The 72,089-nt window shown below is 42.4% G+C and overlaps 1 protein-coding gene and 1 pseudogene across 2 annotated transcripts; one reads left to right on the top strand and one right to left on the bottom strand.

The window, feature by feature from the left end:
- Positions 1-16,468: 16,468 nt before the first annotated feature.
- On the top strand, positions 16,469-17,513 carry LOC126952861 (protein MEMO1-like; annotated as a pseudogene).
- A 19,045-nt stretch (positions 17,514-36,558) lies between these two features.
- ALDH8A1 (aldehyde dehydrogenase 8 family member A1) lies at positions 36,559-68,267 on the bottom strand. 2 transcript variants are annotated; one of them, XM_050787963.1, is made up of 8 exons: positions 68,037-68,267; positions 62,024-62,171; positions 60,617-60,772; positions 57,724-57,873; positions 57,524-57,574; positions 51,858-52,114; positions 48,176-48,337; positions 36,559-38,039 (listed from the first exon to the last, which is right to left on the bottom strand). In XM_050787963.1, the coding sequence occupies exons 1-8, from the start codon at positions 68,172-68,174 to the stop codon at positions 37,587-37,589; spliced, it is 1,515 nt and encodes a 504-aa protein (XP_050643920.1). In that variant the 5' UTR covers positions 68,175-68,267; the 3' UTR covers positions 36,559-37,586. The 2 variants fall into 2 exon arrangements, with proteins under 2 accessions (XP_050643920.1, XP_050643921.1); XM_050787964.1 differs by lacking the exon at positions 57,524-57,574 and having other exon boundaries at positions 68,037-68,265.
- Between the last annotated feature and the right edge of the window lie 3,822 nt (positions 68,268-72,089).

The following is a 72,089-nucleotide window of genomic DNA, read 5'->3' as shown; positions in this document are numbered from 1 at the left end:
CGCCCATCAATGAATGCATGGAAAAAGAAAATGTGGTACATGTACATAATGGAATATTATTCAGCCATAAAGAAGAATGAAATCCTGTCATTTACAGCATCACAGATGGAACTGCAGGTCATTATGTTAAGTGAAATAAGCCAGGCACAGAAAAACAAATATCACACGTTTTCACTCATATATGGGAGCTTACAAAGTTGATTTCATGGAGGTAGAGAACAGAATGATGGTTATCAGAGGCTGGAAAGAGTGTAGAGAAGGGGAGATGGAGAGAGGGGGGTTAATGGATACAAACATACAATTAGATAGAAGAAATAAGTTCTAGTGTTCAATAGCACAGTAGGACGACTATAGTTACAATAATTTATTGTATATTTCAAAATAGAGGAGAAGATTTTGGATGTTCTCAACACAAAGAAATGATAAATGTTTGAGGTGACTGATATTTCAATTATCCTGATTTGATCATCACACATTGTATGCACGTATCAAAAATATTACATATACCCCCAAAATATGTACAACTGTGATATGTCAATAAAAATACAAAAAAATAATAATTCTGTATATTAACCAAGGGAATGGTCACATAGAAGGAAAGAAAACGAAAAGGAAGAAGAAAAAAAAGCTAAAGAGAAGGATCCCGACCTAAAGCCTAAGAGAAGCATTGACAGTGTTTTAAAGACCCCAGAGACATCTGGAAGAATAAGAATTGAGAAAAGAACCGTTTCACATTGTAAATAAAGCATAAATAATGAATTCATTAATTGATTGACTAATTTTCTTTCATTATAAAGGTTTGGGCAGGAAGGAGACTTAGAAATCATCTTCCTCTCAGGACAGTAACAATTTGTGCAACAACCTTTTAAATAGCCTTCCAACTTCAGTGCTGGGTCCAATAACGTGAGGTCACTCCCGTGCTAAGTGGACTATCCAAAGACTTGCAAAACCCCCAGAGGTAGGTATCAGATATGATTACACATATCACATATGATTACACATATCTCAACACCCATTTTTCCTCCAAAGGTTAGATCACCACAGCCATTCCAGATTGTCCATTTTGTCAGTGTCCTTCTACATATGGGGGCCAGCACTACTGAGCACATTGCTTTAAAAGCGTCCTAAAAATCAGAGTATTGAAGAGGATGATAACATCTCCCTGCTTTGGTTCACAGAGCAGAGCCTGTAAGTGTGCTCAGTCTGTGTCTGTGAAGGACTAGGGGGAGGATCTTTTTATTAGATACTCAAGTAAACAAGGTTACTTCAGACTACACTTGTGCACTTCACTGTGCTGAACCTAAATGTGGCATGTTTTTGTTACTCTCTTTGGTGTTTTTTTTTTTTTTTGACACCATTTCTGGAAAGTGTTTAATATTTGGTGAATAAACAAATCAAAGAATATACTTCTTAAATTTCAATTCTGTCAGCACATATATGTATGCTTTGTTTCAGCTTCCAAACATTCGAAAATCTGACAAGTGTATTATATCAGTTAGGGATGCTTTTGGCAGCAAGTAACAGAAAAATGTGTGCACAAAACTTAAACACACAAGTTTAATTTTTCTCACATAACAATAAATCTGAGAATAGACAGCCCTGGGCTCATATTGCCAGTGACACCATCAGGGACCACATTTCCTTTCATCTTTTCAGATTCATTATCCTTAGCAAGCTTACTTTCATCCTCACGCTTTTTGTCCCTCGGTCTCAAGATGCCTATCGCACCTACAGACACCACATGCACATTCCAGGCAAGAACCAAGGGAAAGGGCAAAGGGGCAAATTCCATGCCAGCTGGGTCTGTTCCCTTTGTATCAGAAAAGAAAGAACTTTCCCAGAAGTGTCACTAACAATACTTTCTTTTGCATCTTACCAGCCAGAACTGGATCACATAGTCATCCTTAGACGAACGACTGGCCAAGAGGAATAACTGGCTTAGAATTGTTATTAATTCCCAGGGATTAAGAGTGGGCCCTTCCTCCCTGAAACCAAAGGGCTTCTGCTACTACCCAAACAAATTTGAGTTCTGTTAGCAGGAAAGGAGGGATAGGAATATTGGGTCAATAAAGACAAGTACCTAGCACACATGCCTTTCAATGTGTATTTAGATAAGCAAGTCTTTGTGTGATTTCATTCAAGGTCATCAAAATCATGTTACTAGTACAGAATTTAATAGAAGACCCTAAAAATGACTTGTTTACCTCCCCATTGAGGTTATTAATTATCCACCATGAACCTAGAATAGGAACTTTTAAAAACCTTAAAATGTGCACAAGTGTTCCAATTTAGAATTTTAGGCCTGGCTACCGTATTAGTCCGTTCTCATGCTGTTAATAAAGACCTACCTGAGACTGGGTAATTTATAAAGGAAAGAGGTTTAATGGACTGATAGTTCCACATGGCTGGGAAGGCTTCACAATCATGGCAGAAGAAGAAGAAGAGCAAAGGGACGTCTTACATGGCGGGAGGCAAACAGCACGTGTGCAGGGGAACTGCCCTTTATAAAACCATCACATCTCCTGAGATTTATTTACTATCATGAGAACAGTATGAGAAAGACCCATCCCCATGATTCAGTTCCCTCCCACCAGGTCCCTCCCATGGCACGTGGGGATTATTACAATTCAAGGTGGGATATGGGTGGGGACACAGCCAAACCATATCAGCTACTTTGATATTCTGCCAACACCCAACACTTCATTTCTTCACCTGTGCTCTGTGTCTGTCTACCATAAGCATCTGAGTTTGTTGGCTGGGCGCAGTGGCTCATGCCTGTAATCCCAACACTCTGGCAGGCCGAGGCAGCCGGATCATGAGGTTGGGATATTGAGACCATCCTGGCTAACACGGTGAAACCTCGTCTCTACTAAAAATACAAAAAATTAGTGGGGCGTGGTGGCATGCGCCTGTAGTCCCAGCTACTCAGGAGGCTGAGGCAGGAGAATCACTTGAACCCAGGAGGCAGAGGTTGCAGTGAGCTGAGATCACACCACTGCACTCCAGCCTGGGCAACAGAGCAAGACTCTGTCTCAAAAAAAAAAAAAAGAATCTGAGTTTGTTTAGGGTAATGATTATGTTTTCTCCAAGTCCAGACATCACCAACACCTAGCACAACAGTTAGCATGAACTCAATGAATATTTATTTTTAAAATAAAGTCCAAGTTATTGATGGATTAGATAGTATTATAATATGAATGTTCTATTCTCATTAGAAAGATTGTCTTGGAAATACATTTTTTGGTGCTACTAACATTTCAGCAAGTTAGTTTTCTTCTTGTGTGCATCTACTATGGAAGCTATACATGCAATGCATACTTAAGAGTCAATATACTTGTATATCTATACAATGAAATATGGCTTGGCAAGATAAAGGAACAAGCTACAGATATGCACCGTGATGTGGATGAATCCCAAAAGCATTATACTCAGTGAAAGATGCCAGGCAGAAGAGCCTACATGTGCTGGGATTCTATTTATATGAAATATCCACAAAAGGCAAGCTATAAAGATAGAAAGTAGATTCGTGGTTGCTAGGGACAGGGGATAATGGAAATTAGCAGTAAATGTGCATGAAGGATGGAATTGGCATGATGAAAATGTGCTAAAACAGATTTATGGTGATGGTTGCACAACTTGGTGAATTTACTAAAAAAATCACTTGAAAAGAGTGATGTGCAAAATATGCTTTGATAACAGTTTTAAAATCAGTTTAGGTCTCTGGAAGTTTTCTGGCATTCTTACGAAAGACCAGCACCTATCTGCATAAAGTTCTGAGTAGTCATGAGCATCCCTCACAGGAGGGCAGTTTTCAAATGTGAGAGCACAGAGGCATTCGAGGAGCATATTACCACCCCAGATAAATTTTTGTTTGAGATAGGGTCTCACTATATTGCCCAGGCTGCCCTCAGATTCCTGGACTCAAGTGATCATCTCACTTGTGCCTTAGTCTCCCAGGTAGCTGGGACTACAGGTGTGGACCACCATGCCCATTTCCCCCCAAATAAATCTTTAATGGACCCTCCAATACACCGAGATTAAAGTTTCCAACACCAGTACTGGCAAAACTATTAAGGCATCTTCTCCACATGACCCATAGGAGATGCTCCCTGAATTTATGTGCCTTTCCCCACTGCAGACCTTCAAATCAGCGCTGCAACTGGATTCATGTGTCAGATGTGCTAGTTAATGCTGTGGGTCCCAAGGGAATGAGATGTGTAATTCTGACTAATTTTGATTGAAAGTAAGTGCAGTGTCTACACAAACAAAAACAACAATAAAAAGAGATCTTTTAGTGTGTCAAACATGACTGCTCTTTAGCATAACTCTTACGTGTTGTTTGTAAGTAGGCTTTAAAGTCTCTCTCCTTTTTCCATTTCCTACGTCGAGTTCCACTAGGACTCCCTTCTGTTACTCTTTGTACATGCACTGCCTCACAGAGGAGGTAAAAAGACTTCAGGAAGGGAAAACTGAGGGGAAAAAAGCAAAACCATCATACCACCAAAAAACTAAACAGAGTATTCCTATCTCTTGCTGCCTTTTTCTTTTTTCAAATTATACCATCAACACCTTCTCTTATATTAAAATTCGTGTTTTGTTCTGGTAGTAGCTCTCCCATGTAGTATTCGCAGCATTTTGCAGTTCTGGCTGGAGTGGGTGTGAGAAGCTTGGACTCTCCCACACTCAGCCTTCCCAAGATCATCATGGGAGACCCCCGGGCTCTGTGGAACACAGTTTGAATGGAATGATTGGCAGCATCCACTTTAATGGTTGAGCAGCATTTTATTTATGGATGAACCATAATTTTCTAAACATATTCCCTTTGTTGGCTATACAGTTTATGTCCAGGTTTTTAAACATAAGATCGTAGTAAGCAGCATGTTGCTAACTCATTTTGCATATTCAAGATATTTTCTGAAACTTCTAAAAGTGTTACTGGCGTTCAAATTTCTGCACATCTGCATATAGGTTGAAAAAGCACACTCTAAAAATTTTGTTCCAATTAACCCCTGGCAGCAGTGCGTGAGTGTTTGATTCCTTAGTAACTGAGTGTGTCCTCTTTTTCAAATCTCTGCCGGGCTGATAGGTAAAAAATTGTGTTCGTTACATAAATTTACAATTCTTTGGCTAGGAATGAGGTTCAACAATTTTTCTATTTTGATTTGCTTTTTATGTTGTTATGTTATTCTGCTCTCATGAGCATTTTTTTTTTTTAAGATAGAGTTTCGCTGTTGTTGCCCAGACTGGAATGCAGTGGCACGATCTTGGCTCACCACAACCTCCGCCTCCCAGGTTCAAGCGATTCTCTTGCCTCAGCCTCCCGACTAGCTGGGATTATAGGCATGTGCCACCACGCCTGGCTAATTTTGTATTTTTAGTAGAGACAGCATTTCTCCATGTCAGTCAGGCTGGTCTCGAACTCCCGACCTCAGGTGATCTGCCTACCTAGGCCTCCCAAAGTGCTGGTATTACAGGCGTGAGTCGCCGCACCTGGCCTAGCACTTTGCTTTTTAATTGGCAATTCAGTTACATTTCCTGGGAGGAAAACATTGGCTCATCTTCAGCTATCCTTGAGCCCAGACTCAAGTTTATGTTTCAAGTACTAGCCAGCAAGACAGACTCCAAAGTTGCATTTCAGGTCGGAATCCGTGCAGTTCTGGATCACCCTCCACCACTTTCAAGTGCATGACCATCTCTTGAAGCATAAGTTTCTTGGGCACCTAATTTAATTTAAAAACCTCAAAGAGTTCTCTGTGTCGTCTTTGAGGAGAAAGAGAAGCTCAGAGTTCTTGGAGGCAGCAATCAGATAAGCACCTTACCAGAGAATCTTTGCTGAAAAATAAATTTAAATAGCAATTAATGCTTTTGTGTAAAGTTAAAGAGGAGTCTTGAGAATGTGACAGTCCAGCTGAGCACAGTGACTCACGCTTGTAATTCCAGCACTTTGGGAGGCAGAGGCAGGCAGATCACTTGAGGTCAGGAGTTTGGTACCAGCCTGGCTAACAATGGTGAAAGCCCGTCTCTACTAAAAATTAGCTGGGTGTGGTGGCAGGTGCCTGTAATCACAGCTACTTGGGAGGCGGAGGCAGGAGAATCGCTTGAACCCAGAGGCAGAGGTTGCAGTGAGCTGAGATCACACCACTGTACTCCTGCCTGGGCAACAGAGCAAGACTCCATCTCAAGGAAAAAAAAAAAAAAGAGAGAGAGAGAGAGAAAGAGAGAATGTGACAACCCAGCTCACCTTTGAGAAGTCCTTGGGATTCGCATTGTCATTGCTTAGTGAATCTCACCTGCCTGCTTGCTTTCCTTCCTTCCTTCTTTCTGGCCTTCCTTTCTTTTCTTTCTGCTTTTAGCGCCTCCTATTTGACAATACCTCTACAAGACATTGTGGGATCTCAACAACAACAAAAAAGAAGTGTAATAAACTCTGTCCCAAAGGTGTGCATAGGACAAACATTCAGAAAATAATTTTAAAATTACCCCTTTCCTTTTGAAAAATAATGTGTTGATACTTTTGCTTTCTACAACCTAGTAAAAGGGAGATTCCCAAAGGTGAATTTTTGATATTTAAAATTTTTTATATACAAAACTAGTAAAAGTTCATTTAAAAAATTTAAGTAATATAAAACTATAAAGCCCAGAGTAAAAGTACCCCAATGCATGCACTCTAACATAGAAAAGAAGTCACAGATGTTATCATCCCCAGAACAAAGGCATGAGTAGTACTTTGCAGACACTTTCCCATGTTCATACACATATGGAGCATATATGTAACAAAATGCTGCTTGAGTTCTCTCCTTTTGTTTTGAAATCTTGGCTAAATCTTCAAAGCTGAAGCCAGTCATCTCAACAAAGCCATACATTCTAAACACAGTGCCAAAGAGTTGCCCAAATCACCCTTCAGCCTTATAAAGAGTTGGCAAAGTTGGCCCTTCTACCTTGCCCCTCCACCCCATCTAGCTTCTAGAAGCAGAAGGTCAGTCTCATGAAGGAGAAAGAGAGTCATCCAGGTAGTGAGGTGCATGCCCAGGGAAAAAGTGCTTTGGCAGAACCAGGAATGTCCCCCTCCAATCCCTCAGCCCAATCCAACCAAAAAGAGCACCAAGAGTGCCAATCATAGAGAAGGAGGGTGCCAGCACCAAAGGGAGACTGGCATCTGTGTGCAGCTGCATGCTTACTCAGCTGTGGGACTTTGCGAATGAGCCTGCAATGTGTCCTTTCACATGTGAACACATAGAAAGTGGCACTTGCTTTTCACCTGGAGATTCTGAAGGCACTAATGTCCCCATCACCCCTGAGGGCACTAAGGCTGACTGGAGCTGCACAGAAGAGAGAACAGTGGCAGGATAAGGCGCCACACTCACCATTCAGCATGGCAGTGGTGTGTGGTCTTAGTCCCTGGTTATTAGGAAAACACAAATACAAATATTGAAACATCATTATCTGACAAGTTGGCAAAAATGTAAAAGATTTATAAAATCTTGTGTTGGAAAAAGTGTGTGGAAAAAGGCACTCATACATTATATATAAGACTATGTCTTTGTCTTTATTCTGTTGCTATAACTGAATACCACAGACCAATGTACAAAGAATAGAGGTTTATTTAACTCACAGTTCTAGAGGTTGAGAAGTTCAAGAGCATGGTGCCAGCATCTGATGAGGGCTTTGTGCTGCCTCATAACATGGTGGAAAATACCATAGGGCAAGAGAGGGAGCAAGAGGAAAGCAAGAAAGCCAAAGTCACTTTTTTTTTTTTTATTATACTTTAAGTTCTAGGGTACATGTGCACAATGTGCAGGTTTGTTACATATGTACACACGTGCCATGTTGGTGTGCTGCACCCATTAACTCGTCATTTACATTAGGTATATCTCCTAATGCTATCTCTCCCCCTTACTCCCTCCCGACAATAGGACCCAGTGTGTGATGTACCCCTTCCTGTGTCAAAGTCATCTCATTGTTCAATTCCCACCTATGAGTGAGAACATGCGGTATTAGGTTTTCTGTTCTTGTGATAGTTTGCTGAGAATGATGGTTTCCAGCTGTATCCATGTCCCTACAATGGACACGAGCTCATCCTTTTTTATGGCTGCATAGTATTCCATGATGTATATGTGCCACATTTTCTTAATCCAGTCTGTCACTGATGGACATTTGGGTTAATTCCAAGTCTTTGCTATTGTGAATAGTGCTGCAATAAACATACATGTGCATGAGTCTTTATAGCAGCATGACTTATAATCCTTTGGGTCTATCCCCAGTAATGGGATGGCTGGGTCAAATGGTATTTCTAGTTCTAGATCCTTGAGGAATCGCCACATTGTTTTCCACAATGGTTGAACTAGTTTACAGTCCCACCAACAGTGTAAAAGTGTTTCTATTTCTCCACATCCTTTCCAGCACCTGTTGTTTCCTGATTTTTTAATGATTGCCATTCTCATTGGTGTGAGATGGTATCTCATTGTGGTATTGATTTGCATTTCTCTGATGGTGAGTGTTGATGAGCATTTTTTCATGTGTCTGTTGGCTGTGTGAATGTCTTCTTTTGAGAAGTATCTGTTCATATCCTTTGCCCACTTTTTGATGGGGTTGTTTCCTTTTTCTTGTAAATTTGATTGAATTCTTTATAGGTTCTGGATATTAGCCCTTTGTCAGATGAGTAGATTGCAAAAATTTTCTCCCATTCTGTAGGTTGCCTGTTCACTCTGATGGTAGTTTCTTTTGCTGTGCAGAAGCTCTTTAGTTTAATTAGATCCCATTTGTCAATTTTGGCTTTTGTTGCCATTGCTTTTGGTGTTTTAGAAATGAAGTCCTTGCCCATGCCTATGTCCTGAATGGTATTACCTAGGTTTTCTTCTAGGGTTTTTATGGTTTTAGGTCTAACATTTACATCTCTAATCCATCTTGAATAAATTTTAGTATAAGGAGTAAGGAAAGGATCCAGTTTCAGCTTTCTACTTATGGCTAGCCAGTTTTCCCAGCACCATTTATTAAACAGGGAATCCTTTCCCCATTTCTTGTTTTTGTCAGGTTTGTCAAAGATCAGATGGCTGTAGATGTGTGGTATTATTTCTGAGAGCTCTGTTCTGTTCCACTGGTCTATATCTCTGTTTTGGTACCAGTACCATGCTGTTTTGGTTACTGTAGCCTTGTAGTATAGTTTGAAGTCAGGTGGCCTGATGCCTCCAGCTTTGTTCTTTTGGCTTAAGATTGTCTTGGCAATGTGAGGTCTTTTTTGGTTCCGTATGAATTTTAAAGCAGTTTTTTCCAATTCTGTGAAGTATTACCAGTATTTTATTGAGGATTTTTGCATGGATGTTCATCAGGGATATTGGTCTAAAATTCTCTTTTTTTGTTGTATCTCTGTCAGACTTTGGTATCAGACTGATGTTGGCCTCATAAAATGAGTTAGGGAGGATTCCCTCTTTTTCTATTGATTGGAATAGTTTCAGAAGGAATGGTACCAACTCCTCCTTGTACCTCTGGTAGAATTTGGCTGTGAATCTGTCTGGTCCTGGACTTTTTTTGGTTGGTAGGCTATTAATGATTGCCTCAATTTCAGAGCCTGCTATTGGTCTATTCAAGGATTCAACTTCTTCCTGGTTTAGTCTTGGGAGAGTGTAAGTGTACAAGAAATTATCCATTTCTTCTAGGTTTTCTAGTTTATTTGCGTAGAGGTGTTTAGAGTATTCTCTGATGGTAGTTTGTATTTCTGTGGGGTCAGTGGTGATATCCCCTTTATCATTTTTTATTGCATCTATTCATTTGATTCTTCTCTCTTTTCTTCTTTATTAGTCTTGCTAGCAGTCTATCAATTTTGTTGATCTTTTCAAAAACCAGCACCTGGATTCATTGATTTTTTGGAGGTTTTTTGTGTCTCTATCTCCTTCAGTTCTGCTCTGATCTTAGTTATTTCTTGCCTTCTGCTAGCTTTTGAATGTGTTTGCTCTTGCTTCTCTAGTTCTTTTAATTGTGATATTAGGGTGTCACTTTTAGATTTTTCCTGCTTTCTCTTGTGGGCATTTAGTGCTATAAATTTCCCTCTACACACTGCTTTAAAAGTGTCTTAGAGATTCTGGTATATTGTATCTTTGTTCCCATTGGTTTCTAAGAACATCTTTATTTCTGCCTTCATTTCTTATGTACCCAGTAGTCATTCAGGAGCAGGTTGTTCAGTTTCCATGTAGTTGAGCAGATTTGATTGAGTTTCTTAGTCCTGAGTTCTAGTTTGATTGCACTGTGGTCTGAGAGATAGTTTGTTTTAATTTCTGTCCTTTTACATTTGCTGAGGAGTGCTTTACTTCCAACTATGTGGTCAATTTTGGAATAAGTGCGATGTCGTGCTGAGAAGAATGTATATTCTGTTGATTTGGGGTGCAGAATTCTGTAGATGTCTATTAGGTCCGCTTGGTGCAGAGTTGAGTTCAATTCCTGGTTATCCTTGTTAACTTTCTGTCATGTTGATCTGTCTAATGTTGACAGTGGGTTGTTGAAGTCTCCCATTATTATTGTATGGGAGTCTAAGTCTCTTTGTAAGTCTCTAAGGACTTGCTTTATGAATCTGGGTGCTCCTGTATTGGGTGCATATATATTTAGGATAGTTAGCTCTTCCTGATGAATTGATCCCTTTACCATTATATAATGGCCTTCTTTGTTTCTTTTGATCTTTGAAGGTTTAAAATCTGTTTTATCAGAGACTAGGATTGCAACCCCTGCTTTTTTTGTTTTTCATTTGTTTGGTAGATCTTCCTCCATCCCTTTGTTTTGAGCCTATGTGTGTCTCTGCATGTGAGATGGGTCTCCTGAATACAGCAAACTGATGGGTCTCAACTCTTTATCCAATTTGCCAGTCTGTGCCTTTTAATTGGACCATTTAGTCCATTTACATTTAAGGTTAATATTGTTATGTGTGAACATGATGCTGTCATTGTGATATTAGCTGGTTATTTTGCTTGCTAGTTGATGCAGTTTCTTCCTAGCATCAATGGACTTTACATTTTGACATGCTGACATGTCATCATTTTTTTGTTTTTTTTGAGATGGAGTCTTGCTCTTATCCTCCAGGCTGGAGTGCAATGTCATGATCTCACCTCACTGCAACCTCTGCCTCCCGGGTTCAAGCAGTTCTCCTGTCTCAGCCTCCCGAGTAGCTGGGATTACAGGTGCCTGCCACCATGCCCGGCTAATTTTTGTATTTTTAGTAGAGATGGGATTTCACCATGTTGGCCAGGATGCTCTCAAACTCCTGACCTCAAGTGATCTGCCCACCTCAGTCTCCCAAAGTGTTGGGATTACAGGTGTGAGCCACCACGCCTGGCCCTAAAGTCACCTTTCATAACAACCCAATGTGACAGTAACTAATCCAGTCCCAAGACAGCAAGAACTCACTCACTTCTCTAGCCAGCATTAATCCCTTCATGAGGGTGAATTCCTCATCATCCAAGGGCCTCTTAAAGGTGCCACCACCTGTCAACACCTTTACATTACGGACTAGCCTCAACATGAGTTTTGATGGGGATATACCATATACAAGACATAACTAACTACAAATTTAAATACCTTCTTTGGATGACAATTGTCAGTGTATATTAAAATGTTAAAGACATATGCCTTTTCAGCCAACAATTCCACTTCCAGCACTCTATTTAAAAAAATAATAATAATCTCCCAAAGTTCTTGCAAGATGATTTCTATCCCACCAGTGTGGAGGTAGGAAGAGCAGAACTGGTGGGAGACTTTGAACAAATCCAGATAAGGAACAAAGAGAATGACTGTGAAGATGAAGAAGAGGAGAGTGACTAGAAATTGTCAACAGTTTGAATTAACAGGACTTAAAGGCTCTCATGGATTGAATTGTGTCCCATAAAAGGTATACTGAATTCTTAATCCCCAGTACCCATGAATGTGACCTTATTTGGAAATGGGGTATTTGCTGATGTAATCAAGTTAAGATGAGGTCATATTCACACGTTAGGGGGGCCCTAATCCAATACGACTGATGCCTTTATAAAAAGAGAAGAGATACAGACATACAAGGAGAATGTCACATGATGATGGAGGTAGAGACAGGAGCGATGCCTCTACAAGCCAAGGAATGTCAAAGATTGTCAGGATTACCAGAAAGGCATAGAACGAATTCTCCCCTGCAAGCTTCAGGAAGAGCATGACCTTGCTGACAACATGGTCTTGGACTTCTAGACTCCAGAATTGTGAGAGCACACATTTCTGTCATTTCGGTTGTTTTCAGCCACCCAGTTTGTGGCACAGTGCTCCCCTTTATCCACTGCTTCACGTTCCACAGTTTTAGTTATGTGTGGTCAACTACAGTTTGAAAATATTAAATGGAAAACTCCAGAGGTAAACAATTCATCGTTTTTAATTGTGCACCATTCTGAGTAGTGTGGTATGATCTCACACTGTCCACTCCATCCTTCCAGGACATGAATCATCCCTTTGTCCAGCGGATCCATGCTGTAGACATTGCCCACCTGCAAATCACTGAGGAGCTGGCTCGGTTATCAGATTAAAAAAAAAAAGGCCACAGTATATATAGGGTTTGGTACTATCAGTGACTTCAGGCATCCAATGGAGTCTCAGAACATATCTCCCACAGATAAGGGGGGACTACTGTATTCTGTTACAGCAGCCCTGGGAAACGAATACAGAGGCCAACTGGTGAAAGTGGCCAGGAAGAGAGAAAATCAAAGATGACTTCAGATGAGCCTGGCTTGGGCCACTGCGTCCATGCTAGTACCGTGAACTGTGCTGACAGATGTAGAAAACATAGAAGGGGAGCAGCTCGGTTGGGGCAGGACATGAGTAAGGAATTTACTGTCTGATACGGTAAGTCATGGCCCAGGGTCTATCTGTATGAACATGTCCAGTCAGCTAAGCTGAGCAGAGAGGTCATAATAGCCTGGACTATGGGTGAATGGGTCTAAAGAGATATCAAATTCAGTTTGAAACGTGTTAGCATTCAGATTGGAAAACCTTCACCTTCATTCTCTCTAAGGTGAGAGAGACCCTACTCCATGGCAGAGAAACACACCTCTCAGCAGAAACGCACCCAGAACAAGCATGGTGAGTTCTGGGATCTAGGTCCCTTTCCTGCAGAACAAGGACCCCATTCTTGCTGACTCTTTGGAGCTGGTGTGGGTCCTCTCTGGCCTCTGGGCTTCTCCATGAGCTGGACAGCGCTGCTCCCCAGAGCGTTGTGGAGACATCCTGCGAGAAGAGCCGCGAGGCAGGGTCTGGGGGGACCTGCCTCTAACTTGGGGTGTGGTCTGGCCTGGGCACTTAACGACTCAGAGCCTCTCCCTGGGAACTACTCACTGGGAAGTAACAGTGGAGCAATGCATAAAGGAAGGTGAGAACCAAAGTAACTCCATAGTTAGTTCAAGCATTTTATTTTACAGAGGAGCAAAATCAGACATGCAGAAGTTAAGTGGTGTATTCAAGGTCACAGACAAATGGATTTTGAAGTTGGAATTGAAAAGTGCTCTTTTCATTAAAGCATTCCTAAGGTCTCTTTCAGTCTTTAAATCCTCTGGTTATAAAAGCAATTTATAAATAGAATGGGGTGCTAGAAGTTTCTAAATACCACCAGACACCAAAAACTGCTGTTTAAAGAGAGGAACTAATTGGAATTCATGGCAATTCAGAGGCCACACATTAATTCTGTGCAGTGGAGCAAGACCTGTATGGCAGATCATTTGAATGCAGGAGGTCAGTCAGATAGATTGCTTCTTTAGATCTTCAAGAACATTCAAGAACACTGTCAAAACCTTTCTGTTACAAACATTTGCAGGTTGGTTTTTCAATAATGATTCCTGCTATACAGAAATGGGGCGGCTTGAAAACTTGCCCCTGCATGCCCCCACTCCAGCTCAAAAAGGAACACAAATGTGGTTGCAGCAGCTTTGCCCTAAAGTCGATATCCAGACAGAAATTGTGAAAAATAGCAACCAGTCGCTTCCCCAGATGACCGGTTCATTGAAAATGAACTCCCCTCAGGCCACATGGAGGCAGACTCCAGGGTCTGAGCTAGACTTTGAATGTGTCTGACAAATGAAGAGACAGGACTAGAGAGGTGTTCCCCTGCCACCAGCCACATCCAGATGTAACCACAGACCAAGGCTGGCTGCTGCTGGAAGCTGAGCCTTCCCAGGCAGAGAAGCAAGTAGCATCTCCTACCCTCCACCCACCCACCCATCCTAACTCCTCTTCCTCTTTTCTCTGTCTTGGACCATCCAGATTTCCCCTGAGCTTCCTTTCTCTTTTCTTTGTCTTCATTCTTACTCTCCCCTCTCTGCTCCTCTTTCTAAATCTTTCATATCTTTCTCTTGACCATGTCTCTTCTCCCTAATACCCAACCCCAACTCTGGTCTGTCTATTCCTGGACAGACAGAAATGAAGTCACTTTCAACCAAGAAAAATGAATAATTCCAATGCCATGAAAAGGCTAGTCATATGGTAATGAGTAGGGCCAATCCTTTCCTCCTAATAGGCTACAGTGACTCCAAATGGTCATGGACTGGCCACCATGGAATCATCAGCCCCAGAAGGATACAACAAGCTCCCTAAGGCAGCGCCATCTTGGCTCTCAGGTTCTCTGAATGGCCAAACATCAAAACCACCAGAATGGAAAATTGAGCATGTATAGGAAGTTCTCCTTCCACTCCCAACATAAAGAATGGGTAGAAATATATGTGTGTGCGTGTGTGTGTGAATATACTAAATGCCACTAAACTGTACAATGGTTAAAATGGTAAATGTCATGTATATTTTACCACAATAAAAATAACAAGGACAGCCAGAGTCAAACATTGCAAAGACAGGGAGAATGGGAGGTCACAGTCATTGGAAGGAGAAGCCACCTAAGGGTGTGTGTGTGGACAGAGATAGAGATAGATAAAAGTTATGTAACAGTCAAATTCAAAAGGAAGAAATGAAAATTTAAGAATAGGACCTTTAAGGACACAAGAGTGAGAAAGTGTTAAAGCCAGGTAGCCCTCAGCGAGTTAAGAGGAAACATGTAATTCAGAACTAGGGTTGAAGCCCCAAGCACCCGCTCAGCAGGTGTTGGAATTGTGTTCTATGCATAAACACTGAAAAAGCCAAATCCTATCACTGAAGGATGACCAGAAAACTCTACCCAAAGGTTGTAAACGTACTAGCATTTCTTTCAATAACCCTAGAGGCTGATCAAACCATAACTCTAACAATGGTCCCTCTCTGAAGACTTTAGGCAGAAATCAGGACCAGAAGAATCTTTGCAATGAGCCAGGCGTGGTGGTTCCCACCTGTAATCCCAGCACTTTGGGAGGCCAAGTTGGGCAGATCACGAGGTCAGGAGTTCAAGACCAGCCTGATCAATATGGTGAAACTCTGTCTCTATGAAAAATACAAAAATTAGCCTTGGGAGGTGGCATGCGCCTGTAATCACAGCTACTCAGGAGGCTGAGGCAGGAGAATCGCTTGAACCCAGAAGGTGGAGTTTGCAATGAGCCAAGATTGTGCCACTGCACTCCAGCCTGGGCAACAGAGTGAGACTCCATCTCAAAAAGGAAAAAAAAGAATTTTTGCGATGAAATCTGTTCCAACCCTGTACCTTGGGTCTCATGTTAGCAAATAAGCAGTTAGCATAGAAATAGACCTTTGGTTTCCAAAGCTGAAACTTTGGAATTGTGCCTGGAACCAATCATTATTTTATTTGCCCAAATCCTGTACCAGACATAGGTCATATGCATCCAACAGGCACCCTTTATTGGCTTTTTATGGATGTTCATTAACAGCTCCATTGTTGGCCAGGCCATTTAGAGACACTGAGCTGGAAACACCAGCTGCTTCACGAAAGTTATGGATACGGCTGAGCCTTCCACCGAGGGTTGTAAAGCCCTAATGGAGTGGCAGCACAGTAGGGCAATTCAGGCCAATTTAGATTTTGTAGCATGTACATAAATGACTGTTTCCTGCCCTGCTCTGATTTTTTTGTTCAAACCCTTTAAATCCACCTGGAATACTAACCTAAGGATGGTGGTCTCCACTTATCACCCAGGCCACTGACATACGGATTTACAAAGAGTTTTTCCATTCCCTCAGACGCTAATGCCTTCCATTTGTACAGAATGTTTAACATTTACCAAATACTTTCACAGTACCATCCAGTTCCTATGAAGTAGGTAATAGGGCCGGTGTTATTATCCTTGAGAAAAAGAGGTTCAGGGAGGTTTTGGGACTTGCCCAAAGATACACAGAAACGCTGGAGCTTGCAGGAGTCCAGGTGGCCTTTTCTTCCAATGACCATGACCTTCCAGTCTCCATGTCTTGACACTGATTAACTCTGGCTCTTTATTTTTATTGTGGTAAAATATACGTAGCATAAAATTTACAATTTTTAAGTGTACAGTTCAGTGGCATTAAATATACCCACATTGTTGATTTATCCTCGTGCACCATACGTGGCACAGGCATCAAGATGTCCAATCAAGTGGTCTGCCGGGAAGTCAGTCATGCTGGGAGCTGGTACTCAGCCTCAGGACCACAGCTGAATGCACAGCTAGAAGGTTGGCTTTCACAAGTACAGTCTACAAAAAGACCTGCTAGAGCCATTATTGCACTCCATGCAGGATATACGTACTGTGGGTCTTGTGCTACCCATGCTTATAAACAAGTGGATCCGTCTATTACCCAGAGAATTTTCATCCTTGGGCCTTCTCATCATGTGTCCCTCTCTCAATGTGCACTTTCCAGTGTGGATATATACAGGACATCTCTGTATCATCTTCATATTGACCAAAAGATTTACAGAGAACTGTGGAAAACAGGAATGTTTGAACGCATGTTTCTGAGACAAAATATGAACATAGCACTGAAATGCATTTGCCTTACACACATAAAGCCATGGAAATCCATAAGAATGAGTTTACCATTATCCCTATTCTGGTTGGAGCTCTGAGTGAGTCAAAAGAACAGGAATTCAGAAAACTCTTCAGTAAATATCTAGCGGATCCTAGTAATTTCTTGGTAGTTTCTTCTGATTTTTGCCATTGGTGTCAAAGGTTTCATTACAGTTACTATGATGAATCCCAGGGGGAGACTTATAGATCCATTGAGTATCTAGATAAAATGGGTGTATTATAGAATTAGACCCTATATCTTTTAGCAATTACTTGAGGAAATACCATAATATTATATGTGGAAGACATCCCTTTGGGGTATTATTAAATGCTATCACAGAGCTCCAGAAAAATGGAAGAATATGAGCTTTTCGTTTTTGAATTACGCCCAGTCAAACCAGTGTAGAAATTGGCAAGACAGTTCAGCACTTATGCAGCTGGAGCACTCACGGTCCACTGAAGCTCTGAATCCTCAGGGAGGCCACCTGCACATTCTCATACTCAGTCTAGGGTCCTAGCCTAACTTTTACCAAGATATTGGTCCTGGTTTGGGGGGATTATGAAACCTCAAACTAATAGAACTTTCTTCTCTTTTTTTCTAGTAGGCATAGTCCTTCCTTGATTTCAACTCATTAAAAAATGCTTTATAGTTTAGGGCAATGGTAGTGTGTCCAGAAATGGTGGGTTCTTGCTCTTGCGACTTCAAGAATGAAGCTGTGGACCCTCGTAGTTACAGTTCTTAAAGATGGCGTGTCCAGAGTTTGTTCCTTCAGATGTTCAGATGTGTCTGCAGTTCCTTCTGGTGGGTTCGTGGTCTCGCTGACTTCAGAGGTGAAGCTGCAGACCCTAGCGGTGAGTGTTACAGCTGTTAAAAGCAGCGCGTCTGGAGTTGTTCATTCTTCCCAGTGAGCTCCTGGTCTTGCTGGCTTCAGCAGTGAAGCTGCAGGCCTTCAGGGTGAGTGTTACAGCTCATAAAGTCGGTGTGCACCCAAAGAGTGAACAGCGGCAAGATTTACCATAAAGAGTGAAAGAACAAAGCTGCCACACTCTGCAAGGGGAACAAGGTTGCCGCTGCTGGCTCAGGCAGCCTGTTTTTATTCCCTTATCTGACTCCACCCACATCCTGCTGACTGGTCCATTTTACAGAGAGCTGATTGGTCTGTTCTGACAGAGTGCTGATTGGTGCGTTTACAATCCTTTAGCTAGACACAGAGTGCTAGACAGAAGAGTTCTCCAAGTCCCCACTAGGTTAGCTAGATACAGAGTACCTGTTGGTGTATTTACAAACCTTGAACTAGACACAGGGTGCTTGGTATATTTACGATCCCTTAGCTAGACATAAAAGTTCTCCGAGTCCCCACTAGACTCAGGAGCCCAGCTGGCTTCACCTAGTGGATCCCTCACTGGGGCTGCAGGCGGAGCTGCCCACCAGTCCTGAGCCACACAGCACTCCTCAGCCCTTGGGCGGTCAATGGGACCAGGCACGAGGGAACAGGGGAGGGCGCCCGTCAGGGAAGCTTGGGCCACATGGGAGCCCACCACGGAGGGTGGGGCCTCGGACGTGGCAGGCTGCAGGTCCTGAGGCAGCTGAGGCCTAGCGAGAATTCCAGCCCGGTGCACGTGGGCCGGCTGTGCTGGGGGACCCAGCACAATCTCCACAGCTGCTGGCCGGAGTGCTAAGCCCCTCACCACCCTGGGCCGGCATCACCGGCTGGCTGCTTGGAGTGCCGGGCCGCTGAGCCCACGTCCGTGCCCACCGGAACTCACGCTGGACTGTGAGTACCACGGGCAGCCCTGGTTCCTGCCAGCACCTCTCTCTCCACACCTCCCGGCAAGTAGACCGAGCTGGCTCCAGCCTGGGCCAGCCCAGAGAGGGGCTCCCACAGTGCAGTGGTGGGCTGAAGGGCTCTTCAAGCACTGCCAGAGTGGATGCCCAGGCCGAGGAGGTGCTGAGAGTGAGGCCTGCTAGCACATTGTCACCTCTCAGAAGGAAGGCTGGCATCAAAATATTTTGATTAAAAAAAGATAACAATGTAAAGGCTCGGTTGTGGCAGACAGCTTTTTGAAAGTAACTTGTAAAGCATTTACCATATCCTAAATTTGCACTCTTCACAGACTTGTGCACATATATTCCACTTTCAGAACAGTTTTGCAAATTGTACACAAACAAAAATGGTGGAAGCTTTTCAATAAAGAAATTGCATTTATAAATGGTCTGTATTATATATAATAAATCTCCAGTTATAGTCAATTACTACCCATGTTGTACAACAGAGACCTTCTATTTCAGTTGCTAACAAAGGGCTACACAATTCAAAATAAATAAATAAATTCACATTGTTATGCAACCATTATCATCAATCATCTCCAGAACTTTCTCCTCATCCCAAACTGAAACTCTGTTCCTATTAAACAGTAACTTCCCATTCTCCTCTTCCCCTAGGTCTGGGAACCACAATTCTACTTTTTGTTCCTATGAATTTGACTACTCTGGGAACCTCATATAAGTGGAATCATAGAGTATTGATTCTGTTTCTGACTTTTTTCACTTGACATAATGTTTGCAAGGATCATCCATATTGTAGCGTGTGTCAGAATTTCAATTCTTTTTAAGGCTGAATAATATCCTATTTCATCTCTATGTACAACCTTTTGTTCATCCATTCATTTGTTGATGGTGCCCTGCACTCCTACTTCCTTTTTTAGGAAATAGCACGTCACTTTTTTTTTTTTTTTTTTTTGAGATGGAATCTCGCTCTGTTGCCCAGGCTGGAGTGCAGTGGCACGATCTTGGCTCACTGCAAGTTCCACCTCCCGGGTTCAAGCCATTCTCCTGCCTCAGCCTCCCGAGTGGCCAGGACTACAGGCGCCCGCCACCACACCCAGCTAACTTTTTTGTATTTTTAGTAGAGACAGAGTTTAACCATATTAGCCAGGATGGTCTCGATCTGCTGACCTTATGATCCGCCCGCCTCGGCCTCCCAAAGTGCTGAGATTACAGGCATGAGCCACTGCGCCCGGCCCACTTTTTTTTTTTTAAGAAATTATCTTCCCCATTGAGTAAAGTCTGGTGGAAGTATTAAGATTCTCTGGGCAGAAAACAACCCAAACAACTGCTTTCTCATAGAACTTGAAACCCAAGCAACCTGATAAATAGAATAAAAATGAAATAGGCTTTTAGAAAATATATACACAGCTCTACCCAGGCAAGTCTGAATCGTGGTTTTGGCTACATAGAGATGTTTCCATTCTAATTCATTTCCAAGCCTGGTTTTCCACACTTCCCTTGGATTATGCAATTTACGCCATGGCCAATGTTAGATTCTGCTGCTGGAAACCAAAGAATTCTCACATTTATCAAAACTAAATAAGGGATACCCTACTCTACAGCCTCCATTCTAGCTATGGGTATAACTTATTTCCTCCTTAAAGAAGGCATCTAGGCCAGGTGCATTGTCTCACACCTGTAATCTCAGCACTTTGGGAGGCCGAGGTGGGAGGATCACCTGAGGTCAGGAGTTTGAGACCAGCCTAGCCAACATGGTGAAACCTGTCTCTACTAAAAATACAAAAATTAGCTGGGCGTGATGGTGGGCACCTGTAATCCCAGCTACTCGGGAGTCTGAGGCAGGAAAATCACTTGAACCCAGGAGGTAGAGGTTGCAGTGAACTGAGATGGCACCACTGCACTCCAGTCCGGGCAAGAGTGAGACTCCTTCTCCAAAATAATAATAATAATAATAATAATAATAAAATTTAAAAAGAATGCATCCAGTGTTTATTTTTGTAACAACTTAATACATTTGTGGGGACAGGATGCAGAATGTAGCGGGTAGGGAGAGGGGAAAACAGGATAGGACTGTGGTACCCTCTATTTATCCTGTAAATGAACTTGAATTTCCTTTAAAAACCTATTTAGATTCACTTTTGGTTATTTTTATGTCAAATCTGGGCCAAAGATATAAGGCCATAGCTGTCAGTATTTCCAGGCTTTACAATTCCTTCCGGTCTTGTCTCCTCAGATATCTTGGGGGTCTTTGAAATATGTTTCTAGGGGGTTCTATTTTCCTAAGTGTTCTACAATACCAAATACCGTCAGTAATGCTCCTGCTTTCTCCTACAAAAAAAAGAATTCTATTTCCCTCAAAATATTCATTCAGTCAGTCAACAAATATTAACTGAACACTTAAAATATACCAGGCACTCGGCTAAGTCTATGGATCCAGCAACAAAAGGACAGACATGCCCTCTATCCTCAGGAAACATGCCTTTCAGTGGGAGAGGCCAGTAGTAATTAAATGATAGGGCAAAAATATGTAAAATTCCAACTCAGCTACCTGAGAACTTTGAAGCAGGATGCCACCTGGTCAGGGATGCAGAAAAGATTTCCCCAGAAAAGGGTGACTGAAATTAGGTTTTTAGTGCTGTTTTGTTTTGAGACGGAGTTTGGCTCTTGTTGCGCAGGCTGGAGTACAACGGCGCAATCTCGGCTCACCGCAACCTCCGCCCCCCGACCCCTGGTTCAAGCAAGTCTCCTGCCTCAGCCTCCCCAGTAGCTGGGGTTACAGGCATGCACCACCACACCCAGCTAATTTTGTATTTTTCGCAGAGACGGGGTTTCTCCTTGTTGGTCAAGCTGGTCTCAAACTCCCAACCTCAGGTGATCCACCCGCCTCAGCCTCCCAAAGTCCTGGGATTACAGGCATGAGCCACTGCACTCGGCCCGAAATGAGTTTTTAAAGCTTAGTATGGCTGGGTGCAGTGGGTCACACCTGTAATCCCAGCACTTTAGGAGGCCAAGGCCAGTGAATTGCTTGATCCCAGAAGTTCAAGACCAGCCTGGGCAACATGGCAAGACTCCATCTCTAAATAATAATAATAGTAAAAGACCAGTAGACTAAGTAGGGGTTATAGAGGCCTAGCGGAGGAAGAAAGGGCTTTTGCAGAAAAACAGACAGCTGAGACAAAAGTTCTATGCTTGAAGATGCCCTTGCATCTCTGTCTTATAAAATTTCTATGGAGAAACCTCCATTCTTATTTGACCTGAGTTTTCACATGAATTTTCTTTCTGAAATTGCTTTAATATACGATACCTAATGTTGAACTCACAACAGCCCTGTTAGACCAAGAAGTATCAGGCTTAGGCAAGGTCCCAGCATCTGTAGCTCATTTTTGCCCCACCTCTTTCCCTTCCTCTGCACACACATCATCCACTTGACCTTCACCTCTAGGTTCAACCCAGCTGAGCCTTACTGGGCTGAGAAAGGAATGATTCAAGGACTCCAGGTTCAAGTCAATGTGGTGGCTAGCTTATTCCTGACACGGTGCCTCAGTTCTGATAATAGGTCACTAAGATAAGACTCTTTAAGTTCCCTGAAAACGTAGTAAAAACTCCCTGTCTGGATAACCCTGCCGGTTCTCCCATCACTGTCTAGCACTGGGGTTCTGCCTGGCTTTTTTCCTATCTCCCTGCTGGGAATCAGAGCCCCACCCCTGAATTTCAGCAGAGCCCTGCTGTCTATAACCAGGTTTCCTGATGCCATACTCTGCCTGCCAGAATTTGGGAACCTCTCCTGCTTCCCACTGTAATGCCCTGGCCCCGTTAAGACAGGAGGTGCCCTTCTGCTTCCCCCTGCTTGCAGCAACCACCCCCTCATGATCATTGCCATAGTCATGCTCTCAATTCCTATCAGAGCTCTGCTGGGTGTCCTACCCTTCAGCACTCGCCTCAGTCCTTTGGGAACATCAAATGCAGGGTCCTGCCCCTTACTGGTCTCCTACAACAACCAGGCCATAGCCCAGTCGCACCACCAGGCCCCAGCCTGAAACACAGCAGAGCCACCTCTCCTAAACCCCTGGTCTGGGACTCTTTCACACTGCATCCAAGTAAATAAAACTAGCTCTGCAAACTGGGACTTGTGAGCTCAGATTCAGATGTCAAAAATAATTCATGATTAGAGAAGGATTTTATTTTCTTTTTTTTTTTTTTTTTTTTTTTTTTTTTTTTTTTTTTTTTTTTTGAGACGGAGTCTCGCTTTGTGGTCCAGGCTGGAGTGCAGTGGCCGTATCTCAGCTCACTGCAAGCTCCGCCTCCCCGGTTTACGCCATTCTCCTGCCTCAGCCTCCCGAGTAGCTGGGACTACAGGCACCCGCCACCTCGCCCGGCTAGTTTTTTGTATTTTTTAGTAGAGACGGGGTTTCACCGTGTTAGCCAGGATGGTCTCGATCTCCTGACCTCGTGATCCGCCCGTCTCGGCCTCCCAAAGTGCTGGGATTACAGGCTTGAGCCACCGCGCCCGGCCAGGATTTTATTTTCATTGTACTGAAAATAAAGGAGCGTCATTGTACTCAGTATATTTCCTTGGCTTCGTTGCAGAATGCTATTTTGATCAGCCATCTTCAGCCTGATGAAACTCATACTGTCTACAGCGGGACAGAGACCATGAGACATAGACCAGGGGGCCAAGGGCTATGATGATTAGGTCAGGATATACAAAGAGATCTGACCAGATCTCACGCACTTCCCCTTGCTGAAGTCGGCCAGGATTTCTGCGGGGACAGGCTGCAGAGAGCCACCAAGTTTCTCTGCTCAACTCTCAGCAGCATCACGCTCCCAGCCCAGCGCTGACCCACACCAGGGCCCTCAAGGCAGTAGAAAAGTAAAAAACATCGATTATTTTCAGTATTGAGCAGCTCCATGTAAGGAAACACTTAGCTAAAAAGGAGCCTATATTTGCCCAGACATCTTAGCAATCACTGTACCTAGGAGGAATTTCAGCATGAGTTAGCTCTCATGCCATGTCAATGGTAACAACCAGCCAGGCTGGACTTTTTTTTCCTGTTTCTGATCTTCAGCACAATTTGAAAAGAAGATAAGATGGGTGTCTCCTAACATGTCCCCATTCCCTGCCACTCAGCCAGAACAAAACCACTCAGCCATTTCCTTGAAAACTGCACAGGTTGCAGAAAGGCCAAGCTAGGAAAATGTGCCAGGGAACATTAGTCGTCACACCACCTCACATGATGTCTCAGGATCTGTAACCTAATACAGATCCCCGTAATCTTAACACTTCATCTTATTTAGCACTACTCAGTGACACAAATGCATGTACAGATTGCTGAGGAGCCCATGATCCAAGCTCTGGGTACAGGCTGTTCCGACGGTATCGAAGAAATACTTAAGGGTAGGAGAGAGGGAGGAGGGTGAAAAATGTTCGATGGCGCAGATATTTTTAAAAACCCAGAGATCTGTAGACAAATAAAGTTACAATGTAAAACATACCAAAAAATAAAAATAAGGAGAAGGAGGAGAAGAAAATGGAAGAGGAGGAGAGAAAGTCATGTAAAATGAGGGAAGGTAAGGAGGCTTCCCAAATCCCCACACCCAGAGTAGGTGTCCACACGAGCACACACCACGACAGATACTTATTCCTGTAGGCCCTCTACCTGGTTCCACAGAGAGCGTTTAATGTTCCTAAAATGACCAGCCCCTACCTCCTTAACTTTGGTAAGCAAACTTGCCATCCCTAGATGCCCACACTCCTCGTCTTATCACTTCTCCATGATTTATTACCTTTTTTTAAGATTGTATAAAGCCCCCCAAATTTAACCATTTCTTTGGATCTTCTTTTCTACGAAGACCTTTGTGCATGTAAATATTAAATAAAATTGTATGTCTTTTTTTTTTTTTTTTTTTTTTTTGAGACAGAGTCTTGCTCTGTGGCCCAGGCTGGAGTGCAATGGCACGATCTTAGCTCACTGCAACATCCACCTCCCAGGCTCAAGCCATTCTCATGCCTCAGCCTCCCGAGTAGCTGGGATTACAGCCATGCGCCACCATGCCTGGCTAACTTTTGTATTTTTAGTAGATATGGGGTTTTACTATGTTGGCCAGGCTGGTCTCAAACTCCTGGCCTCAAGTGATCCACCCACCTTGGCCTCCCAAAGTGCTGGGATTACAGGCATAAGCCGTGGCGTCCGGCCTATATGTCCTTTGTTTTCTGTTAATCTGTCTTTTGTCAGTCTAATCTGCAGGTCCCAGACACAAAACCTACCAGGATAGAGGAAAGTTTTTTCCCCTCCCTTCCAAGGTATGTGTCTATTCTATCCATTTAAGGAAACAGAAAGGAAAAGCTATTCAGAAGTTATGATAAGAAGAGCAAACTGAAATGTGATATGACTTGGATAAATAGAAGGGTAAAAGTAAAAGGAATCCATTTTTTCACCTTTTTGGGTGGATATTTTTGGCAACATAAAATAGTCTTTCCATCTTTATGGACCTTACATACTATTTGATTCTGCAATTAATATTTATCTTATCTTTTGTTTGAGACAGGGTCTTACTTTGTCACCCAGGCTGGAGTGCAGTGGCACCATCATGGCTCACTGCAGCCTCAGCCTCCTGGGCTCTAGCAATTCTCCCACCTCAGCCTCCCGAGGAGCTGGGACTACAGGTGCACGTCACCACACCCGGCTAATTTTGTTTAGTTTTTGTAGAGATGAGGTCTCATCGTGTTGCCCAGAATGGTCTTGAACTGGCCTCAAGCAATATTCCCACCTCGGTCTCCCAAAGTGCTGAGAGTATAAGCATGAGTCACTGTGCCCAGCCTGTATATTATCTTAATATTATGAATTTCTCTTATTGGTTTTTATCCTTCTTTATTTAAAGTCAAGCTGTAGACAAAGTACAAAAAGCTAACTTAAAATTACAGAACAGAGTGCAGAAGTTACTAGCCTAGATAATGAAATTAATCAGCAGGCGAGTTGAGAAGGGAAAGGATGGAGGCCTGGGATGGTGGTTACCATCTACTTTCCTCATCTTACAGAATAAGAAGGTAGATAATGTCAAAACTCGATAAATCAACAGATTAAAATTTATACATATTAAAGTTATCCATGGAACAATTAAATATCTTAATATATATTTATGTATTTTATATATATTTTATATATATTCATATATAAATATAAAATATATATTTATTAAATATAAAAATATATAATATATATTTTATATTAATATATTTTATACTAATATATTTTATAAATATATATTTTTATATTTATAGAAAATATATTTATATACAAATAAATATATATATATATTTTTTTTTTTTTTGAGATGGAGTCTCACTCTGTCACTGAGGCTGGAATGCTGTGGTGCTCACTGCAACCTCTGCCTCCAGTTCAAGCGATTCTCCTGTCCCAACCTCCCAAGTAACTGGGACTATGCTCAGCTAATTTTTGTATTTTTAGCAGAGGCAGGGTTTCACCGTGTTGGCCAGGTTGGTCTCAAACTCCTGACCTCAGGTGATCCACCTGTCTCAGCCTCCCAAAGTGCTGGGATTACAGGTATGAGCCACCACACCTGGCCAAATGTCTTAAAATATTAATGTAACTAATAAAAATTGGAAGGGGAGTTGCAGATGGAATGAGGTAGGGTACGTGTACTGAATTTCACACCTTTTCATTGTAGGAAACTGAAAAACTGTGTATTATTTGAAGTTGATATGGCCAGCAATGTGCGGCCACATATGGGTTAGTTCTGTTGTGTAGAAGACATAGAAGACCTAAATCCAGAACTATTTCTAAATGGTTAAATTCTGGGAAGAACAATTAAGGATGGAGAGGGGAGTGTTTAGCTCAACACGGAGAGAAATACTTTTACTGTCATTTGCATCATTAGGCACTCTTAAGGTTATTTTTATTTTTTTTTACATGTCACAATCAGTCTTTTATAAATAATAATGTATGTATTTACAAACTCCTGTTGCTGCTTTGGGAGTGGGAACTGGGAAGGTTGAGCTCCATGTTCTCCAAGGGTATCCCAGGTCTCTAGCCCTCTTATCCCCAGCTGCTTTAAGGAATGTGAGATTATCTGGTGTCATGATACACCCAGGGACATTGGAGAGAACACCTTCCCCAGAGACAACCTGGAAAGCCTGTTCCAGGTGAGGTCAAAGGAGAACAATGTCCTCTCGTGCGCCAAGTGCTGCCGGCTGCTCAGCAGGAAGACCTGGAGAGGCAGATCTCCTGGAAACCAACTTCCCATTGCACTACTCTTTCCCTTCTGCCTGGCACAGGGAGTGCCAGGGGCTGGTCTAGGATACTCCACCTGCCTTCAGGCCATCCATGTTAGATATTCCCATAAGCCACTGAGCTCAGACTTTTGAAAGACAATTTTGGCCAGGCGCGGTGCTCACACCTGCAATCCCAGCACTTTGGGAGACCGAGGCGGGCGGATCACCTGAGGTCAGGAGTTCGAGACCAGCCTGGCCAAAGTGGTGAAACCTCATTTCTACCAAAAATACAAAAATTATCCAGGCGTGATGGTGCATGCCTGTAATCCCAACTACTTGAGAGGCTGAGGCAGGAGAATTGCTTGAACCTGGGAGGTGGTGGTTGCAGTGAGCCGAGATCACACCATTGCACTCGAGCCTGGGAGACAAGAGCAAAACTCCATCTTAAAAAAAGAAGGAAGGAAGGAAGGAAGGAAGGAAGGAAGGAAGGAAGGAAAGAAGGAAAGGAAAGAAAGAAAGAAAGAAAGAAAGAAAGAAAGAAAGAAAGAAAGAAAGAAAGAAAGAAAGAAAGAAAGAAAGAAAGAAAGAAAGAAAGAAAGAAAGAAAGAAAGAAAGAAAGAAAGAAAGAAAGAAAGAAAGAAAGAAAGAAAAAGAAAGAAAGAAAGAAAGAAAGAAAGAAAGAAAGAAAGAAAGAAAGAAAGAAAGAAAGAAAGAGAGAGAGAGAAAGAAAGAAAAAAAGAAAGAAAGATTGATTCAAAGCCGTTGGTCCTTGCTTCAGATCTGCTTATCTTCTGGGAATTTCCAGTGTTCTTTGCTTGGGGCTGCCTGCAGCTGACTATGACTCCATTAATATAGGGTAGATTCACCCCTGAGATGTCCCAGGGCCAAGCCTCTCACTTCAGGCTTTGTTCATGAGTGTTTCGGGTTGTAGTGTGGGGAAGATATTTTGGTCCTAGGTATCTACAGCAAGCCTTCTGAAATGCGTGTAACAGTCCAGAACAGTCACTGTCAGTCTCTGCTGCCAAGCTTGTCGGTGCCTGGTGTCAGTGCTGACTCACCCAAAGGCCAGTGCAAATCATCGTCATCACGATTCTGAGTCTTCTGCCAAACAAATCATAGGCCGCTCTTCGGGGAAGAATCGTAATTCCGATTGTAGCTGGCCATTCATCAGGTGCTGGGAATCTGCCTAATCTTGTCTATTGGCCTAGGATATGCCAGCTCCACGCATCTGATGATGACTTTCCCATCCCACACCTCATCACAGCCCTCCTCCACATTCCTCAGTCCAGTCTTACCCTTGGAGCGATCAGAACATTCCAACCTCATCTCATAATGGCAATTCATTTCAGTGTGACTCAACAATTTCCAACAAAGCCTTGAAAAATACTCCTGGAATATTAAGAATTCATGGAGTCACTGAATCATAACAAGGTTAATTGCCAGGGATGTTGAAATCCCCCTGTGTAGCTCTCTCCCCACTGCCAGATGGACAACTGAGGCACGGAGAAGCTTATTGGCTCGCCAAGGATCTTACAGCAAACAACTCCTAAACAGAACTAGAATACAAAATATACAGAACCTATAGAAATAGACAAGAAGTAGAGGTATTCTGAGGACAATGACAACTAATTGCAAATTCTGATTAAGTATTTTGGAGCTCCTGCCTACATATAATAAGCAACTGGCCTCTATGTGTTCTTAATTACAGCTGTTGGCATTGAGTTACATGTGAAACCAGTACTCTATTTTAATATTTCAAGCTCAGACATAGGGAATGGCAGGAAAGGGTGGAAACCCCTTCCCTGGGGAACTGAAGGTGGAGTGGGGCTATCTGGGGTGGTTGGGCTGCTGTGTGGGGAGCAGCCTCTGATTCTACACAATTTATGTGACAGCCCCAGAGCCTCGGGCTCTGTGACTACAGGTGCCAATTGCCTGCAGGAGCAGGTTCCTGCACAGAGCATAAAATGCTCTCCGGAAGCATCTTTTGAAAGTGCCTACATATCAGGTCCCAAGGACTGCCACTGGGAAGTAAGCAGCAGGCGCTCATGAATTTCTAATAGAGGAAATCTGATTTTCATGCGACATCCTTGAGAAATCAAAGCATGTGAGAATCATCAAGATAGGTAAAAATTTGAATATCAGCATATTTATCTCTTCAGGGGATTTTTGAACAATTTCTCTGATGTTTCAAGTTCAGCAAAATACATACTTCTGAGGTCCTCTTTGCATTGATTTTAGGTATTTTAGGGGAAATGCATTTTCCTACTAATAATCCACCAGAAAGCAGCTCTGAGGGCTTCTCTCTAGTAACTCCTGGGGTTCTGAGGCTTAGGACTTGGACTCAGTTAGTGGTCTGCATTCAGGTTGAGTTCAGTCGTTGGGATGGAAGTGATACGGTCCCCCATGGAAGCGATACCAAAGTGCTTACCGAGCGCTTGCTTCAAGCTGAGATGACTGAACTCTCCTCCCCTCTCCTGCCCCTCCCTCTGATATCCTAAATAAAGGGAGAGAGTTCACAGCTCCTGGACAGTATTCGCAGAACATGTACTGCACCCTTTCCTCAGGATGTATTTAGTGCATCCTAATCTCGAGAAAGACTGACTCCCTGAACTTTAAGGTCAGAAATAATTAGACAAGAAAATCCCTTCTCTGAATTTCTTGTAACTGTCAAAAATGATGAGTAGTGGAAAAATGGCTTCAGGTCAGACTTCTCGCTCTCCCTGAACCTTTGCACTGTATTGTGTATAAAAAGAATATAATGTTCCTGTGGCATGATAGGGTGCATGTTGCTATTTCTGCCTTTTGACTGTTCATTATCATTTGCTATCATAAGCCAAGGGCCTGATAGATAGCTGCAGAAACCTAAATAAATGCAATAATTACTCAGGACTATTCAACCCACTCATCCTCTCATTCACCTCTCCTGTGCTACAGAAAATACCTCCTTTTGTCTTGGCAAACACAATTTGGAAAAATGATTTAAGCCTTGGCAGCAATAGATAGCTATTTATATTCTATTTTGATTGCCTTAGAGGTTAGCCATCCAGAAAGCAACGTTTCATTTCTGCATTCTGAAGAATCTTAAGGCATCCCAGTCCCATTTTTTCTTTTTCTCTTTTCTATTATTTATATAGTTTTAAATATACATAAGCATCATCTCTATGCTTCAGTGCTCTGAAAATGCATTCCGACACTCTTCCATTCTTCATAGAGTGCAAACTCCTTGAAGGCAGAGATTATTTTTCATATTAGATGTATGCCAGGATTTATTTTATCCCTATAGATTCAAGATCAATGCCGTGGACAGCATAGAGACTCCACAAAAATCTGCTGCACTGAATGTAACAAAAATCAAAATCACTATAGTAATTGTCCTGTGTCCTGGAGAAATGACACACTTGTTTACAATGAGGCAGAAACCAAATTATAATTGTTATTCTAGGTTTTATTGATTTCTGAGTAGCACCCACACATCCCCTAAGTGAGAATATGGAAGCCAAGTGCCCTGACTCATCAGATAGTGCAAAATCTGCTAACAGGCGCCTATTGCTTGGCAAGGACTATGGCCCAAAGAGTGAAGAATGGAGCCAGAGCCCTCCGACCGCCACCAAGATAGGTATGGCCTTGCCCAGCCCACTGCTCAAGTGAATCATATTTAGAGAGTTCATTACCCCTTGAATAGCCCTCTCCAGGGCTCTACTCTCCATCACGTGATTGAAAGACTGTGGTTATAACTCATAGAGTGAATCACAGCATTTCTATAATGTTCTCCAAAGTATGTGCTTGGGCTTTGAAAGAGAAAATAATACTTTGTAGTTGAAAACTTAGGAGGGAGAGTAGGTACTAATAAATCAATCTAACAAGAAAAAAGTCAACTTGGGAGTATGGAGTAATATTTTGTAGGAATTTACTGACTCAAGTGTTTTGGATTAAACTTATTAAAGAAATGAATTCTTCTCTTATAAAATGAAGCCTTCTAGTAGGATGATCTGACCATTTAATGAGGAGATAACATCCTGGCCAGAAAAGTCCCTGGGGCCAGTACTTAATCATGTCATCCACAACCTCTAATTTTAGCTCCTAAAAACTCTGAAGCCATTTTTTCCTCCTTTTTTAAAAAAATTATTCCTGTGCTAGTTCTAGAATCATGGCAAATGTAAAGTTTTGAGTTTGATCCATGCTTGACAAACACAAAGTAGACGAACATGTTTTTTATCTTATTTCTGTAGGAGAGGAAAACTTTTCCTCTACCCTCTTCAGTTGGGCCTTGTGAATTAAACTGGCAAAAGTCAGATTGACAGGGGGAAAAGGCATACAAATTTTATTTTACATTTTATGTGCATGGGAGCTCCATAGAAAAGAAATAAAAACCCAAATAAGTGGCTAGTCTTGGGGCCTTAAGTACTATTTCAACAAAAAGTGGTAAATTGTTGAGAAATGACTAACAAAGAAGAGGGGGTTTGGGCTTTTAGAGCCAATAAATTGTAGGAAGGTAAATATCTGGGGAAAAAAAACAGTGAGGGTAAATGTCATTTTGTAAGGTTTGTTTATGCAGACATCTCAGCACCATCTCTATCTCCAGAAATAAAGGTTATTCTTTATGTCCTGGTACAGGAGAGAACACTATCATAAGATAATGTTATGCTCTCCTTTTAGGCAAATAGGGGGAAAATAGCTTTTCCTGTGTCTGCTTTTTCTTAATTACCCTCAGCTCAAAACAATCAATGTGCCAAAGTAGCATATTTTGGGGTGGCATATTTCTGTTCCCCTTTAGCTTTTTCATATATCTAAGATCTTCCAGATTATTAAACCATATTTTTAAATCCATATTCTTTTTAAAGATGTTCTTCAATCACCATGTCCTGTCTTCCCTGTCCTGACTTGAGCCAATAGCTTTCTAGGACTCTTTTTAATATCTAACAACTTAAAATTTATTTTCATTTCTTTCTTCAGGCAGTTCTTCTGTTCTGTTGAATTCTTCTTCCTTTTGCTGTATTACATCCCCCAGTCAGTCGTTAAATATCTTATTGTACCTTCATTCGCAAATAAGAGTTTGGCTGCATATAAATTTAGGTTCAAAATAATTTTCCTTGAGAACTTTGAAGTTTTCCTTCTCTGTCTTTTAGCATCAATGTTACTAATGAAAAGAGTGATGACAATCTTATGTGCTTTTTTTGGGTAGGTATCCTGTTGATTCACTCTGTAAGCCTTACACTAGGATTTTTTTATTTTATTTTTAATATTTTGAGACAGGGTCTCGCTACATTGGCTAGGCTGGTCTCAAATTTCTTACCTTAAGATATCCTCCCACCTCGACCTCCCAAAGTGCTGGGATTACAGGTGTGAGCCACTGCACTCAGCCTACACTAGGAATTTAAAATTTTCCACTGAGTATTTCTTGAAACATGGTATTTTCCATCTAAAAAGAGTTTCTCTAGTTCAGATAAATTTTATTTTTCTTTTCTCTTTTTTTTTTTTTTTTTTTTTGAGACGGAGTCTCGCTCTGTCACCCAGGCTGGAGTGCAGTGGCCGGATCTCAGCTCACTGCAAGCTCCGCCTCCGGGTTCACGCCATTCTCTGGCCTCAGCCTCCCCAGTAGCTGGGACTACAGGCGCCCGCCACCTCGCCCGGCTATTTTTTTTTTTTTTATTTCTTAATAGAGACGGGGTTTCACCGTGTTAGCCAGGATGGTCTCGATCTCCTGACCTCGTGATCCGCCCGTCTCGGCCTCCCAAAGTGCTGGGATTACAGGCTTGAGCCACCGCGCCCGGCCAAATTTTATTTTTCTATTTATTTGGTTATTTTCCCCCGTTTGTCTTCTTTTTTTTCAATACCTTTTGGGGAACAGGTGGTATTTGGTTACATGGATACGGACTTAGTGCTGATTTCTGATATTTTGGTGCATCCAGCACCTGAGCAGTGTACACTGTACCCAATGTCTTTCATCCCTCACGCCCCTCCCACCCTGCCCATTGGGAAACTCAGAGTCCATTATATCATTCTTATGCCTTAGCTTAGCTACCACTTATAAGTGAGAACATAGGATGTTTGGTTTTCCATTCCTGAGTCACTTCTCTTAGAGTAATGGTCTCCAACTCCATCCAGGTTGCTGTGAATGCTGTTATTCCATTCCTTTTTACGACTGAGTAGTATTCCATGGTGTATATGTATGTATACATATAAAATATGTATACACACACACACACACACACATACATACCACATTTTCTTTATCCACTTGTTGGTTGATGGGCATTTAGGCTGGTTCCATATTTTTGCCGTTGTTTTTACATTTTGAACTAGTTACATATTAATAGCTCTCTAAAACTATCCTGCATCTCGCCAACTCTCTCAGATTTTTCCTTTTCTGTCATTCTCTACATCCTGAGCTATTTTCTCAACTTTATCTTCCAGACTACTAATTTGTTTTCAGCCCTATTAATGATTCCATTCTATAAATTTTTAAAATTTGTTTGGAGAATCAATTGTTTAATTTCTCAAGACCCCTTTCATGTTGTTTGCTTGCTCCTTTTTCATAGAAGCCTGTTCTTATTTATAAATGCGCTATCCCCTCACATCTTTCTGAGGGGACTCATTCAACTTTTTAGTGTCTCTGAAAAAATGGATAATTCTTGGTTGCTTGGTACATGTTTTGTTGTTGGGTATTTTTGGTTTTGTTTTGTTTTGTTTTGTTCTGAGACAGAATCTCGCTCTATTTCCCAGGCTGGAGGGCAGTGGTGCAATCTCCACTCACTGCTGCCTCCGCCTCGCGGGTTCAAGCAATTCTTCTGCCTCAGCCTCCCAAGTAGCTGGGATTACAGGCATGTGCCACCACGTTTGGCTAATTTTTTATATTTTTAGTAGAGATGGGGTTTCACCGTGTTGGCCAGATTGGTCTTGAACTCCTGACCTCAGGTGATCCACCCACCTCTGTCTCCCAAACTGCTGGGATTACAGGCATGAGCCACTGGGCCTGGCCAGTAATTTTTTAATAAAAATAATATTGTTGGCTGGGCTCAGTGGCTCATGCCTGTAATCCCAACACTTTGGGAGGCCAAGGCAGGTGGATCATTTGAGGTCAGGAGTTTGAGATCAGCCTGGCCAACATGGTGAAACCCTGTCTCTACTAAAAATACAATAATTAGCCAGGTGTGGTGGCGGGTGCCTGTAATCCCAGATATTCAGGACGCTGAGCTCAAGAATGGCTTTAACCCAGGAGATGGAGGTTGCAGTGAGCCGAGATCGTGCCACTGCACTCCAGCCTGGGTGACAGAGAGAGAGTCTGACTCAAAGAAAAACAACGACAAAAAAAAAAAATTATATTGTTGATTGGCATGGGTAATTAACAAAGTTATTTTTTGAAATTTGGAAAAACAGTTTACTCATAAGACCCATTGCTGAATGGGGGACTAAATCCCCATTTTCTGAAGCAAAGAAGCTTCCTTTTAAGAAGTGTGGAGAGTTCATCTTGCATCCTCATTAACTACCAGTGAGAAGGACTTTGCCTTGGGTGGTGACATTTTGCAGTGCATGTCACTCTGAGACGGGGCTACCTCTCCCTTCCTCCTCCCCAGTGTTGCATGGAAGGTCCTGAGCTATCTCAGGCTTTGTGCCTGGAGCCCCATTAGAGGCATTCCTGGGAAGTTCTTCTACTCTAGTATCTCCAGCAGGGAGCAAATGTAGCCAGCTTCTCCCGAAACCTAGGAAGAGGAGAGGAGGCACTAATCTAGTGCCTAATTAGTCTTCTAATCAGTGTTTTCTAATTCCTCGACACTCCAAGTGCAATCTCAGGTCCCACCACAGAACTACTGAATCCAACTCTGTACAGAATCCCTGGTGATTCAGGAGCACTTCCAAGTCTAAGAAGCACTGCTCCTCAGCTGCTGTCCATTCCTGAGCCTCAAGCTTAGGACCTCTGGGCTCTGCCAGGAGGAGTCTCTCCCACCTTTTCTCAACTTCTCCTCTCAGCCTGTTCCTGGCTGTCCCTTCAATATGATCTACTTTCCTTTTTTGGTATATAAATAACTCTGACTTATGAAATAATATAGTGAGCACTTATATGCCCATCAACTGGCTTAAAAATGAAACCCTTGTGGACACCCTCACCCCAATTCTGTCTTTCGTCAATTCTGAGCACAGTACAGCAGGGGTGTGGAAGCCCCAAGCCAGGACACACCAGTCCCGTGGGACTCTGCTGCAGTGTAGGCACAGAATGGAGTGGTGCCTCCGCTGCTGTGGGGACCTGAGACTGCATGGATGGCCTGGGAGGAGTTCAGTCTCAGATCTGTAGGGGCTGGAACAAAACTAGGGAAGTTCTAGCTCGACTGCTAAGACTCAGACAGTGTTATAACAACTGACAGATGGAATAGTGCTGGTTGGAGGAAAAGCATTTGCTCAAATAGGCATTAATGAGGCTGCCTTGTGAGCTCAGGAGGAGTTTGAGAGATCCAAAAGACCCAGAAGTAGGGAAATGGCCTCCAGGATGTCTGCCAGCCGGAAGCAGGCCCCTCCGCAGGCAGGACCCAGGGCCAAGACAGGAACCAACAAGAGCAGGGCTGACTCTGAGCCCTGGAGAGAACAGTCTCCTGGACCAAGACAAGCCGGTGGAAGGTGGCTGTGCAGGCACAGGGAGCAAGGAGTCAGTTGCTAGAATTTGGAATCAAGATATGGTTTGGGTCTCAGGAATAAGGATGAGCTTCGGCCAGCCCATTTACAAGAGTGAAGATGCAGATTCCTAGAGACTGGAGTTGCTGAAATTCCTCCTGCTGATGTTCAAATTGGTTCTTCACTAAAGTGATTAAGGTCAAGGGGACTCAACTGAGGAAGAGAAGAGGCGAGGAAAGGAAAAGGGAAGGTAGAATCTAGAGCCAGGTATCATCCAACACCATCACTTGATCTGAAAGGGGCTGGCTTTTATTTCTCAGCATTTGCAAGTAAGCCAATATATCTGAAATCCTAAGCAAAATTATAAAGCTTGGTCTTCCCCTCTCATCACCCTCAACCACACACACACAAACCATGGAACAAATACCCCAGAGCACCAGGAAGACTTTGTTCCCTTCCCAGAACTTGCTTTGAGCACCTTCTGTATGCCAGGCACTATGCTATGAATTGAGACTCTTCAGAGTGCAGTTCCAGCAGCCTTGGCCTTCGACACTCCTGTCCAGTTACGGAGACAGACATGCAAACAGATCACTCCCATCGGTGTAGGAAGGCCCATGCTGGAGGTGTTCCTGAGTAGCACGACTACTGAGCAAGGGCCTTAAAGTGGAGGTGGGTAGGAGAGAGGAGAGGGGAGGCAAAACAAGAAGGAAACTTGGAGGGGAGATGCAACACCATGTGTGCCAGGAACCACAGGTACTTCACTGCTTCCTGAGCACCAGCTAAGGCAAGTGGAAGTGGGTGAGAGATCATGGGTTTTGGAACCTGAAAGTCCTGGGTTCAAACCGTACCTCTACCCATACCATGTGTGTGACCTTGGTTATGTTGCTCAACCTCTATAAACCTCAGTTTTCTCCTGTGATCATTTGGGGATCCAAAAAAGAAAAAAGCATTTGAAATCTTTATTACTTAGTAAAACGTCCATATTCCTAAGAGGATGGGGATGAGGAATGCATTCAAAAATAAGATACATGCCATACTGGTTACTAAAATTGTTTAACATTTATTGCTTCTTTTGGAGTTAGTAAGTTGTAAGCCTTACTAGATGCACACACTAAGAAATGGAATTGATTGGACTTGACCATAGGAATAGATCAAACTATGTCCTCTTCTTGTTCCAAGTTTCCTCCAAAAGTGGTAGTTATTTTGTTTTTCTTCATCCTTGTAGAGATACATTTAGTAGAGCTTACCACATAAGCTTCCCCTAACAAATTCCAAAGACATCCACTGCCTCCTTATGTAATGAGGTACAATCAAAGATCAATTAGCCATGCTAGTGGTTAATAGACAAGGAGAACATCTCCAAAGATGGCAAATTATGGCTCTTTGTTTCTTTTGGGGTTTGTAGCATTTTTTTTTAAAGACAAGGTCTTACTCTGTCCCACAGGCTGAAATGCAGTGGCATGATCATGGCTCACTGCAGCCTCAACAGCCCGGGCTCAAGTGATCCTCCCACCTCAGACTCCCAAGTAGCTGGGGCTATAGGCAGAGGGCACAACACCCAGCTAATTTTTAAATTTTTGGTAAAGACAGGATTTCACCATGTTGCCTAGGCTGATCTCGAACTCCTGAACTCAAGTGATCCGCCGCCTTGGCCTCCCAAAGTGCTGGGATTATAGGCAGGAGGCACTGTGCCTGATTGTAGATTTTTTTAAAATTTACCATATACTTGCAAATGAAATAATCTGATTGTCTGGAGATTCCGAAGAGTTCAATGAAGATGATGAAAGAAACACTATAAAAACATAACCTGGGAGGAGCTTGACAACTGTTTGGCATCATTGTTCTGTCTTCCTACTTAGAAGTCTTTTCTTCTGAGTCCACATTGAAAATAGACAGTATCTCTTCACTAGTGGGTAAAATTACTAAGAACTGAGGATAAGCTAGAGATATCCTTCTGCCAAGTCAAGGCATAGCTGGAATTCATGCCGTGATTTTCATCCAACACGTTGAACAACTGATCCCAGCAGCCAGGCATCGGCCATAGTGGCTCCACCATTAGCAAAGATCAGTGTTTAACGGTGATGGTTTTGATCTCAGTGAAGAAGTCGTAAGAGTCCTTGGCTCCTTCTCTACCTATTCCAGAACTCTTCATCCCCCCGAAAGGAAGGTTCAGCTCCCTGATGAGCCAGCAGTTGGTCCAGACCAAGCCAGACTGCAGCTTCTTAGCCACCCGGTGGACACGTCCCACATTGCTGGACCACACAGTAGCTGCCAGCCCATACTTAACGTTGTTGGCTCTTTCAATCACCTCCTCTTCGCTATCAAAGGGGACGACACACGTCACTGGACCAAATATCTCTTCCGTCATGCAGCAGGATTCATCCTTAATGTCTGTTATCACCGTGGGAAGCATGAAGTAGCCTGCCTGGCTCCTGGCGGGGAGGTTCAACTTATCCACCCCCTCCCCGCACCAAATCTGGGCACCTTCAGCAAGAGCTCTCTTGACGTAACTTCTGACCTGCGTGGGTAAAAATCATAATTAGCAATGTCTTACCATGTGGCTTCACACAAATCAGCAGAAAAGTCAATGTTTTCTAATCGGCTCAGAAGGTCATTCCTAAGAAATCTAGGGTCAATTATCTTATCACTCAGCTGCTAAGCAGGAGGGCAGAGGTGCTCCAAGCATCATTTGGGCATTCACCTTTCATACATAAGTGAGGGAAGTAATTATTTAATGTCTAAGTGCCAGGAACTCAGATAAGTGCTTTTCATACAATCTCAGTTGATTGCCTCAAAACATTATTAGCTATTGTTAATCTATTATTATCTTCTATTTGCTGATAGTATAATTGAGTGTGAAAAATATAAATGGTTCATAGAGCTAATAAACAGTAAAGTTAGAATTCACACTCATGTATATTCTGTAGCTAAATACACGAAGAATATTTTCTCCCTTTTTGGAAGCTATGTCCATTGCAGAAAATGGGAAGAAAAAGATGTGTAAGATTTAGTTAAAGGCCAGAATGCCCTTTAATAGATGAGCTTCCAGAACAAATCATTTCTAATTTCTAGTCTCATTACTGAATATACTCTGAAAATATACCTAGGTAATATATTTTAGCTAACTATAATGGGAAATAAATTATGTAGCAAGTTAACTCGTAATAATTATACATATAAATAAACATTGTTGAAGTCACAATTATATGTTTTTCTACCCCAAGGGGTATTATAAGCAAAAGAGAAGTGTAAAAGTAGCCCTAAAAATTAAAAATGTAGAACAGCAGTAAAGAAGCAAACCAAAGACAGGGTAAATTTCACGATAATGTTTTGGATTTTTACTTATCTATCGAGAATTCTGCCCCAGGATTACGTTAGAACTCCATTGTAGAACTGTATTCAGTGTAGAACTATATTCAGTGTAGAACTATATTCAGTGTAGAACTATATGTATATTTTCCATGTAAAATAGAGGTAATATTATTCTATTATTAAATTTGCTCCAGGTTTGTAGAATTAATAAGCCATGAAGTTAAAGACTTTTTTGGAGACAGTGTCTCACTCTGTCACCCAGGCTGCAATGCAGTGGCACGACCATGGCTTGCTGCAGCCTTGAAGACTCCTGGACTGAAGAGATTCTCCCACCTCAGCCTCTCGAGTAGCTGAGACTATAGACACAAATCATCATGTCTAATTCATTTTGTTTAAATTCCTAAAGAGATGGGGTCTTGCTATGTTGCCCAGGCTGGTCTTCAACTCCTGGTCTCAGGTGATCCGCCCAAAGTGTTGGGATTACAGGAATGAACCACCACACCCAGCTCAAGACTTTTTTTAAAAAGTAGAACATTTGATACAGATTTATATTCCCTTCCATTAACCTCCACCCCCAACATCCATAGTGATCTCGAAGTTTTCCCAGAATATATGCTATTCTAGTTTGTGGGTAGAAACTAAAATAAGTTTGTACCTCTCTTGATCCCTACTCTCTTTCTTTTTTTGAAACTAACTCATCCACATTAATTAAAAGGCTCCAAAGGTGAGTGTCCTGTGTGAACAGGGGAATTGAGGTGCAGCTGTCCGGAGGCCCTGCTGGGATGCAGTGGCTGGACTTCATCAATGATTCAGCACAGCACAAGGAGTACCTGGCTTTAGACCATTATGTCTGAATGAGATCACATGATTTATCTCTCAGAAGCTCTTGGAATAATAAAAGATAAAGAGAAGTGTCAGTCTTCAAATTGTGAACTTATCAAAACATTTAATATCTAAGGTGACACACTAATTGAATTCATTTCCTAGAGAAAGTATGACTAGATGATATCTACCCTAGCAGCTTGGGAACAGAGATTTTCAATAAATTCTGGGGGGGGTGGGGGGGTGGAGAACAAAACCATGACTAGTAATAAGCTATAAATGTAAGAAATTATTATAAAATTTTTTCTTCAGGAGAGAGAATAGTTAGTACTCAGTAGCTTTAGACATAAAATCAGAGCACAGGGGTTAGAAGAGTAACCCCGAGAGCCAAGCTGTATTCAAACCCCAGTTCACCCGTTTACTAGCTGAGGGCTTTTAGATGTCCTATGCCTCAGTTTCCTTATCTGAAACATAGAATTACCACAGTCACTAATTCATAGGGCTCTTGAGAGAATTAAATAAAATAATATATACAAAAGATTTAGCATAATGCCTGGTACATAGTAAGCCTTTTTGACTGTCAGCCTCTGTTGTTATTGATGATGTTGGTGACAACAATGAAATGACTGACCCGACACTTATTAGCAGAGAGACCTCAGAGACACCCCTCATTCTGTAGGTCAGGTTTTTTATCTGATAAAAGGGGACAGGAAACTGCAACAGTGGGCCTTGGTTAGGTCTGAATCTTGGCCCTAGCAGGGGATACACCCGTCAGCTTTTTCTGTGCTGCCTCCAGTCTCATTGTAAACCCTGCAGAATTATCTCTGTATAGTTGCCTGCATCTTTAGGCAGACAGGTACACAGCCAGATCCTCCAGAGTGTCAAGTAGGGAAGGATTCAGGAGGTAGAAAGAAAAACAAAAAGCAACCCTGCGAAAAGGCAAATGGAGCCTTATCTTCAATCCACAAGGATAGAATCCCCTGCAGGTTACTAAGCATTCCATGGAGTCACTGGGACCCTGGGAAATCATACCTCCATTTAGGAGCATGTTCTATCTCCATAAGTCCTTGAGCCCTCAGCCATTACAAAACAACTTGTACATATTCTAATTGGATTCTTTTGCCAACGGCATTGCCACCTATTGCAGCAATCACGCAGAGGTAGGACGGACACGAAAACTCCAGACTCCACATGGCCAATTTGATTTGGAGAAGACAAAAACACACCGTAGGGGCAGAGAGGGCTGGCATGCCGATGGCAGCCCGGTCTTCCTGGGCACTCAGCCCCAAAGCTTTCTGGGGTAACACGAGGAAAGATGACCATCAGCAGAGGGCAGCTGCTGCCTCCTCCAGCAAAGATGGTTTGGCACACAGAACTGAAGAGTCACAATCTGAAGAGACCATACTTAACATTTCTCTAGGTGTTTCTATTAGCTGTCTCCCAAAAGGCAGATACAGCAGGGCTTTCTCACGAGAACTCAGCTGAAAGCCTCATGAGGAGCCCAGCTGGTGGGAGGCTCACTCAGTGTAAAGCCATATCTCATTTCATCTGTGCACACACTCAGAGTGAAGCAGTGAGGATGGCGGATGCCCAGTGATCCTCTAAGCCACAGGAAGATGCGGTCAGCAGGCTGTTTCTCAGCAGAAGGTAGATCCTCCTGAGGCTTTATACAGAGGAGGCATTGCGGGCAGAGCTGAGAGGAGTCCTACTCTATGTGGGAGGGATCGAACAGAGAGGATGACAAAACAAGGCAAGCTACATAGATACCAGCAGTTTTAGATGTGCTGTGGTTATGGAAATACTATCCTTATTGTTTTTCTCTTAAAAAACTTGGCTGCTGATAAGTACCATTTTCAAGTTTTCAACAGTGAATAAGTTTCTTTTTTTTTTTTTCCTTTTTTTTGAGACAGAGTCTCACTCTTGTCACCCAGGCTGGAATGCAATAGTGCGATCTTGGCTCACTGCAACCTCTGCCTCCCGGGTTCAAGAGATTCTCCTGCCTCAGCCTCCTGAGTAGCTGGGGCTACAGGTGTAAGCCACCATGCCCAGCTAATTTTTGTATTTTTAGTAGAAACGGGGTTTCACCATGTTGGCCAGGCTGGTCTCAAACTCCTAACCTCAAGTGATCCGCCCTCCTTGGCCTCCCAAACTGCTGCGATTACAGGCATGAGCCACTGTGCCCGATCTAACAGTGAATAACTTTTTAACCATGTCCAAAATCTTTCCCCTTTGAAGCAGTGGAATTTTGGAGCTTTCTGAGATGAGTACAAACTATTTAGCTATACTTAGTTTTAATAAGAATAGTTGCTGAAAAATTATTTTCTATAAGGATCAAGCAGAAAATCAAAAGTAGTTGATTGAAAAGTCTTCAGTTGAGTTAATAGTAACATGCTAGTTTCTTAGCATGAACAGATGTACCTTAGGACTGTAAGATGCCAACAACGGGAAAAACTGGGTGAGTGGATATAAAAATTCTCTGCCTTATCTTTGAAACGTTCTATAAATCTTAAATTATTACAAAGTAGAAGGATTATTTTATTTTTTGAGACAGCATCTCACTGTCGCCCAGGCTGGAATTCAGTGGCGTGATTTCAGCTCACTGCAACCTTGACCTTCTGGGGTTCAGGTGATCCTCCTGCCTCAGCCTCCTGAGTAGCTGGGACTACAGGCATGCACTACCACGCCTGGCTAAATTTTTTTGTATAATTTTTAGAGACAGGGTTTTACCATGTTGCCCAGGCTGCTCCTGGGCTCAAGTGATCTTCCTGCCTTGGCGTCCCAAAGTGCTAGGATTACAGGCATGAGTCACCATGCCCAACGAAGATTTATTTTAAAAAAAAGAAAAAGAAAAAGAAAAGAAAAGAAAAACTGACTGAGAGAGAAAGTGTTCAATGGTAAAAATATCTAGGGGCTTTCAAAAGTTTTGTTTAAAAGATAAATATGAGTTTATGGCCTTATATTTTAATGTGGTCAGAAAAAAATTGGTAACTGCTAAGATTCATCATTTCCAAAGTGATGCATGGCACCTAAGTATACTAAATTGAAATGATATTAAGATAATACAACTAACATGTGAAACAGATGCTTGATTTTCAGGCATAATTTGGTTCAATAGAAGATGGCATTTCTGGACTTAGATACGTCCAAGAGAAGCTGGCACCATGTCTAGGGCTTTGCCAATATTTCAAGTTTTAAAAATATTGAATAAAATAAGTGGTTTAGATCTATTAGAAATCTTGGTTTTTGTCCACAGCTTCTGCAGCTGTGATGCTAGAAATAATGAGGAATGAGAAATGAGGAATAGTGGCCTTCCCATTTCTCCTTCCTTTAGGGGAAGATGGGGCTGGTAAAAACACGGTGTATAAGATGGGGTGATGGAAGCACTACGTTAAGGCAAATTTATTATTAGGGAGGTGCAAGGGATGAAAATTAGTTGTAAAAATATTAGGAGCTCCAACACGAGAATCTTTTTCCTGGGAGTCATTGTGGTCAAGCCCAGCAAAGTACTCTAGGTCCCCTGATTCCCTGCATGAACAGCTTGGAGCTGGCCAGAACAAGGTGAGCCCTAGGGAAACCAAGCTCTCCCTGCATGTCTTAGTCTGGATTCAGATAAGAACTTGCTTGACAAAATCCAAATAGAGAGCTGGGCTGAGGCAGGAGGGCCGGCCAGAGAGCGACACATCTTCAGAAACTCAGAGTAGGGTGTCCCTCCCACATGTATGCCTGTGCTTCTGGGACATGAACTTGCAAACTGAGTCCTCTGCTACCATCTGCCACGGACAGAGTCCTCACACATATTTGCCTGATAACAAAAACTATCACAAGAGACTCTACCAAAACCACAACCTTGCACAAAGGCCACCGCAACCTTGCCCCAAAAATTGTCCGTTCAGCCTTGGACTGGTACTCCCATTTAATAATAAATCACCCTTATTATTGATCCTTGTAGCCAACGATAATTGTTTCAAAACAACATTCTGTCACCTTCCTCATTTGCCCTTTAAAAACCCTCGTCTTCCTTTACCTCCCTGGCTATGCCCAGAATCCATCACAACACGCATATCCCAGTTCATAATCTTCTGGCATTAATTCCCAAAGAAAGTCGCTTTTATTTTCTTTAGAGAGTCCTTCTCTATGTTGTTATTTTAGGTTGAAAGATTCTAACCACAAACCTACTGAAGAAAAGGTAATCTAGGTCTTCTCTGTGGAGTCACTCATAGACACAATGTTCAGGGTATATATTTTACTCTAGGGAAAAATATGGATATTTTATGCTGAAGTATTCTGACACCTAAACTTGCTAAATTCTGTGTTTATTTTATGGGTGATGAAAAGTAGGAATCACCAAAACACAAAGCTAAAGTTTAAGAATTTGGGAGGCATTCCAAATGTGAATGGTGTCTATAACTAAAATGTGTTATAATAGAAATATTTTGGTACCTTTTTAATAAGTTGATTCTTGAGAAACACAAGGACAGTGGAGAAATATGAACCTGCAGAAATTTTTTCACTTGTATATTTGTAGTAATGCTATAGAAATCTGAAATTATTTTTGATAATAATCTAGATGTAATTTTTATATTCCTAAATTGGCATTTAAAAAGTTAGATTTGTATACTCTTGAGGTATTAAAGATCCATATTTAACCAAATGTTTTCAGAAAACTAGAGTTAGATACCAAAACTACTTGTGACCTAAACTGGAATCACCAATACTTGTACCAATGGTGAGCAGTTAAAGAGGAATTTCAAGCCAAACCTCAAACGCATGTATGTGTCTATATAGCCCCTTTATCATTGCTATGATTTAGTGATCAGTGATACTAGAGGCTCCAGGCTCGGATGGTTCAAGCATTTTCTTGGAGAAAGGCTGGGTTCTAGTTTTTGTATTTATTTTGTTTTTCCTTTCAGAGTCTTGATGCTGAGTCATGCTGGCCAGAGATGGCCAGGACCTGTGCATTTTGGACCGAATTCCAGGTAGTTTAATCTAAGGATCAAAAAAAAAAAAAAAATTCAAAGAAAATGGATACCTTAAATTTGGGGGATATACTGTAACTGGAACACATCATGTGGTGTTAATTCAGTCATTCGCCCAACAAATACTATGCACCTACTATGTTCCAGGAGCCTTCTAGAGTCTAAAGATACAGCAATGAATGAAATAGACCAAGAAGCTGACATTCTAGTCCAGAGAAGATAGTCAGTAAAGGGGTAAGACATATATATTGCATGTCAGATGACAGTAAGAACCATGGAGAAAAATAAAGCTCCAAAGAAGCCAAAGTTTTACAAGGTACCACTGTGTATAGGGTAGGCAGGAAAGCCATCATTCAGGTGACATCTACTCTAAGAAGGGGAAGGAGAGAGCCATGCATACATCAGAAGGAAGAGCATTCCAGGCAGCATGAGCAACAAGAGCAACCTCCAAGAAGGAGGAGGGTGCCTGGTATTCCTCAGGAAGAACAGGGAGGCCAGTATGCAGGAGTGGAATGAGGAAAGGGAAGGGTCACAGAGGTAATGGGAAAGATTGTAGCCAGTTTCTTAGGTTATTCTAAAGACTTAGGCATTGACTGTGAGTAACATGGGGTATGACCATACACAGCATGACACATCATCACCGGTGATGAAATTACTACGATATTAGAGCAAGGTTTAAAAGGTAATTTCGCTACATTAGAAATGTCAGCATGGGCTCAGGAGCCTTCTGTTGTTGCTGTTGTCGCTGTTGCTGTTTGAGACAGGGTCTCATTCTGTGGCCCAGACTGGAGGGCAGTAGCGGAACCTGCAGCCTCCACTTTCCAGGCTCAAGTGATTCTCCTGCCTCTGCCTCCCAAATAGCTGGGATTATAGGTGTGCACCACCACTGCCTGGCTAATTTTTGTGTTTTTAGTAGAGACGGGGTTTCACCATGTTGGTCAGGCTGGTCTTGAACTCCTCACCTCAAATGATCCACCCGCCTCAGCCTTCCAAACTGCTGGGATTACAGGCATAAGCCAATGCACCCAGCCAGGACCCTTCTTAAAAAAGGCAGTGTGGCCAGGCGTAGTGGCTCACACCTTTAATCCCAGCACTTTGGGAGGCCAAGGTGGGCAGATCACCTGAAGTCAGGAGATCAAGATCAGCCTGGCCAACATGGTGAAACCCTGTCTCAACTAAAAATACAAATATTAGCTGGGCGTGGTGGCACACACCTGGAGTCCCAGCTACTTGGGAGGCTGAGGCAGGAGAATTGTTTGAACCCAGGAGGTGGAGGTTGCAGTGAGCCAAGATCGTGCCATTGCACTCCAGCCTAGGTGACAGAGTGAGACTCCATCTCAAAACAATAAATAAACAAAAATAAAAAATAAAAAAAGGGCAGTGTGTGTGAAGCATCACAAGGTTTTAAGCCACCTCTTCTTGACCTCTTCTTGGATGTCATTAAGCTACTTGTTATGTCATAGGAAATCCCCTAATGGTCACCCTTAAGCTCAAACGCTGGCCTTGATCACCATTCTCCACTGAAAGGAACCAAGGCTCAGTAGAGAGAGGTCTTGTTGTCCATGTGTAGCAGAGCAATTGAGACCACCTGAGGCCGCCTGTTGTCACAGGACAGAGATGCCTACAGGTGGGCCTCCGGTGGGCTCAGAAGGACGAGAGAGCAGGTTAAAGAGGGGGCTCCTGGAGTGGTTTTAAAGGTGAGGGCATGTGGCCTATTTAGTGTTGCATTTCATAAACACATAGAATCTGCAATCTATGCCAATTACTAGAACTCATTAGCGTCTTAAGTCATCACAATATTAAATATTTAATTCTCCAATAGTGGCTCATTTCAGCTTAGTACGTGTTAAAAAAAAAATAATAAGAAACCTCCTGTGGCCAAGGAGGAACATACTGGGCATCAAAAATATTGTATGAAAGTCCACAGGAATTACAACATATTGAAGACAAATTATTTAGAGTGTCACAGAGAAAAGCCATAGCTACCAATATGAGTCAAAGCGTGGCATCGATTTCTCTCTCTTACACACACACAGAGAGAGAGAGAGAGACAGAGAGCGAGAGATCATTCAACTGATACAAAAAGTTGCTACTTCTATTTGTTTCCCTAATATATATTCTCTCACTGGGTAACTAAAATAGTTATTATGGTAGCGACTAAAATAGAAAAAAATAGTGTATCTGTTGAGTTGATACAGAAAGAACTTTGAAATTCTGAGTGAGTGAATTGCACAGGAACCTCACCCTGCAGTATTGCCTGAACCTGCTGAAAGGTACTCTAGGAGGTTAACTTTTGTTCCACCCCTTCCTGTTTCCCAGGAAGCGATCGGGGGCATACTAACATTGTTTTTCACCAGTCATTTGCAGGTGTGGGCAGGCAGGCAGGGAGCCCTAGTGTCCAAAAGAGCCAGAATGAGAGAGAACAGGGGAGTCTCTTGCACCTGGAAAATCTTCACTCCGTGCAGGACCATCAACAGCTATTGGTCTCACTGGACATTCGGCGGACCATTGTCTATGTACCCACAATCCTGTAGGTAAATTTCGCTGGAGAAAAAGACGCCATGCTGGTCAGCCTCACTTTCAGTAAATGACTACACGCCTCAAGTGAGCCCTTTGAGCTGCTCTGCTAATAACTGGGTCATTTTCCAGTTCTGTTCTCATGACCTACTGCGAGATGATTTCATACCCTCTCCTTCCTCCTGAAACCTTCCACACCTTTTCCCCTCCTCACCCTGATGCCTATTTCACTGAGAAAACAGAAGAAATAAGGACAGGCCTTCAAGCTACTTCATCTTTCCATCTGCAAGCAACTGTGTTGCAGTGTCCTGAAAGTCAAAGTTAAATATAGTCAATGTGGGAGTGCACTGTGCAGTGTCAGGGATTTCTACAAACTTACGTAAATGCTCTGTCTCTCATTGGCTGGCTGATGGGGACAAGTTTCCCTCAGTGGCCCTGAGCTGAAAGCAGAGTCCTTCTGACTCCAAAATGTATGACTTATTTTGGGAGTCACATCTGGTTATAAATTAAAATAACCCTAAATTGCAGTCAAGGGCCAGATCTACTTTTCTTAAAAAATGACCCTAAAGATCTGAGTTTCATCAATCACTCAGAGACTATCAGTGGTTTCTTCCAGATGGGCTACCCCGGTCCCCCACTGACTAAGGACGACACAATTTGGACTGTTTGTGTTGGCACTTCTGGCTATAAACCAGAGGCAGACCTCTTCCAAAGAGAATGCTTGCCTATGGAAATCACTGGCACTCTTCCACATCACCCTTATTAGCTGACCTTTCTGTTTTGAAATTTGGCTTCCCCTCTCTACTGGTGGTATCTCCACGCTGACTTCTCAAGTTCATTAATTTCATGTGGATGCACTTTCACCGGGACTGCATTTGCATATTCTTATCCACAGTGTCTAGACTCTGTGTCCAAAAATGGGGTAGTAACTAACAATATTTCAGAGTCTGATGTGTGCAATGCTCATACTGAGCTTCTCTTCAAATAAGAACTTATTCTGTAACTTACATGGCAGAAATTTACTCACTTTCTCCAAATGTGCTTTACTTATCAGAGCACCCATGCTGGCCAATGGATCAGAGGGAATGCCGACTTTCCACTTTCTGGTAGCTTCTACAAATCTCTTTAAAAATTCAGTGTAGATGCTCTTCTGGACAAAGATCCTGCTGGTACAGAGACAGATTTCACCCTGCCAAGAATGAGAATAGGGACAAGGCTGGAGACACTCTCCTTCATGGATAGAGCACTCCGCACTTTTGAGTACCTGCCATGTATCAGGCGCTGGTCTAGGCAATGGGGTACAATGGTAAATAAGACAAAGTCCCCACCATGTGGAACACATAGTCTTGTGGGAAAGACAAACAAAAACACAAGTACAAAAACTCGATAAATAATATAACTTCAGGTTGTGATCAAAGCCATAAAAGAAAATCAAGCAGAGAATGGGAACGGAAACTGACGGCAGGGGCAGGGGCAGCTGTTTTACAGAAGGGAGTCATGGGGGGCACGTGCAAAGAGGGGGTATTCACCTGGAATCTTGACTGATGTGAAGCCATGAGACGGGAGAAGATCTGGAGGCGGGGAATTCTTCAGAGTAAGTACAGAGGACCTGCAGCAGGAATGAGCTGGTGTGCATGAGGAAAAGCAGCTGGTGGGGCTGAGGCTGGAAGAGGAGGCAGGGACAGGAAGTGCATGGTAGGAGAGGAGGTCAGGAGGCTAGCAAGGCTCTATTGTGCAGTCTTGTAGTTTCATAAAGAGATTATGTTTTATTCTCAGTATCATGAAAAAATGAGGGAAGGTTTTAAGCATCAGAATGATACGATCAGATTTACATTTTAACATGCTCATTCTGGGAAAACAGGATGGAAGGAAACAAGTGTAGGAACAGAGCAGAGGAGTTAAGAGAATATTCCAGAAGTCCAGATGCGTGTAGGTAGCTGGGACCAGGGAGGCATCCATGGAGATGCAGAAAAGTGAAAAGGACCCACTGAGTTCAACAGGTTCTTCCAGGGGCCCGGGACCTCCGAAAAGTGATGAAGCTGGCACAGATGCACCGGAGAAGTGATGGGATTCAGGATATACCTTAAAGACAGAACCAACAGGACCTGTCGATGGAAAGAGAGGGCAAGAACAAGAGTAGGCCGCACAGGGATTGGGGGTGCTGTTCCCTGGAAGGGCAGACTTGAGGTGGGAAGAGGATTGGTATTGCAAGGAAGGGAGAGGGAGGGAAATGAGAGCTCTGCTTTGGACACGCTGGGTTTCAGATGCCTCACAAACATCAAATAGAGATGCTGAGTGTGCAGGGGAGGGGTTATAACAGATTTCTCAGTGAAAAATAACCCTATCATTTGAATATAGCATGTAACAGTTTACAAACCACATTCTAGACTTTCAAAGCATCATTTATGCATGACAAGTACATAAATGCATAAACATTTTCACCATGTTTGTGTTTGACTTCACAAAAATCCTAGGAAATAGAAGCCTCCTGATTGTCCTGGTATTTGTACAAAGATTCATTGTCCGGATTAAACCATTAATGTTTTGAAATAATATATTCTTTCTGCAACCAGGATTGCTGTTAGGATCATCTCCATATCTAGCTTGGGAAATGTCTAAACACTTGATACTTTCATTTGCACAAGTGCCCTGTGACATCAGGGAAGGAGAGCATGACCAAGAGGCTAGAGGGGTTCACCCAGTTCCCTGTTGCTCAGTGCCCAGAAAGCATCGGTAAGCATACCAAGATGCCCAGAAGAAAGACTTTGGAGAGAGTAAGAAAAGGATAGTATCATTCACTGAGTGCCTATCGTCAAGCCAGACACTGCGCAGGGTGCTTTCCTCATTATAAATAATTCCGTAGCCTGTTAGCTTTTCCAGTTTACAGTTAGGAAAAAATGTTTTGAATTAGTACATGTCCAAGGTCACACAGAGATGCTTCAAAAAAGCCAATTACATTCAATTAAGGAAGAAATATGCACGACATAGAATTCATTGCTCAGCTAAATCAAGCTGCTTTATTTATTTTGCCTAAAATCCATTTGTGACCTTGGATTAGCCAATGAGTTAGGTATATGTCTCTTTCCCCATTGACATTTTAAAACACTCCCAAAAGGAAGGTTATCTGGGCAAACTCAAATCCTTGCACAATTCTGGTAGGAGAGAAGCTTACACTTCTTATCTCCATGCTCAGAATTTGTTTTTTTGTTTTGTTTTTGAGATGGAGTCTTGCTCTTGTCACCCAGGCTGGAGTGCAGAGGTGCAATCTTGGCTCACTGCAATCTCCGCCTCCTGGTTTTAAGAGATTCTCCTGCCTGAGCCTCCCAAGTAGCTGAGATTACAGGTGCCCACCGCTATGCCCAGCTAATTTTTGTATTTTTAGTAGAGACGGGGTTTTGCCATGTTGGCCAGGCTGGTCTCGAACTCCTGACCTCAGGTGATCCACCCACCTCGGCCTCCCAAAGTGCTGGGACTACAGGTGTGAGTCACCATGCCCAGCTCCTCAGAATTTGTTTAGTACAGAGTTTAGCTTTCTCTCATCTTAGTTTCTCAGTCCACAAAATTTGTCACTCTGTTGTTGTCTCTAAGCCATGAAAACACTTGGTTTAATTGTTCACTTGAAACTTGCTTAATGGTTAAATTAGTTGTATTGTAAAAGTACATTGTCTATTTATCCAGAAACTATCTTTCTAGCCACTTCAAGAGTTACAGTGAGAGAAATAATTACACTTATGATTATCATGAAGATAATAATTGAAAGTAACATTTGTCACTCTATACTCATGAAAACCCTGTTAGAAGACATCATTATTGTTCACATGATTTTATCAGTGAAGCAATGAAGGTTCAAAAGTTTATGCAATATTCAATGTCACCTGAGTTAGCTCAATACACATATCTCTCATTTCACTGCTCTTTCCTTCTGTGAAGTTCTAAGTCTTTGGCCTATATCTTTATTCTCTGTTAAAATAAAAATATCCTTTGAAGAAAATCATCCAGTGTTTATGTACATCTGCTATATCCTAGGCAGTATTCTAAGCATTGACACTGAAAATACCACACAAAAGCAGGCACCGTTTCCATCTTCTTGCAACCTACTGTTTAGTTGATCTGGTCTAGTGTTCTTAACTCTTTGGAATGCCATAGCCTTAAAGAATCTGCCAAAAACTACAGAGCCCAGAGAAATATCTGTTATGTAATTTCAGAAGCTACAACGATGCCCTGAAGCTGATCCATGAATCCACGCCGAGAAATCTTCTCTAGTCAGTTTCAGGTATTTGGAACTCAGTGTATGAATGCATTTGGAATACTTTTGAAATGAGAGTAAGATTTACTGGGAATAGGACATTTGAACCACAAGCAAAGACAAGGTTTAAGAAAAGAATAAAAGACAAGACAGGGCAACTGTGTGAATAAAGAAATGGAGATGCTCGGAGCAGCAAAATCAATCATTCCACCCCCGGCTGGTGCCTGATAAAAGCTGTGCAACTCAAGAAGAGGAGTTTGCTGAACAGAAGCTGTGACTCCACAGGGCCACTAATTAATGTTCAAATTGAGCAGAGAGTTAAGGGAATCACACAATGTACTGATCCTGCCTTCACGGAAATGGCACTGGATTGAGTTGCTTGCTCCAGGCATTGCACTGTGATGAACCAGATCCAGCTTGACAGGGCCATGGAGGGGAGGGAGAAGAACCCCAGGGGACATACCTGGTTGGCAAAGCTGGACCTGACGGTTGCCGGAATGCACTCATCCAGGTTGGCGTCCTCGAAGATGATGGCAGGATTCTTGCCCCCCAGCTCCAGGGAGAGCTTCTTGCAGTGTGGAGCGCTCAGCTGGGTGATCCGCTCGGCGGTGGGCTGGCTCCCGGTGAAGGAGATCAGGGGCACCTCTGGATGGGACACCAGGGCCTCACCCACCCTGGGCCCAGTTCCAAACACAATATTGACCACACCTGGTGGAACACCTGGATAGGAAACAATATCAGTTATAGTAATTCTCGGTATGTTGAAGAGTTCAAGTTACATGGAAATTCTCCTTGAAAGTCCAATCGCTTGAATGGGAGTGGGTGGGGATGGAGGAAGCACTTGGGTTTTACAACACTTGGAACTTTCATGACTGCCTCTGGTTTAACAGCAAAGCAAAACCCACAGAGTCACCTCAGCCCACAGTACACACCAGGTAGGATCCCACCGGATGCTTTGCCCTAGAGAGACGCAGGGTGGAACATATTGTAGGTGATTCGTTCCATAATACTGGCTAGGCCTTAGGGCTTGAGGATGCAGAGATAGTCTCAGGCAGGTCAAGCCCACTAGGGGAGCAGCCCCCTGCTCCATCTTGGTGTCCAGGAGTCACAATGCAGTGTGAAAATGTTAAGTAGAGAGGTGTATACACGCTGCAGAGGAGCAAAGAAGAAATCGACTATCTTGGCCCAGGGAAGAAGGGCGAGGCTCCCAGGGAGGGTGGGTTTTAGGTTGGAAGTCCTGTGCACCATGCTTATAAACAACATCACAACACTGTAGGGCCAACTTACAAGTACCACAAACAACCAAAAATGGGTGCCCCAATCTTTTCTATCACAAGACCCTGCTACCCTGTATATTTGTGCATTTATGCATGTGTTTTCTTTTTTATTATTTTATTTTATTTTTGAGATGGAGTCTGGCTCTATCGCCAAGGCTGGAGTGCAGTGGCGCCATCTTGGCTCACTGCAACCTCCGCCTCCCGGGTTCAAAAGATTCTCCTGCCCTCAGCCTTCCGAGTTGCTAGGATTACAGGCATGCACCACCATGCCTGGCTAAATTTTGGATCTTTAGTAGAGAGGGGATTTCATCATGTTGTCCAGGCTGGTCTCGAACTCCTGACCTCAAGTGATCTGCCCACCTCAGCCTCCCAAAGTACTAGGATTACAGGCATGAGCCACTGTACCCGGCCTATCCATGTGTTTTCTGGACTTACTTGTTCATTGCCTGCACACAACTAGAAGGTACACTAGCTAAGGGCAGAAACAGTATCTGTTCTTTGCTCTCCGTTGTATACTCTGTGCCACAGCCTAGTTTGGCATTGAGAAATAAAAATAAAATCCTAAGCTCCCCCAGTTCACTGAATAGACCCTCTCTTGGCCAAAGGGATACCAGAGAAACCTTAAAAACTGAATTCCCAGCCATTATAGGATGAGAGGTCAAACACGCCGTAGTATGACCCTTCCTTATTAATCTTTAACCAGAATTCTTTCCTGAGTGTAAGCAGAAGCCAGCTCTAAAAAACAAGAAATGAACAACCTATTCCTTTATCGCCTTTAGCTAAACATCTGAAACTGCAACCAAATTTTCCTCCCTCTTTGCAGTTTAGATGTGGCAGCTCACCAGTCTCACAACGCATCCCTTCCTAAAAACTGACCACCATCTCTGGACTGGTTTTGGCCGACTGCCGAGGGTATGTCATGAGGGTTTTCATGTCCTCTGCTTCACCTTTTGACGTCAGATGACCAAAAACTCCACCCTCGGAACATGCTAAGGCTGCCATCTTTTTGAGCACGTGATCCAGTGAAGACACATGAAGCTCACCTGTGCACACACCTGTTTCTCCTTTCATAAATATTCATGACTCCTCCCATATCCTACTGAACATGAATATTCAACCACCCTGCTCAGGATAAATTTCTGTTCCCTTTACCCCTCCTCCAAGTACTTGTTCTCCACTTTGGGCAGAGGCTACGCTTCCCAGCCTGCAAGATGGCCAGTCTGCAGGCTGCAACGATTTATAAGAAATAAAACCCTCCTTTCCAAATGCATGAACCTTATGATTCTTCAGCTGATAGCACAGGGAACTCAGACCAGTAAATGCAAACATTAGATGGGGTGCTTACTGTGTGGTCACCACTGCTATCCGTGACTCACACCCTTCAGGCCTCACAACAACCTTAGGAGGTAGGTAGTTTTATTACACTTAGTTCACCAGGAAGAAATTTGAGGCAAAGTGAGATTGAATAACAAGCAGTAAGCAGCAAAGCCAGCAGGTTAATGACTTAAGTAAATGAATGAGTGAATGAATGCTTAGTGTACATTATTCAAATTAGAAATGGTTCATGAATGAGGAAGTTTTAAAAAGAAAATCATCTCTATAATGTCCAAAAAGAAAGTCATCTGTATAATCCCGCTGTGTCTAGGCAGTTCTTAGGATTGGCCTAAGTGTTGCATCTCTGTACCCAACATGCACATTTGTTGAAATCTAACTTAGGTCAGTCCCAGACTGTAGGTCACTGTCAGAGGAGTGGCTGGCACCATGTGAGAGCACCCCAGCTCTGGGTTGGGGCAAAGAAAAGTGTGGAAGGAGAGGCCCTCCCTTGGGATGAAACAAGGACAAGTTTCCCACAGTTTCCTGGGCGGGGCCCAGCATCTCCACCAGTGATGGGATGTGCGTGTGGGTGAATGGGGTGTGGGGCAGGAGGGGGTGGACTGTTAGACTTTATCAATCCTGAAGGCAAAAACTGAATGGAATCACTGCTAATGTTCACAGTAGTTTCTTGGTTTGTTTTTTTTTTTTGAGACAGAGTGTCTCGCTCTGTCATCCAGGCTGGAGTGCAGTGTCGCCATCTCAGCTTACTGCAACCTCCACCTCCCAGGTTCAAGCGATTCCCCTGCCTCAGCCTCCTGAGTAGCTGGGACTACAGGCGTCTGCCACCCCCAGTTAATTTTTTTGTATTTTAGTGGAGACGGGGTTTCACCATTTTGGCCAGGATGGTCTTGATCTCCTGACCTCGTGATCCGCCAGCCTCGGCCTCCCAAAGTGCTGGGATTGCAGGCATGAGCCACCACGTCCGGCCCACAGTAGCATTTTAACCGAGGGTGAGAGAGAATGCAGAAGCACTGCATATTTATCCCCACAGTAAAATGAGCCCATGCCGCAGTGAATTGCCTTCCCCTCGATGGTATTAACATTTTGATCACATTCCCTTGGGCTTGGATGCTAATGTCGGCTGGCCATTATTTCCCAGTACCATTTTGACGTTTTATCCAGAAATTAATGGAATTTTTCTCAAGATGTCTGCCCTCTAACCCTGAAGAGATTCTGGTGATAAGAGAAGGAAAGCAGTTTAATTGACAAATAACAAGTTAGCAAAACTCAGGGGAGGTGGCTAACAGACAAGTTAGGAACAGACGAGAACAGACTAGAAGGAAACCCCTCAAATGCCGGGGCTTGGCAGGGTGGCAACAAGAAGAATTTTAGGCTTAAATAGAGCACACACACACACCCCCTCACACACACACATCCCCTGCCCCACACCCACACCCACACACACACGTTCCCTACCCGCCCCGCCCCCCCACACACACACATCCCCCACCCCACCACCCCACACAGCTAATGGGAAGAGCCAGGAAAATGCAGTCAATGGGCACTCCAGGAATTAGGGCAAATATTTGGTGCCCCCAAGAAACAATGACTATTCCAGGAATCCCATAGAAGTATTCACTGTGTCCTTTTAAAAATTAGTTTATTTCAAAGGAAGGTTATCCGTCAAGTCTGTTTAAATGCCCAGGACTAGAGGAGCTGACTCTTTAAACATCCAGAATGAATTAGTTATTTTCGCTTTTCCCTCCCCACTAAAAGCTTCTCTTACATGATTCGAAAGCAGATGACACAGATGTGGTTCACATTCCTCCCAATCCCAGTGGAGAAACCGAGGGCTCAAGAGAGGAGCAAGGTGAAGATGACACGCTGTATTTGTCAGGGGAGGAAGTTTCCGCCCATGGAGGAAAGAGGAGAAGGGCTGTCTTAGTTTCATGGGCTTATTAGCCCACAAGAAATAAGATCAATGCTGTGCGGAGATGGAAACAGAAACTCTCATGCAGGCCAGATTCAGGACAGACTGGCTGGGAAAGATAACTCATCACTGATCCAGACGTGCTTGGTCTCAGGAGAGAGTGGTTAAGGGAACACGGTTCTGCGGCGCCACCCCTGCCTCCAAGTCCCAGTAGAGGGGAAGCCCCAGGCCTAGTCCACTCTGGGGAACCTGCAGTCACCAGGCAGGGAAGAAATATGTCGTGCCTTTGCAGACACCACAGACTTCATTTCACAAAGAATGGGATTAGACTGTGGGGTCTTTTGTAGAGGAGGAACATGGGAAGGGTCGGCACTTTGAAATTATATGCCCCACCCCACTCCCTCCACCTCGAAGCCTGGGATGTCCACAGATGACAACCCAGAGTCCTAGGCTGGAAGGCCTCATTCCTCCGGAGGACCTGGGATCCGAAGGCCCAGTGCCGTTCCCTAAACAGCCTCAGTTTTGAGCCATCATCGTCCTCGTGGACTAAAGAACTGGCTAGGGTTTACTGGAAGTTAATGTGTCTGTCTGTGCTTCTAAGAAAGGTGTTCTGAAGAGGGAGAGAGGGATGGGCTCTTACCCACCGGGCATTCTGTGGATACAGGAGAGCCCAGCAGTGCCCCTCTATGAGCTGAAAGGCAGCAAGGAAAGACTCAGCTAGACAGACGGTGAGTCTGTCCCCACCACCCAGCACTCCTGCCCTGGCTGTGGGGTGACGTGGCCAAAAGACCTTACATTAAGGGGACTTCTCACAGGAGGGCTGCTGGGGTCTCCTGCCTGCTGCCTTGAAACAGTGCCAGCCTGTGCCTGTGCGGAGCTACACCCCAGAACAAAACCAGGAGCGCATCCTGAATGCGGCCAATAAACTATTACCAGAAAAAGAACAAGGAGCAAACGCGTGAACCTTGATATGCTAGGAAGAGGCCATATTGTATTAGCTTTCCAGGAGCGGTCCCAAAGGCAGGGAAAACTGAAGGATGTATATTTAGAGCTCTTAAAATCGGGTTACTTCTACTAGGTATTCTATAGCTAAGCACACTATAGGTGTACCTAGCAATATTCTTATTGTCATCAAGATTAACTTGTGATTCCAACTTAAGATTTTATTTTTTATTATTATTATTTTATTTATTTATTTATTTATTTTTTGAGACAGAGTCTCTCTCTGTCGCCCAGGCTGGAGTGCAGTGGTGCAATCTCAGCTCACTACAAGCTCTGCCTCCCAGGTTCATGCCATTCTCCTGCCTCAGCCTCCCAAATAGCTGGTACTACAGGTGCTCGCCACCATGCCTGGATAATTTTTTGTATTTTTAGTAGAGACGAGGTTTCACCGTATCAGCCAGGATGGTCTCAATCTCCTGACCTCATGATCCACCTGCCTCAGCCTCCCAAAGTGCTGGGATTACAGGCGTGAGCCACCGCACCGAGCCCCAATTTAAGATTTTAATTGACTCTCTGGAGCAGGCTGGTGTCTTTGATTTGATGGGGCTGTTTAAGTCTGTGTCACTATTGTGCTGCCAGTGGCCCACCCTGGGGAGTGGAACTCACCTGCAGTAGCACCTTTCTGGCATTGAAGACAGGACGCAGGATGAGGGAACCCTGTGGGTGGAGGGGATTTCCCAGACAAGGATCAGAAGACAAAGCCCAAGGCGTCACTGGAATCAATTGTGCTGCTGAGTGGAAGATTTCTATAAACTATAGCTTTGCTCCAACTCTGTGCCTGCCCCGCAACCCCAACACCTAATTACCTGCTTTATCCAGGAGAGTGCACAACATCCACGCCGTCACTGAGGTCAGCTCACTGGGTTTGGCCACCACAGTGTTCCCTGCAGCAATCGCTGGAGCTATCTTCCAGGTCAGCAAGTAGAGTGGCAAATTCCACGGGCTGATTAGACCAGCTAAGGGATGAGAGCAGAAGCACTGCCTGTGACAGAGAGCACACCCCTCTGAGGCGGACTGGCCAAGTGGGGTTATTAACGCAAAACTCCTTCATGCTGCAGGAAACTTAGCTTACTCTTCTAACTTCTTCCCAAGCTTTGCTTATATGTAGCCACCTTCAGGGAAATGAGTCTAAATATATTCCAAGCAACTGCACCTTTTGAAATAGAGTAAAGTCAATATGATTTACCCATTTCTTGATGGTTCATGATTATGAACAACAGCAACACAAACTCCAGAGCTAAAGAGTTGTCACCTATCATATAGCCAAAGCAATATAAATCATTCTGTTACAAAGATACATGCACGCGTATGTTCATTGCAGCACTTTGCTATTCACAATAGCAATAGCAAAGACATGGAATCAACCCAAATGCTCATCAATAATGGACTGGATAAAGAATATGGAGTACATATACACCATGAAATACTATGCAGCCATAAAAAGGAACGAGATCATGTCCTTTGCAGGCACATGGATGAAGGTAGAAGCCATTATCCTTAGCAAACTAACACAGGAGCAGAAAACCAAACACCTGAATGTTTTCACTTATAAGTGAGAGCTGAACAATTAGAACACATGGACACAGGAAAAGGAACAACACACACCAGAGCCTGTCAGGGAAGGTCGGGGAAAGAGCATCAGGATAAAGAGCAAATGCATGCCGGGTTTAACACCTAGGTGATGGGTTATTAGGTGCGGCAAAGCACCATGGCACACATTTACCTATGTAACAAACCTGCACATCCTGCACATGTCCCCTGGAAGTTCAAAAAAATATAAAAAATAAAAAAACAGTTGTCACCTATCACTAAATAGTTCCAGAATGTGATGCATTTTGAGATTTATAGACTGAGCTTTACTTTTTCAAAAACGTCTCCTTCCTCATTATTTTAACTGTCCGGCTGTTATTTATTCTAACACGTTTCTTTACCTTTATTTCAAATCTGTTGTGGGTTGAGACATAAAATCTCAAGCTTTCTATAATTATTCATAAAATAGGGGCCAATAGGTTCGGAGTATTCCTTGTGAGGGCCCTCCTATCAGTAAAGCCAATAACCTTTGGCACATAGACTGTGACATCCATTTTGGCTAAATATTTTTAAATAAAAATTCTCTCTAGATTATCACTTGTATCCTGATCAGAGAGATTTGCTGGATGAATAATGTAATCAGCAGCTAGAATGTGTCTCCATGCAATATTCTGAAACTACCCAGGTTTCCAACCACAAAACACACAAATATAAAAATCTACCTTCTGAAAGGAAATTGATTCACCTTATTTTATACTCTTCCCTCAAGCCTGTGCTATGAAAATAAATGCATCTCTTAGATTATTACATTTCCCATTGAAAAATCCATTCTTTAGGGGATAAAAATAATTTTGCAGCAAAATGTATTAGCACGTTTCTTAGGAGGAGGTAGAGCTTTCCACAATGCCTTGAAAACATAATTTCTGAAGGTTTCAAGGAACCAAAGCAATGAGATGTCCCAATTTTTTTTTTCTTTTAACTTATATTCATAAAATGTAACAAGTTAAAAAATGATTTTTTTCTTCGAGGAAACAGTGACATCTAGTGGAAAGTTTTAGTCATCGCAGACATTTATTTATACGTTCCTCCAAAGGTCAAGAGGCAAAGGAATGCATGAAGTAAGAAAGTCCTCAGTAGAGGCTTATTTATCACATACCTGGCACCATACTACATGCCCTACGCTTATTAATTTATTTAATGTACATAAATAGTTCTTCCTTTTTTTTTTTTCTTTTGAGACGGAGTCTCGCTCTATCACCCAGGCTGGAGTGCAGTGGCCCGATCTCAGCTCACTGCAACCTCCGACTCCCGAGTTCAACCTACTCTCCTGCCTCAGCCTCCCAAGTAGCTGTTGCAGATGGAACCTCACTCTTGTCACCCAGGCTGGAGTACAATGGCACGATCTCAGCTCACTGAAACCTCAGCCTCCCGGGTTCAAATGACTCTCTGCCTCAGCCTTCCAAGTAGCAGGGATTGCAGGCGCCCCACCACATCCAGCTAATTTTTTGCATTTTTAGTAGAGACAGGGTTTCGCCATGTTGGCCAGGCTGGTCTCGAACTCCTGACCTCAGATGCTACACCCATCTTGGCCTCCCAAAGTGCTGGGATTGCAGGCGTGAGCCACTGCGCCCAGCCTGGTTTTTCCTTTTTTAAATATAAGTAGAAAAAAAAAATCCTAGCATGTGAATTTATGTATTTACTCTTAGCATCATTCTTTTCCCTATGATTTTCCAAGATAATGTTTCAGGAATAAGTCGAGAACATGAGGCCTGGCATGGTAGCTCATGCCTGTAATCCCAGCACTTGGGGAGGCCAAGGTGGGAGGATCACTTGAGGTCAGGAGTCCGAGACTAGCCTGGCCAACATGGTGAAACCCTGTCTCTACTAAAAATATAAAAATTAGCTAGGTGTGGTGGCTAGTGAGCCGAGATCATGCCACTGCACTCCAGCCTGGGCGACAGAGAGAGACTCTGTTTAAAAAACAAAAGTAGGGAATTTGACACAAATAAAATAAACTAGAAATAGATTTTTTAGGCCAATGGATTTTAGGTAAAAGAAAAATATCAGCTTTTCCTTTTCCTTAGCCTGTTCCTTGAGGACAATGACATAGAATGTTGTGAGCATCTGCAAGCATAAGCAGGAGGCGGGCTCTCACTGAACAGCACCTACCGACTCCCACCGGGGCCCGAACCGTGTAGTGCATGCAGCCCAGGTGGTCCATCTGCGTGCACTCTGACGTGTGGTGCAGGATGGAGGAAGCGAAGAACCTGAAGTTCTGCACAGACCGGGGAATGTCCATGGTTCTTGCCAGTGCTAAGGTTTTCCCTGTAAGAAGCAAACAACATAAAGCACTATCGGCTAATGGGGACACTCTATCCGTCAGCTTCCACCGCCCACGTGTCCCAACTCACACTGAAACGGCCTGGATTCCTTCCAGCCTGGGGCAGGCATTTCTTGACCTCACAAATATTTGATCATGGTTTGCCAAAACCATAAAATATTTCGGTATAAGGTTGGAAACTGAAGTGGGGGGTTAAAATGGAGTCAATAATCTTTGTTTTGTGGACTGAATACATCATTCTCATCCTCAGTTTGCCAGATGCTACCACTTCACCCACACAAACTCTTGCAATTCAGTCATCAGGCTTTGTACCTGTGACAAAGGCATTGAAATATGGGTGTTAGGACCGTTGTATTTGCACAGCAGAAAACGAAACACTTTCACACACATGGAATGTGTATTTCATGACCTCTCAACACATGGTAGAGTCATCAGAAGGGCGGCTGGGAATTCCCTGGCATGGGATGCTGCATGGCACCTGCTCGCCCATCACATGCCCTGCACGTCCTAGCTCCTGGATGGAGGAGAAAGAGAAACAGAAGCTTACCTGGACTGCTACTGAGTTCTCTTTAGCGATGTAGGGAGACTGGCCAGGAACACCAACAGAGAACTATTTCCTTTTCAAAGGCTTGGACTCAGGCTGCTTTCTAATTTGGGCTTGGTTTATAGCACACATATAATTTTTAAAACTCTTGCCTTATCCTAACAGATATTCTTGCAAACATTTACAGATATTTACTCCATTACCCTGACCTCAGGGAAGGAGTGGAAAAAAAAATCAGAAAATGCATCGGGGGTGGAATGGTGACTGACATATCAGAAAACATCCTAAATAACCTGACTGCATAACTGCTTTTCGAATTATCTTTGCTTTGAAATTTTCTGCTTAGAATGAGTAGGAGACTGCATGATCAGCCCTAGTTCTTCATCTCTCTATGTCCATGCCCTTTGCTGTATATATTTGCACTTCCTTTCATCCAATGGACAGAGTATATTTCTTTGCCCCTCAGCTTTTGGGTCCAGCCATGTGACTTTCTCTGGCCATCTGAATGAGATTGGGTGGGCCAGCTGCAAATCCTGGCCTTCCCAGGCCTGGAGCAGGAGAGGGTTTGCTCTCCACTTCTACTATTGACAGAGGAGCAGGCATGTGGGCTGGTCCGATGGCCCCAGGAGGGGTAACATGAATAATCAGAGATGCCCTGAGTCCCATGTTACAGTTAAGAGGCAACTCTCACCTTGGTCTCTAGACTCGGCCTGGGCAAACTCCTCCAGGGACTGCTCCAGCAAATCCGCCACCTGGTTCAGGACCCGCGAGCGCTCCTGGGGGCTGCGGGATGACCAGCCGGGAAAGGCTTCTCTGGCGGCCTTGACCGCGGCTTCGATCTTTGAGGAGCAAATGGGAGAGAGGGTCACCTTAAAGCTGCTACTCCTGAGGGGATGGACGAAACCAGAATCCTCAGGTCTCCATACACCTCATTTTTTTGTTGTTGTTTTTTTAGACAGATTCTCACTCTGTAGCCCAGCCTGGAGTACAGTGGTGCAATTTTGGCTCACTGCAACCTCTGCCTCTGGAGTTCAAGTGATTTTCCCACCTCAGCTTCCTGAGTAGCTGGGATTGCAGGCATGGCTAATTTTGTATTTTTAGTAGAAATGGGGTTTCACCATGCTGACCAGGCTGGTCTCGAACTCCTGAATGCAAGTGATCCACTCGCCTCAGCCTCCTAAAATGCTGGGATTGCAGGTGTGAGCCACCACGTCTGGCCCACACCTAATTTTGAATATTCAGCATGCCCCAGTGCTGGGCCACCCACCAAGTAAATGACACAGGTGTTTACATGACCAGCAAAGGAGGGGTACCACAGAAACAAAGAAACACACTCCATTTCAACCAATGCATCCTGAATGTGGTAATCAGAGCATTAGAAAGAAGCTATTTGAATTTTAACAGATGTACATTTTCAATCACTTCAGAAACTAGAATTTTTAAAAATATCGTGGGCCAGGAGTGATGGCTCATGCCTGTAATATTAGCACTTTGGGAGGCTGGGTTGGGAGGATCTCTTGAGCCCAGGAGGTTGAGACCAGCCTGGTCAACATAGTGAGACCCTGTTTCTACACAACGTTGTTTTAAAAAAATTAGTTGGGCATGATGGTGCATGCCTGTACTCCCAGCTACTCAGGAGGCTGAGGTGGGAGGATCACTTGAGCCCAGGAGGTAGAGGCTGTAGTGAGCTGTAATTGTGCCACTGCCCTCCAGCCTAGGTGACACACTGAGACCCTGTCTCAAAAAAATGTATATATTATATATATAGTGCATATATATAGTATATATATTACAGAAGAAGAAAATTAATCTAGATATGTGGAATCTCTAAAGCTTCTAACTCAGCTCTGACATATCTTATAAGGTCTGAAATTTTGGGTGAAATCACATCCTCAGATTGTCAATTTCACTTGAAATGACTAATTATATTCATAATTTATTGACTAATTTTTATATAAGGGAATATGCTAAATACTTTATACAAATTATTTTGTTTAAGTCCTTTTAAAATTCTATAAAATAAGTATTTCTATGCCCAATTTACAGAGGAGAAAACTGAGACACAGAAACTCATGTAACTTGCCATAGGTCACACAGCTAATAAGTGGCAGAATCAGGACTCAAACCCAGATTTTGGTGGTTCCCAGGATCACAGGTTGCTCTGCCTACTGCCTGGTTCTGCCCAGTGGAAGAGGCCTTACTGGGGAAGAGGAGATTTGTGGCTGAACAGATGGCTTGGGTACTTGCTTTTAGAGTTACATACAAAAGGAAACAATATATGTATGAGAAGGTATGGGCAGGATCAACTCATGGCCAAAATGTGATGTAGGCAAAATAATTTTCAAGTCCTCTTCTGCCTTTCTCTTCTCTCCAGCAATGTCTAAGTAATGCCTTCTCCAGAGATGACAAATCCCTAACCTGTGTCTCACTCCTGTCCTTTCTCACATGCATGAAAAGTTATTAGAATCACAGCTGTCTTCCACCACTGGGCCCTGGCTCAGACTCAGAATCCTTTTCCATAGGCTTCTGGCAGCCGTGAGCATCTTTTTTGGAGGACTTGACCTGAAGCAATCTAGCCACCCAAGCCTGTGCTAGCCCTTATGCAAAACTTGACCCACACCCCTCCTTCATTTTCCTCATGCAAACGGACTGATATGGTTAGGTTTTGTTTCTCAACCCAAATCTCATCTTGAATTATAATCCCCAGACGTCAAGAGAGGAAAGTGATTGGTTTGTGGGGGCTATTTTCATGATAGTGAGTGAATTCTCATGAGATCTATGGTTTTATAAATGATAGTTTTTCCTGGGCTTCACACGCTGTCTCGCCTGCCACCAGACATGCCTGCTTCCCCTTCGGCCATGATTGTAAGTTTCCTGAGGCCTCCCCAGCCATGCAGAACTGTGAGTCAATTGAATCTCTTTCCTTAATAAATTACCCAGTCTTGGGTAGTATCTTTATAGCAGTGTGAGAACGAACTAATACAGTCACTTTTAGCTGAGGTGAAGTAAGGTTTAAAATGATTCTCATCTTAATTAGAAAATTCTAGAAATATGGTGGCTTCACCTCAAAAACTAAATCTCAGATGTGGACCTGTAGACAGGATGGGGGAAGAGATTCCTTTGGTTTCTTCCACCACTAGCTGCAGCCATGAGGAAGCCCCACTGCCAGCCAACAAGAGGAGCATGAATTCCTACTCAATGTAAAAATCTGATCTTTTTGCTATTCAGAAAATTCAAGTCCACTCATATTTTCTAAGTTGCCTTATAGCACATCTTATGTCCATGTAATACAGAATACACATTAATGTACTACATACAATAATATTAGCATAAGCTAATACATAGAAATCATTTACTATATGCCAAGCACTAAGGGCTTTACACATATTAGTCTGTTTAATCCTCAGAATAACACTACAAAGTAGATATCATTATTATCCTCATTTTATAGATGAGGAGACTGAGCCTTGCAGAAGTTCAGCCCTAAGTCAAGGCCATGGATATCAAGTGGTGCAGCTTGTCTTTGAACCAGGCAGTCTGACTCTAGTATGTGCTTATAACTGCAATGCTATAATGCAAATGTGCTATGCACACAGGTGTGCATGTGTGTGTGCACACATGTGCACATACCAATGGATCTAAGCATCAGAGATGAGAGTGTTAGCACTGTCCTCTGTAAAATAAGGATCATAATAGAGACTTCTAGGTTGTTATAACTTGCTTCTTTGGATAATCCATGTTAAAGGGCTTACTGAATGTACACTACCAGACTTTAAAATATACTACAAAACTATAGTAACCAAAATAGCATGGCACTGGTGTAAAAACACACACATAGACCTATGAAACAGAATAGATAATCCAGAAATAAATCCATGCATTTACAGCCAACTCGTTTTTTACAAAGCTGCCAAAAATATGCATTGGTGAAAAGATAGTCTTTCCAATAAATGGTGCTGGGAAAATTGGATAACCATATGCAGAAGAATGAAACTAGACCCCTATCTCTCACCAAATCAAATCAAAACAGATTAAAGACTTAGACAGATGTTAAGACTCAAAACTTTGAAACTACTGTAAGAAAACACAGGGTAAATACTTCAGGACATTGATTTGGGCAAAGATTTTTTTGGGTAAGACCTCAAAAGTGCAGGCAACAAAAGAAAATTAAATAAATAAATAAATAAAATAACATTAAGCTAAAAATCTTCTGCACGACAGAGGAAACAATCAACAGAGTTAACAGGCAACCTAAAGAATGGGAGAAAATATTTGCAAACTATCCATCTGACAAGTTATTAATAACCAGAATATATAAGGAGCTTGAGCTTTTATGTATACATATACAACTCAATAGCCCCCACCAACAAATCCAACTTCAAAAGAGGCAAATGATCTAACTAGATACTCCACAAAAGAAGACGTACAAATGGCCAAGTATATAAAAAATGCTTAACATCACTAACTATTAGGGAAATGCAAGTCAAAACCACAACGAGCTATCATCTCATCCCAGTTAAAATGGCTATTATTAAAAAACAAGAAATAAAAAAGGCTGTTGAAGCTGCAGAAAAAAGGGAAGACACATACACTGTTGGTGTGAAAGTAAATTAGTGCAGCCATTATGGAAAACATATAAAGGTTTCTAAAAAAAAACTAAAAATAGAACAACAATATGATCCAGCAATCCCACTACTGGAAATTTATCCAAAGAAAAGGAAATCGGTATACTGAAGAGATACCTGTACCCCATGTTTGTTGCAGCACTATTTACAAAAGTCAAGATATGAACTCAACCTAATGTCTATCAACAGATGAATGGATAAAGAAAATATGGTATATATACACAATGGAATATTATTCAGCCATAAAAAGGAACAAAATCCTGTCATTTGCAGCAACATGATTTCAGCTGGAGGATATTATGCTAAGTGAAGTAAGCCAGGCACAAAAATACAAGTATTACATGTTCTCACTCATATGTGGAAGCTTAAAAAAGTTGATCTCATGGAGGTAGAGAGTAGAATTATGGTTACCAGAGGCTGGGAAGGGTAGAGGAGAGGATAGAGGTTGGCTAATTAATACAAAAATATGGTTAAAAGGAATAAGTTCTAGTAGAGTGACAATAGTTAACAATAATTTATTGTATATTTCACAATAGTTAGAAGAATGATTTGGAATGTTCCCAACACCAAGAAATGATAAATGTTTAATGTGATGGAGATCCTAATTACCCTGATTTGAGCATGACACACTGTCTGCATGTATCAAAATGTTGCATATGCCCATAAAGATGTACAATTATTATGTATTACTTTTTTAATTTTTTTTAAAAAGAGCTTAATGACTGCAAAGCACATAGCAAAAGCTGAATAAATGGGAGCACCAGCAACATTTTTCTGAGTGATGTTTTGGGAAATTGGACATGCGGTTTGTATGGTAACCATATTTTTGAAGCCAGAAAAAAACTGTGACTTATGGGATCAGATAGGATATTTGGAAGTTGGATTGCTGAGAAATTGAACATATCTATTACTCTACTAGCTAGTGCATCCATACCTCACTCTATTTTCTAAAAAGGTATGAGCAGTTAACTGCAGGAAATATTTCAGCTGAAATTGGCATGTTTGTCATTTTTAACTTCACTTTGGCAAACAAGGAAGAGTGGAAAACACAAAGCTGGATTTCCCAGAGCTGTGTTAGGTCATTTGAAGCAAACAAAATTGCAGATTATAATTTAACCAATGCATTAACCAACATTTGCAAACATTAATCCCTAAGTCTAAAGGTTTATTTTAAATGCAAGACAGATTTGAAGTATTAACAAAAAAGAAAAAAAATAGCAGTGTTCTTCAAAAAAAACTTTGCATAGAATATGTATCTTTATATAAAGGCTATAATTATATTTTAAATAATCTAGCTCTTTGTGCCTTAAAAATAATAAATTATAATTCATAAGGCATTAGATGACTATATATACATCAGCTACATTTACCACTTCAGATATATTTACATTCTCAGTGCAATAATTGATAGCTAATCAAATATATCTCAAATATTTTACAAAATTCTCCAAGTAAAATTAATACTACATTGCTAAAAAAATGTAATGCATATGCCATTAAACACTTTGAATAAGAAAAAAGATGCTGTTAAATCTAACTCCAAAAATATATGGGAATTTGATTTTGAGTTTCATCATTCAAATGATTGATTTTATTTTACTAGGTATTTTGAAGACATGAGAAATTATGAGAAGACAATCTAAAATAAAGCCCACAGTTTTTTGCTTGTTTGTTTTAGTAACGCCACACATTTTTTTAAATTCCATGGATATAGTGGTAAATTTAAGCAGTGCTTGGTGGAGAAAAGGGAATATTTAACAAAGCGATAACTCTTACAAATAATACTTTGTACTAGACACTGATTAGGAAATGTTTGAGAATTACAAAAAAAAAAGAACTGCACACAGGGCTGTGTTAGGTTGGCTAGAAAATGACTTACTTCTGAATATAGTAAGAGATTTGTTCTATGTATCATACAGTCCAGTTACAAGGTAAATCTTCTCAGAACTCAAATCTTCCTTCTATCATGTTTAACAATCCTACATCTTCCCCCAACTGCCTCCACTTTTAGAAAATTGTTACCCATAATTGGCCAACATATTAAACACATTTCAGTCTTCTTTAAGTGCATATACTCACCTCATCTTTTCCACTATTTGGCACTCTGCAATACACTTCCCCCGTTGATGGGTCGTAAGAATCTATGTATGAGCTACAAGGTAAAAATTTTCCATCTATGAAGTTTTCCAGCATCAAAAGTGCCTTTGTTCCAGCCATAGCAAGGAAAAATTCTGCCTTTCCTCTTTACGACTGAGCACTCAGGTTGTCCCCACCACTGTCTGGACTCCTGAGTGAGCCTCCCCCTTCCCAGCCCCCATCTCCCCTTTGCCAATCAGTGAACGTGGGAGGACACCTGACACTCTCAGAGAGCATTCCAGTCTCCAAACTCAGAACTAAGAGAGTGGCTAAATGTTTCACAGACTTCTAGTGCAGTACTTGACATGGATAATTGTGTGTAAAACTAACAGCTACTTACGTATGTGTTCACAACCCTTTAAAATCGTCAAAAGGCATCTGAGCGTGTGATTTTATTGGGTTCACACTGTAAACTGTTCATTGCTCAAACACTGATTGGATGTCAGGCCCCGAAGCAAGTCCTTTACATGAATTTACTCATTTGTTTCACACAACAGTCCTGTATGAAGTAACCATTACTTCCTCTCTTTATAGAAGAAACTGAGCCTTGGAGCGGTTAGACCATTTTTCCACGGTCACATAGCTAGCAGGGGATGAACTGTAGCCTTTTAATCTCCAAATCATACACTTTTTTCTCAACACATCACTGCTCACCCTGCACAGGTGACTGAAGACAGATGCCCTCTTTCCATGGCTCATCTGTGTTTCTTTACCTTGGCTGCCCTCTCTCGGAAGAGCTGTCTCTCCATCCCAAAACCGGGGCCACAGTGGCTGTTCACATCTTCCTAGATGTGCCATGGAAATAAAGACAAGCCAAAAACATGTGTGACACATATAGCAAGGGGTTCAGATCCATGATGTAGCTGCGAATTTCTACAAATTGGTAAGAGAAATGAGCACCCCAACAGAAATGATAAGCAAAGATACAAAAAAGCAATCCATGGGAAAAGCAACACAATTGACTAACGAATATATTAACAATGCTCAGCTTTGTTGTTAAGCAAGGAATGTGAAATACAGAGGTGGCCTGATTTGCCAATCAGACTGGAGAGCATTTTTAAAGATTGAGAACATCTACTCTGTGGGGATGTGGAGAAGCATCCCTAGGCCATAGGCGGGAGGGTTCACAGAACACTGCTTGGGGCAATTTGTCAGTGTCTGGTCAATTTCCTTTCTAGGAATCTCTCCTACAGAATTACGTGCTCATGAACAAGTAGGTAAGTCACAGGACATCGTTTTTTATGATAATTTAAAAATCAAAACAACCTAAATGTCCATGAATTGGAGAATATTACAGTATAATTGTTATATTCATAACAAGGAATACTACTTAGACATTAGAAGGATGTATTGTTAAGTGAAAAAAGAAAGCTAGTGAATAATATATATGGTATAATTTCTTTGGCTATTTACATGGTTGAGGGGAAGGCGTTTTTACTCTAAATACTTTTAAACTGCTTAAATATTTTATGGCAAGCCTATATTACTTTTATAATTATGATTTATAGTTGTAATTCAGTTGAACATTAGGTACCAATATTCTGAAATTCATTGATCACATGGGGGCACTTGCTGGCTGTGCACCTCCTTAGGCCCTCTCTGCTTCCATCTTTATTGGTCCCTAGATATTCTCCAAAATTCTTGCTAATCTCTGATGCAAAGCAATAGGCAAACCCATTCCCTGTGAAACTAAGCTCCGGGCCCCTGTCAGCCTATCTAAAGACTGTCTATGACACTCTGCGGAACAAAGGACCAACTTCTTGGTCTTTTTTTCTTTGCAGCTCAAAAGTTCTGCAGAAGCTTTGGAAATATAACTCATTATCTTTAGCATAACTACATTCTTTTTTTTTTTTTTTTGACAGTCTCACTTTGTCGCCCAGGCTGGGGTGCCATGGTGTGACCTTAGCTCACTGCAGCCTTGAACTCCTGGGTTCAAATGATTCTTCTGCCTCAGCCTTCCTAGTCACCAGGACTACAGGTGTGTGCCACCACGCCTGGCTAATTTTTGTGTTTTTTGTAGAGATGAGGTCTCGCTATGTTGGCCAGGCTGATCTTGAACTCCTGGGCTCTGGTGATCCTCTTGCCTCAGCTTCCCAAAGTGCTGGGATTACAGGCATAAGCCACTGCACCCAGCCATAACCACATTCTTGGCAAGAGCTCAATCTCCTCACCCAGTAAAAAGTAGAAAAGCTGTATAAAGATGTTAAAGGTGTACATTTTTTCTCAGCTTAAAATTTTTAACATTCCTTTTCTAGGTTACTTTTTTGTTTTTAAATGAACTTTTATTTATTCCTCGCACCATATGCAAAAATTATTTTTTGAATCCATTTTATTTTTTATGTTTTTATTTTTATTTTTGGATACAAGTTTCCCTGTTACTCAGGCTGCAGTGTAGTGGTGTGATTATAGCTTACTGCAGCCTTGAACTCCTGGGCTCAAATAATCCTCCTGCCTCAGGCTCCTGAGTAGCTAGGACTACAAGCATGCCACACCATGCCTGGCTAATTTATTATTATTACTATTATTGCTATTTTGTAGAAACAGGGTCTTGCCTGCATTGCCCAGGCTGGTCTCAAACTTTTTTTTTCCTTTTGTTTTGTGTTAATGATTTTTGGTCGTATTACTATGCTTTTGTTGAAAATATCTTCTGATTTTTTTAAACACTGGTCACATATATAAAAATACAGTTATCACCACATAACAACATTTCAGTGAACGACAGACCCCATATACAACGAAGGTCCCATAAAATTATAATGGAGCTAAAAAGTTCCTATTGCCTAGTGACATCATAGCCATCGTAATGTCATAGTGAGAGGCATTACCCACATTTGTGGTGATGCTGATGTAAACAAACCCACTGCACTGCCACTTGTGTAAAAATCTACCACATACAATTATGTGCAGTACCTAATACTTGATAATGATAATAAATGACTGTTAGTGGTTTATGTATTTACTGTCTGTACTTTTATCATTATTTTAGTGTATATTCTTACTACTTATTAAAAAAAAAAAAAGTTAACTGTAAAAAAACCTCAGGTGCTTCAGGAGATTTTCCAGACGAAGGTATTGCTATCTGAGGAGATGGCAGCTTCATGCATATGACTGCCTCTGAAGACCTTCCAGTGGGACAAGATGTGGAGGTGGAAAGTATTGATGATCCGGACCCTGTATAGACCTAGGATAATGTGTTTGTGTCTTCATTTTTAACAAACAAATTGAAAAGTAAAATTTTAAAGTAAAAAATGTAAAAATAGAAAAAAGCTTATGGAAAAGGGGATATAAAGAAAATATATTTATACAGCTGTACAATGCATGTGTTTTAAGCTATTATTACAAAGAGTCAAAAAGTATTTTATAAATGGAAAAGTTCATAAAGTAGGAAAGTTACAGTGAGCTAAGGTTAATTTATTATCGAAGAAAAGTATTTGCTCGTAACTTTAGTGCAGCCTAAGTGTACAGTATATTGTCCAGTACTGTCCTAGGCCTTCACATTCACTCACCATTCACTCACTGACTCACCCAGAACAAATTCCATGGATAAGTGGCCTACACAGGTGTACCATTTTTTATCTTTTATACTTTATTTGTTATGTATTTTTCTGTTTAGATACACAAATACTTACCATTGTGTTACAATTGCCTATGGTATTCAGGACAGTAACGTGCTGTACAGGTTTGTAGCCTAGAAGCAATAGGCTATCCCATTTAGCCTAAGTGTATAGTAGGGTGCACCATCTTGGGGTAAGTACAAGCTAAAAGTTTTGCACAACCATAAAATCAATTAATGTCACATTTCTCAGAATGTATTCCCATAATGAAACAAGTATAACTATAAATACATATATGGGTAAATAAATACAATCACCTATACATTAGGGTCCATTCAGAAAACGGAAAGCATGGCAGGTTTGTCAAAATTAATACCAGGAAATGTTTACCCAGACGAAGCTGAAACAGCATGTAAGGGCTGCTGAGATAACCCAGAGATTA

The sequence above is a fragment of the Macaca thibetana genome, chromosome 4 (genome assembly GCF_024542745.1).
Source record: "Macaca thibetana thibetana isolate TM-01 chromosome 4, ASM2454274v1, whole genome shotgun sequence".
Lineage (NCBI taxonomy): Eukaryota > Metazoa > Chordata > Mammalia > Primates > Cercopithecidae > Macaca > Macaca thibetana.
Note: the sequence above shows the minus strand (reverse complement) of the source record. Positions and strands in the feature narration are given on the sequence as shown.

Excerpts from the sequence above, each read along its gene's own strand:
- ALDH8A1 (XM_050787963.1), bottom strand. The coding sequence starts at position 68,174 with ATGGCTGGAACAAAGGCACTTTTGATGCTGGAAAACTTCATAGATGGA. Across the intron at positions 60,773-62,023 it reads GGCCGAGTCTAGAGACCAAG|GGAAAACCTTAGCACTGGCA; the intron begins GTGAGAGTTGCC and ends TGCTTCTTACAG. Across the intron at positions 52,115-57,523 it reads CCAGAAAGGTGCTACTGCAG|GTGTTCCACCAGGTGTGGTC; the intron begins GTGAGTTCCACT and ends TTTCCTATCCAG.